Source organism: Oryctolagus cuniculus, chromosome 2, assembly GCF_051225735.1.
Source record: "Oryctolagus cuniculus isolate XC-2025 breed Fujian yellow rabbit chromosome 2, ASM5122573v1, whole genome shotgun sequence".
In the NCBI taxonomy this organism is placed as follows: domain Eukaryota; kingdom Metazoa; phylum Chordata; class Mammalia; order Lagomorpha; family Leporidae; genus Oryctolagus; species Oryctolagus cuniculus.
The window spans coordinates 169,465,101-169,519,702 of NC_142868.1; the positions used below are offsets into that span (position 1 = coordinate 169,465,101).

At 41.5% G+C, this 54,602-nt stretch overlaps 1 protein-coding gene across 2 annotated transcripts; it reads left to right on the forward strand.

The window, feature by feature from the left end:
• The first annotated feature begins 9,218 nt into the window (after positions 1–9,218).
• Positions 9,219–54,183, forward strand: HNRNPLL (heterogeneous nuclear ribonucleoprotein L like). 2 transcript variants are annotated; one of them, XR_016229467.1, is made up of 14 exons: positions 9,219–9,726; positions 19,196–19,314; positions 28,295–28,532; positions 29,846–29,931; positions 31,554–31,650; positions 31,737–31,809; positions 35,931–36,013; positions 36,398–36,469; positions 40,819–41,036; positions 45,013–45,134; positions 45,978–46,179; positions 46,778–46,835; positions 46,930–47,028; positions 52,533–54,183. XR_016229467.1 is itself a non-coding variant. In XM_008254516.5 (13 exons), exons 1-13 carry the CDS (start codon positions 9,529–9,531, stop codon positions 52,586–52,588), a joined length of 1,638 nt encoding a protein of 545 aa, XP_008252738.4. In that variant the 5' UTR covers positions 9,219–9,528; the 3' UTR covers positions 52,589–54,183. The 2 variants fall into 2 exon arrangements, 1 of the variants encoding a protein (XP_008252738.4); XM_008254516.5 differs by lacking the exon at positions 35,931–36,013.
• Positions 54,184–54,602: the final 419 nt, after the last annotated feature.

Sequence of the window (54,602 nt, forward strand, 5' to 3'; positions counted from 1 at the left end):
CAAACTTAGGTTTCAATCAGATGCTTTTGTGTAAGACCAGGAAAGCTGTTCCTGCGTTTGGCACGGCTAAGGAGGCACTTTTGTCTTCTGTAACAGGGGTGTCAGAGGCCCACTCCTGTAGGGTTCCAGTGTGCAGTTATGCACTTTGTGAGTATCAGGAAGCGTGGTGGTGCATCTTTCCGCAGATTAGAGTTGGTCTCGTGTGATCCTGCAGCCGGCCATGGAAGTGGCACCTTCCTGATCATGGTGGCTTCTAGACTACACAGCGGTGCAGAGCTGGATCTGTTAGCTTCTTAGGGAGGATGAGCACAGCTCTTGGCTTTCCAGTTCTGAGGCGTGGTTTGAGGGTCACTCCCTAAGCACTCTCAACTCTTATTTAAATGCTTTGATACTTCTATCTTACACCAATTTGAGTGCATCCTGTTCTCTGCAGTTAGACTGATGCAGTCCACTCTGTTTTCAGCACCACTCACATATTCATGGATATTTCAGCAAATATTTACTCCTTGAAGGCCTCCTGTGAACAGATATTGAGATATAATTTTTCCGGAGATATAAAATACTAGTTTCTGTTCACACAAATAACAAGTTGCTTTAAAAAATTGAATTACCAGGGCTGGCACTGTGGTGTAGCAGGTTAAGCCACCACCTATGACACTGGCATCCCATATGGGTGTCAGTTTGACTTCCAGCTGTTCCACTTCCGATCCAGCTCCCTGCTAATGCGTCCAGGGAAAGCAGCAGCAGATGGCCCAAGTCCTTGGGCACCTGCACCCACATGGGAGAACCATAGGAAGCTCCTGGCTCCTGGCTTTGGTCTTTCCCAGCTCTAGCTATTGTGGCCATTTGAGGGGTGAACCAGCAATGGAAGCGCTCTCCCTCTGCCTGTCAAATAAAATAAATAAATCTTTTAAAAATTGAATTACCTGGAAAGTGTTTCCATCTAAATGGGGCAGAATAATTAAAAGTTCTCTTTTCAACATAATCACCATAGACTGTGCATGTGTCCTGTTGGTATAGTGAAAAGAAGATGGGAATTTAAAGAAAAAAAAGAGCAGTCTTTCTGAACTTCATCTGCGAAATACAGACAGTTGAGCACCTGCCCTATCTTGCAACATTGCTGTGAGCAGAAAATGAGGCATGTATGTCACACACAGTGACATATGACACGGTACTGTGTATTTGTGTATAATAATAGTAACAATCCTACAAAATGTCCAGCATCAGATGGTTATAATAGCACATTTAAAGAAAACTATTTTTGTTTGATAATCACTCAATTCACTGCAAATTCTGATGTTCATATTATGATGTGCTTTGTAAAGGACTTTACACTTTTGAAAATATTCACAATAGGCAATCTTTTGTTGAAATGCCTCTCGCATTTATTTATAATTGGTTGACTTACTAAATTAAATCATACACATATTGGTACATCCAGTGCACAAAATGAAGTGTACCTGTTTAGTTCATTGGAAAATGAAATTATACTTTTCAAATGACCTCATTTCAAATATAGATGAGGAGAAAATTAAATTATAGGTCAGGTTTTGAGACACCTGAGTAGAAGTAATTTGCAGAGTTTACATGCTTTGTTTCACATGCTGCTACTTCTTGAGCCACAGAAAGAGAAGTATAAATTAATCAACAAATGTCTAGCAGTGCCTGTTACGTACCAGGCAATGTTCAAAGGGTTGAGGGCTCAAAGAATAATGAGGGACGGTGTTGTGGCACAAGTGGGTTAAGCCTCTGATTGTAATGCCAGCATCCCATATGAGTGTGGGTTCGAGTCTGGCTGCTACACTTCCAACCCAGCTCCCTGCTAATGGATCTGTGAAGGCAGCAGAAGATGGCCCAAGTATTTGGACCCCTGGCATAAATGTGGGAGACCTGGATGGAATTCCTGGATCCTGGCTTTGGTCTGACACAGACCTGGCTGTTGCAGCCATTTGAGGAGTGAGCCAGTGGATGGAAGATCTCTCTCTTTCTCTCTCTGCTTTTCAAATAAAAAATAAAACTTCAGGGGCCAGAGCTGTGACATAGTAGACTAAGCCTCTAGGTAACAGCATCCCATATGGGGGCCGGTTCATGCCCCAGCTGTTCCACTTCCAATCCAGCCCTTTGCTAATGTGCCTGGGAAAGCAGTGGAATATGGTCCAACTCCTTGAGCCCCTGTACCCACGTGAGAGACCCGGAAGAAGCTCCCGGCTCCTGGCTTTGGATCAGCCCAGCTCCGGCCATTGCAGCCATTTGGGAGTAAACCAGCAGAAGTAAGACCTTTCTCTCTGTCTCTCCTTCTGTCTGTAACTCTACCTCTCCAATAAATAAAATCTTAAAAAAAAAAATAACTTAATAAGATGAATGAGATAGAGCTAGAAGTTCTGTTCAATGCAGCAGCCACTCTTATATGTGGTTAGCATGACTCAAATTCTGACTTTCAAATTTTATTCTATTTTAGTTCATTTAAATTTAAGTACTTGCATGTGGCCAGTGACCACTATATTGGACAGCTCAGGTCTAAGCCAGACCCCACATTTGACTTGTGGTTACCAGAGAAAAGATGTAGAGGTAAAACACTTTTTTTCTGTTTAAAAGTAAAGGTGACCCATTATTTTCCTGGCTTTCTTTAGGGGAAAGGAAAGTACTGTAATGTTTTGGGACAGTGAGCAGCAACAAGGGAAACAATTATACAATTTTGTATATTCTACTTTGATTTGATATACCAATTGTCTCTTTGATAATCCTAATTGGTTCAAATGTCTCCTAACATTCAGAATGCAAAGATGGTGCTTGGCTCTGACAGCTGAAGACTGCAAGGGTGAAAACACCGAGGTCTATTTATGTGTTATTTTTGTCATTTGTTGTCCTTTTTTATAGCGGTCTCAGCCTCAAAGACCAAGAAGGAAGACTGAGTGAACTAGTAACTTGCCTACCAAGGAAACTTCTTTGATGGGATGAGCTGGGCTATTCCCAAGATATTTTCACTTTGCTCAAACTAAAGAAGACAGAAAAGAACTGAGAGTTCAAAACTTTGAATTATTTTTCTTCTTCTCTCCCCACCACCCTCCCTCCTTTCCTTCCTTTTTCTTTCTTCTCTCTCTCACTCTCTCTCTTCTAGACCTACTTGAAAGGCAGAGTGATAGAAAGAGAGAGAGATAGGGATGGATCTTCACTCCCCAAGTGGCTGCAACAGCCAGGGGTTGGGCCACACCAGGCCAGGCCAGGCCAGAGCCAGGAGCTCAGAATTCCATTCAGGTCTCCCACATGGGTGGCAGGGGTACAAGCATTTGGGCCATCATTTGCTGCCTTCTCAGGTGCATTAGCAACATGCTGGAAGTGAAGCAGCTGGGATTTGAACCCGCACTCTGATATGGGATGCCAGCATTGCCAAGAACAACCTGCTGTGCCACAATACTAACCCCTGAGCTATTTTTTAGGAGAAACAATAAATTATTTCTGTTAAATAAGTGGGAGTGATCAGTAGCACTGATTGCATTTTTGTTAAGTATGAGCACACTGGCTTGTTAATTTCATCTATATTTTCATATGCAAGGTGAATTAAGTGACATATTCCATTTACTTCCATCTATAGACAGAGTATTATCATTTTAGTCCGTATTTATCATAATTATTTTTAATGCCCAAGGAAATATCAATTCACATAAAAGCAAAAATAATTTAAATATTAATTCTAAGACTAAGGGTAAGTGGCTATAACTGTTGGCAAGAATATGAGTTTTGGGGTGTTTGGCATAGAGGCTAAGACACAGCTTGGGGCCCTCGCATCCCACATCAGAGCTCCTGAGTTCGAGTCCTGGCTCCACTCCCATTTCCAGCTTCCTGTTAAGGCACACCCTGGGAGGCAGCAGGTAATGGCTCAGGTACTTGGATCCCTGCCACTTAGATGGGAGTCCTAGATTAAATTCTGGATCCTGGCTTTAGTCCGGTCTAGGTACAGATGTTGCAGGCATTTGGAGAGTGAACCCGCGAATTGGAGATTTCCATCTGTATTTCAAATAAACACATTTTTAAAAAAAGATTTTATTGATTTACTTGAGAGGTTGAGTTACAGATAGAGAGAGGGACAGACAGAGGGAAAGGTCTCCCACTTGGGTGCAGGGGCCCAAGCACTTGGACCATTGTCCATTGCTTTCCCAGGCCATTAGCAGGGAGCTGGATCAGAAGTAGAGCAGCCAGGACTTAAACTAGTACCCATGTGGGATGCCAGCACAGCAGGCAGAGGCTTAGCCCACTATGCCACAGTGCCAGCCCCCATGGGCCATCTTCTACTGCTTTCCCAGGCCATAGCAGAGAGCTGTATTGGAAAAGCAGCAGCCAGTTCAGGAACTGGTGCTCATATGAGATGCCAGCACCACAGGTGGAGGCTCAGCCCACTATGCCACAGTGCTGGCCCTTGTATTGCCAATAAATTTTTAAAAGTTAAAAAATTAAAACCTTACAAACAAACCCCAAGGACTTGAACTTTACCTGATGTTACTTGGTGTGCGACTGAGCAGTTCTAAGGTTAACCTATCTTGTTTTTGTAGATTTTAGTTTTTTTTTTTTTTTTTTTTTTTTTTTTAATACAGGCCAAACACTGGCAGCTGGAACCCCAAAGCAGATGTGCATGACAGCTCCTGAAAGAGGAACCACTGTGGTTACACTTGACTACATTCTGAACTAATAGAGCTCGAGGCATTTCCTGCAGGCGCATCCTCCTGGAACTGTGGCTGCCTTTCACCATAGCTAACCAAAGTGGGTTGAATTAAAGGGCCTGCCATCCGAAACCCAGCCATATGCTCTTTCTTGGTGACCTCTGTCAAACAAGGAAAGTGGTATGATCAGGAACAAGGAACCCTGGATTTAACAAAATTTCAAAAGAACATGTTGATTTGTTTTTTGAACAGCTGAATTTCACGTTGAATACATCGTCTCAATTTTCATGCTACGCCTTTATAGCTCCGATCCTTTGGAAATGTGGCTCACGGTAAGGAGTGCATGAAGGTTTTGTTTGACTTTTACAGGAGCTGAGGCAGCAAATGAAAGTTCTACGTATCCGATGAAATAGTAACAACACTGGACTTCGAGTTTGGGTATGAAAAAGTCATTATTTACATTGTTAGTTGCTCAAATTTATCTATCCACTAGAAAATGGTGACACTTTTCACATAATTTCTGGGCTTTTTCTACAGAAACTAAATATAAAAACCCAACACAGTATTATAATTTCCTGTAGAAGTGAATTAAATTTCTTTATACAAATGAAAATGGTGAAAATGATAACCTACTCACCTCTTCCCCCAGAATTACAGTTAGTGGATAAATTAGCATCATGATAAGTAACTATAAATTATATCTCTATGTCCATGGTAGTAAACCATACAATAATTTATCCATCATTCTTCTAATGAATAATTATGGCTTGGTTGCCCACCCTGGCTCTCCAGTTTACGCCATGGGGCTCTAGAGCAGAAACCAAGATTACTTCCTGAAGTGTACAATGCACAGGGTAATAATAATTATAATGCCTCTGGCAGAGGGCTTCTGTCCGAATCTACTGACACGACCCTTTCAGTGGTTGGCAGAGTGACTGGCACATTCTAAGTGCTTGCACTTACTCTTGCACATGTGTTATTACACATATGCTTCTTGTACTCTATTTCTTGGTTATGTGTCTTGTTTCCTCAACTTGATTGCAAGCTCTGAGAAGGCAGGTATCAACTCATATTATTTTTAGATCCCTAATCACCCAGCACACTAATAGTTTACAGAGGTAATGGGATTTAAACTAAAGGGAAATTTGGGGGTAAATTATGAAAGACTGTCAATTTCCCTAGGTCTGTCTCCTATGCTGAGTTAATTTCTGAATCCCCTTTGAGGGTGGCAATGGGAGTTCTTGGCTGCTGCCTGCCCTAAACAGCAGGCAACCCAATCAAGCCCTCAGAAAATGGGCCACAGGTCTGAGGCCACAATATCCAAGAGACTCCAAATGGTCATGGGACTCAGGAGCTGTTTCTGATTTTCTAAGGTATTTCTGGCTCCTGGGTGGGGTGTAATTTCTTTATCTCACCTAAGTTAAATCATAATATAATTTATGTTTTCCTTCTTTGGCTGTTGTCATGGTGCGGTGATGAGCTAGCTAGCATTTTCCTTAACAAAGAACCTACAGTCACTATCTGAGCAATTCCTCTACAATGAGCCAGGATGTTATCCACGGTCAATGAACTGACAGACATTCTTTCAAAACGCTAAGTTTTACTTCTTCAGTTTTTTCTTTTAACTCAGCAGTTTTATTTGAGCTATTAAAAAAAGGATAAAGTTCAATAATAGCATCTATTGACTTCTGCCTACTGTTGCGGTGAACACTAGCTAGGCTCAGCAAGTCTGGGGTTCCTTATCCAATGGGTATTAAGAGCTGCATGTTCTCTTGGTGTGATCCATAGGCTGAATGCAGACTTTGAGAACGTAAGAGATTTCCAGCATCACAAGAAATATTTGGAATGTTTGTAAAAGGCCTACTAAACTCACGGTTGGGAGTGCATAGAATTATTCAATCAAATTTACCTTACATATGAAAACAGAGAAAACAAAAGTAACAAGTAGTTTGTCAGACTTAACAAATAACCAGTGCTACTGATCATGCCCAGTCATTTCACAGAACATTCTAGTGTTTCTCCTAAAGCAAAAATAATTCAAAGTCTTAAGCTCATGGTTCTTTTTTTTTTTTTTTTTTTTTAATTGGAGCAAAATGAAAATATTTCAGGATTGGCCACCTCACCTTTCAAGGCAGATTCCTCAATAAGCAAGTTACTAATTCATTCACCTTTCTTTCTTATCTTTGATCCTGAACCTACTAAAAAAGGGTCAGAGAATGCTAAAGGTAACATACAACCTAGGTTTTTAAGACCTTAGTGGCTTTTTTTTTTTTTTTATCGTTATCGTCCAGCTTTCTGAAGGTCAGGCACTGTCTTTACATTCTGAATCTTGGAGAAAATTTCAATCAAACAGATTTTACACAGAATTATATAATTGTTTCGCTTGCTATTTACTTTCACAATCCATTGCAGCAGTTTTTAAGGTTATTTTTCTCATCTGTAGCAAGTGTTGCAGCTCCTTCTTGGAGATTTCTTTTGTCTACTTCCATTTTATCCTAATTTAGACGAAAAATTCTTTAATGTACTGTTTTGTCAATGTATCCTGTAGCTGTGCTCAAATTGGATGTTATACAGTGCTGAGGAAAAGCTTGCAGTTGGATTCCAAAATGACAATGTATGTTAAAGTTCCATCAGCAGTAAGTTTTTTTTTTTTTTTCTTTCTTCTTCTTTTTGTCAGGGGGTGGGGAGAAATAACTTTGGAGAGAACGAGGCTTCAGGAGCAAAAAATCCACAGTTAGGAAAGGAAGAGGCAGCCCTGGCAAAGCGCGTGAGGTCAAGGGCAACAGGAATGCAGGGCTTCTCCATCTCAGGCAGTCCTCCAAGCTTAAGAAACAGGGCAGTTGGGCTGCCTTAGATTTGCCAGTTTCTCTCCTGAAAGCTACACTGGGCCCTTATTTCCCAAGGACCACCCATTCAGCAATCTCAAAAACCTTAAATGTGCAGGGGGACTGGACAGGAACTGGGTTTAGGATGCACAGCTTCTGTCCTTGCATGCTCCTGGTTTTTAAAACAGGGTATCTTGGGGCCAGCACTGTGGCCCAGAGGGTCTGCAGCACCAGTATCCAATATGGGTGCTAGTTTGAGTCCCAGCTGCTCCGCTTCTGGTCCTGCTTCTTGCTAATGCACCTGGGAAAGCAGCACCCAAGTGCTGCACCCAAGTGGGAGACCTGGACAAAGCTCCTGGCTCCTGCTCAGCTCAGCTCTGTCCATTGTGGCCATTTGGAGAATGAACTAGCAGATGGAAGACCTCTCTCTGTGTCTTTCAGATAATAAATTAAAAAAAAAAAAAAAAAAAACCAATAGGCTATCTTAAGAGTTAGGTATACAAGACCCTGTTGCAACGTAAAAAAGCAACAGCTAAAGGTCTGGGAAAATCCTCAGGGCTCCACATAAGTGAACTGTGATCTGAAGGACAGATACAATTTTGATGGGCTTTGTAAGTCTTGAAAATAAATGAGGGGCCAGCGATGTGGTACAGCAGGTAAAGCGGCCGCCTGCAGCTCTGGTTTGAGTCCCGGCTGCAGCTTCGGATCCAGCTCTCTGCTGTGGCTGGGAAAGCAGTAGAAGATGGCCCAAGTCCTTAGGCCCCTGCACCTGCCTCAGAGACCTGGAAGTAGCTCCTGGCTTCTCATCAGCGCAGCTCTGGCCATTGCTGCCATTTGGAGAGTGAACCAGTGGATGTAGGATCTCTCGCTTGCTCTCTCTGCCTCTGCCACTCTGTAATTCCACCTTTCAAATAAATATATAAATCTAAAAAAAAAAAAAAAAAACAAAAAAAACTGAAATAGAGTGTCCAGAAAGGAAAGAATCGGGCTGAGGTTTTAATTGGCAGGGTGAAAACACACATGTATCTGGGACCTTACACAGGTTCCCCCTACGAGTTGTAAGAGGAGTACAGATCCCCCCTGAGAGATGACCGACCCAGCTGACATGCGCTGGCAGGACCTCCAGCCTGCATCTCGCCGGCAGTCAGTAAAGGCTGGAAAGCAGCTTAGCGGCGGAGTCCACCCATTTGTACCAGAGTTTGCGCTCCGCCGAGGGGAAGGGCAAATTTCATGGCCCCAAACCCTTGTCTCCCTCATCTCGGGCTGCGGGGTGTGTGTGTGTGTCTGCAGGGACTTTAGAGGGTTTTCCCGTTCTCGTTTGAAGAAGAGAAGTCATAAAAGCATTTAAATTAGCGGGAGGGCGGTTAACACCCGCAGCCCCGGCCCCACTGCACGCCTCCTCACCCGCCCAAGTTCGTTCACTCCGAGCCGCGCCTCGGCAGGAGCCTAACTGCGCCAACGGCCACGGAGACCAAACGGCTCCCCGACCGCGCGCCGCAAGCGTTGCGCCGCCGGGACTCGCAGGCCGGCGGCCAGTTCAGAAGGCGCAGGGAGTGATTTTGACGAACAGCCCTTTCAGCCAATTGGAAGCCTGGTCGACTTCCCCTCCTGCCAATAGGGAACGGGCACCCAGGTTTGGGGGGCGCTTCCCGGGGGCTTGCGGCTGGATTCGATCCTCCACGGCGGCCGCGGAGGCGGGGGCGGAGGCTCGGCCTGGGCGGCGGAGAGCGCATTAAGGGGAGGAGGGAAGACCGGAAGCCACGGTTGCGTTCCCATCCTTAGATTCGCTCCCCGGGGCTGGGAGCGGAGACTGAGGAGGAGGGAAAGGCTGAATGTTGGCTCGGTGATAAAGGGGAGCGGCCGCTCGGGAGCCTCCTCCTGGGGCGCCCCCCTCAGTCCGCCGGCTCTCCTCAGCCACCCGGCTCCTGGGCGCGCGGCGCCGCGGACGCTCGGGCCGCCGAGAGCTCAGTCCGCCGCGGCAGGGACTGGCCGGCGGCATCTGAGGCCCGCGCCCCACCGCCTGCCCGCCAGTCCCTCCGGCCGCCGCCATGTCCTCCTCCTCCTCCTCCTCCCCCAGGGAGACGTACGAGGAGGATCGGGAGTACGAGAGCCAGGCCAAGCGCCTCAAGACCGAGGAGGGCGAGATCGACTACTCGGCCGAGGAAAGCGAGAACCGCCGGGAAGCGACGCCCCGGGGCGGGGGCGATGGCGGCGGCGGCGGCGGCGGCCGGAGCTTCTCGCAGCCGGTAACAAAGCGGGCGCCCAGTCCGCTGTGCTTGGCGGTTCCCCAGAAAGCAGGGCCCGGCGGCGGCGCCTCGGCCCGGGACCTCCCGCCTGTGCTCGTTCCCCTTTTCAGCGGTGCAGACCCCGGCCGGGAAGCGCTGGCCCTTCCCTTTGGGGTTTCTGCTCTTGGCTTTACCTGTTTCCCGCATCCCGACCGCAAATCCGGCTCCGGCCCGGGCGGGCCTCGGCCTGGCTGCAGGCCCCGCCGCGACTCCGCCTGCCGGGCCCTGAACTTGGGGAGGGTCGCGGGGCGGGCGCGGCGGGGAGGCGTCCCTTCCGCTCCGGGGGGCTTCGGGCGCGACTCGCTCTTTGTTAAGTGGAACTCCTCGGGCTTGGGGCCGGCGTCGAGGCCACCGGCCGCCCGCAGCATCCCCGCGCTGGTCACCGTCGCGGGATGGTTCGTTGCGTCGCTAATATCGGGGGCTCTTCTGCCTGGTCCTGGGGCGATCCCTAACTAAGGGCGAATTACGGCTCGGCGCTCACCCCCCTTGGCTCCCCTGAAGGTTTGCCTTAAGCAGTTGTACTCTTTTCAGGCATGGCGTGCGTGCTGTGCCCCTAGTTTTGTGACGATGCTCGGGACGAGGTTCTACTTCGTCGATTACAGAATCGTGTTGGCAGGTGGTAATACAGCCCCGCTTGCCCGGACGCCTTAAAATCGCTTCAGTTCTTCACGGGCGACATGTTTCAGATTGGCCCCCAGTGAAAGGAGGAACTGCCCTCGGGGCTGTGTTAGACAACCGTTCCCTGGGTCTCTGTCCTCTCATCAGAGATGTTGACTGGAGACAGAAGGGATGTGAGCAGGCGCTCAGCCTCACTTGAATGGAGACTTTGAGGAGGAAACAGCAAAGGTTTTTGCCCCCCCCCCCCTTTTTTTGCAGCTTAACGGTCCTAATGGCTTAGATGTTAACATATTCGAACTGCGATTCATTCTGCAAACTTTATGAAGTTTGTACACAGATCTTCAACCCTTTGGTTAAAATGTTTTTTTTTAATCTTTTAGACAAATTAGAAGCCATTTTGGTAGCTACTATTTGAATTTCTATGAAAGAAATTCTGATCAGTAGTCTCCATTGTTAAGAATTTTCAAGTACTGTAGGAGAATGTGAGGGATAAGCTTGCAGCAAAAATCTTTTTTTAAAAAAGATTTATTTATTTGGAAGGCGGGGTTACAGAGTGAGAGAGCGAGCGAGCGAGCTGGTTCACTCCCCAAATGGTTGCAGTAGCCAGAGCTACGCTCATCCAGAGCCCGGAGCCAGGACCCTCCTCCGGTCTCCCACGCAGGTGCAGAGGCCCAAACACTTGGCCCCTCCTCCACTGCTCTCCCAGGCCACAGCAGAGAGCTGGATCGAAGTGGAGCAGCTAGGTCTCAAACTGGTGCCCATATGGGATGCTGGCACTATAGGCAGCGGCTTTACCCACTACACCACAGCGCCGGCCCCATCCAACAAAATTTTGAAAGGAACTTTTTCTAAATAAAAACGTTCCCTACTATAAGCTATAGTTTTGATTTTTGCGCCTAGCTGCTTGAAATTTTCAAAAGGTAAACTTGGAAGTAGGAATAAAGGAAATTTATTTTTAGGAAGTTAAGGTTCAAAGTCAGTTCTGTGGATGGTGGAAATTATCATGCAACTGATATTTAGATGTATTTGATCAGTAAACCTGTTTCCTTAAACATCTTGCTTGGGTTTTCATGTAACAGCATGAAGTGTCTGCAAGTGTCTTGGAAGATACTTAAAAGTTTTTTTTTGGAAAACCAATAAAACATTGAATCAATTTTGGATGTAGGGAAGAAAATGCTTTCAACGTGAATTGTGTGGAGCAGTGGAAATGGCAGTGAGCTGGGCTTGAGGAGGGTCAGGAGTTGAAGCTAGCACGCAGGTTAAGTGACCTTGAGAAAGTCAGTGTGCTATTCTCTTAGTCTGTGAAATGTGGAAGTTGAACTGTTAGCCTTCCTCACCTGAAGCTGTACTTCAGTGATTAACATGCAGCTTTTAAGTTACCCAGGTAGGAACTGGTTTATGTAGATTGAGTTATAAATTCTAATTTTTAAAATCTTTCTGCTGATATGTGTCATTGCTTTTATTTAACAGTAGAACTAATGTACTATAAAATCTAAAGAAGCTCTATTTTTCTTATTTTAAAACACTTTTCCTAGTGTAATTTTAGTTACTATTTTGAAATTATAGCAACTATGGAAACATGTGTATAATACAATTCTATTAGGATAGGCATTTCCTAGATACATGTTTATGGTCTAGTGCTTCCTCATGCAGAAATACGGTAATTCATCTCAATTAAAAGGGTTTGGTTCAACCTCAGTAGTCATTTAGGTCAGAGGAGAAATACTTTGTGCTCAAACTATTAAAATAAGTACAGATTAGATTTAGTGATGGCAGTCTTTTCTATTCTGGTCAGAAGTTTGTAAAGTGCAAAGTAAGACATAAGAGATTTTACATGTTTGAATTTTCATGACTAAACTTTTTAAAAAATATTTATTTGAAGGGCAGAGTGATGGGGTGACGGACGGAGAGGCAGAGAGAGTGAAAGAGCAATCAATCTCATCCCCTGGTTTACTCTCCAAGTGCTGTAGCCGCCAGGGATGGGCTAGGCCAAACTTAGGAGCCCGGAACTCCATCGACTCTCACGTGAAGAATGGCAGGGGCTCAAGCACTTGGGCCGTCTTCCACTGCTTTCCTAGGCAGGTTAGCAGAGAGCTGGACATTTAGGCACTCAGAAATGGGGTACCTGGCCGGCGCCGCGGCTCACTAGGCTAATCCTCTGCCTAGCGGCGCCGGCACCCCGGGTTCTAGTCCCGGTTGGGGCGCCGGATTCTGTCCCGGTTGCCCCTCTTCCAGGCCAGCTCTCTGCTGTGGCCAGGGAGTGCAGTGGAGGATGGCCCAGGTGCTTGGGCCCTGCACCCCATGGGAGACCAGGAAAAGCACCTGGCTCCTGGCTCCTGCCATCGGATCACCGTGGTGCGCCGACCACAGCGCGCCGGCCACGGCGGCCATTGGAGGGTGAACCAACGGCAAAGGAAGACCTTTTTCTCTGTCTCTCTCTCTCACTGTCCACTCTGCCTGTCAAAAAATTTAAAAAAAAAAAAAAAAAAAAAAAAAGAAATGGGGTACCTGTGTTGCAAGCAGTGGTTTAGCCCACTGCATCACAAAGCTGGCCCCTTGTGATAAATTTCTGTGAGTTCTTTAATAACTAAATTTAAAGAAGAAAGTGAGTAGGAAAAACATACTGGTTCTACAAATTTTTTTAAAAGATTTATTTATTTATTTTAAAGGCAGAGTTATAGAGAGGCAGAGGCAGAGAGAGAGAAGTCTTCCATTTGCTGGTTCACTTTCCAGATGGCCACAACAACCGGAGCTGTGCTGATCTGAAGCCAGGAGCCAGGAGCTCCTTCCGAATCTCCCACTCGAGTGCAGGGGCCCAAGGACCTGAGCCATCTTCCACTGCTTTCCCAGGCCAATGGGAGAGAGCTGGATCGGAAGTGGAGCAGCTGGGACTCAAACTGGTGCCCATATGGGATGCAGGCACCGCAGGCAGTGGCTTAACTCACTATGCCACAGCGCTGGCCCCTACAAATGTTCTTAATTTAAATATGAATGAATAAATTTGCATGTGCATGATAATAGTATTTTGGATATGGGAAATTAGTCTTCAAATTTGTATTTTCTGGTATTTATTTTTAATAAGAGACTTCCCCCAGCCCCCCCCGATTTTAGATTCCCTGAGCTATACTGTTGAATAGAGCTTGATAATGGAGGGTCGTGCTATGTATTTTACAGTGACTTCATTCATGTGGAGTAAATAATGTTCTTAGATTTAGCAGGCATGGGTGCCAGTGCTGTGATGTAGTGGCTACCTGCAGAGCCGGCATCCCTTGTGGATGCAAGTTTGAGTCCCAGCTGCTCCACTTCCGATCCAGCTCTTTCCTATGGCCTGGGAAAGCAGTGGAGATTGGCCCAGCTCTGGCCGTTGCAGCCATCTGGGGAGTGAACCGGGGAATGGAAGACCACTCTCTCTTTCTCTCTGCGCCTCTCCCTCTCTGTGACTCTGCCTTTCAAACAAATGAATCTTTAAAAAAAAAATTCATTGGGGCCGGCGCCGTGGCTCACTTGGCTAATCCTCCACCTGGTGGCACCGGCATTCCATATGGGTGCTGAGTTCTAGTCCCAGTTGCTCTTCTTCCAGTCCAGCTCTCTGCTGTGGCCCAGGAGAGCAGTGGAGGATGGCCCAAGTGCTTGGGTCCCTGCACCTGCAAGGGAGACTAGAAAGAAGAACCTGGCTCTTGGCTTTGGATCGGCGCAGCGCCGGCCGTAGCGGCCATTTGGGGAATGAACCAATGGAAGAAGACCTTTCTCTCTGTCTCTCTCTCACTGTCTATAACTCTACCTGTCAAAATTTTATCAGGCATGACCTTGGAGAACATATTAATACTAAGTTTCTGTATCTTCCTACTTTGAAGAAGCAGCTTAATTTATAAATATTAGCCTTCACCTGGCGAAACCAGTTGGATTGAATTGGGATGGAGTGCTAATATATTGTGGAAATTTTAGTTTTTGTTTTGCTCTATTCTGGTAGTAAGTAAATGGGCAGATTGGGCCAGTGCTGTGGCGCAGCGTGTTAACGCCCTGGCCTGAAGTGCCGGCATCCCATGTGGGCGCCAGTTCCAGTCCTGGTTGCTCCTCTTCCAATCCAGCTCTCTGCTATGGCCTGGGAAAGCAGTAGACGATGGCCCAAGTGCTTGGGCCCCTGCATCCATGTGGGAGACCCGGAAGGAGCTCCTGGCTCCTGGCTTCGGATTGGCACAGCTCTGGCCGTGGCGGCCATTTGGGGAGTGAACCATGGGATGGAAGACCTCTCTCTCTCTCTGTCTCTCTCTGCCTCTCCTCTCCCTGTGTAACCCTGATTTTCAAGTAAAATAAATAAATCTTTAAAAATAATGGGCAGATCAAATATTGTTTTTATTGTTTGCTGCTTAGGTGAAAATTTAAGTATCTCAACATTTAATGAATTGTATACTTGCAAAATGGCAAGATAAAATTATAGCTCCTAGAATTTCCAGTTGAAGGATTATATACTGTGTAGACAGTACAGTTTGAAGTTAAGATACATTATCGTATTTGATGTAGCAGAAATGTCAGGACTGTTATGATGGTCATTTGATGAATATGAAACAGGAGATATGATAAGGTTACTTTGTTAGCTTATCTCACAGGAGAAGTTGAGAAGACTGCATAGTAACTCTGCTCCTAGAAATAAAAGGTCAGGGATGTGTGACTGGAAGTAAGTGCCAGAGTCTTAAGGCATGTGTAGCCATAGTGTCCTGTGTCTGCTACTGTAGAGAGAGAATTTGGGGACCTAGTTCTGGGAAAGAAATGAAAAGTAGTAGGTTTTGCTTTTGCTTTTAGCAAGTGACTGTACTCAGGTTTCTTCATGTTACTGCATTTGATGACTGTAGTGAAAAAAGCTGGTATTAGAGCCAGTGGCACAACCACGGCAGAATTCCTGGTTGTGCTTTCAGTAAGCTTTTTGACTTAACTTCTCTGGGTGTTAGTGATTTCTGTGATGGTTTAACTCGTTAAATAATTGAGCTCCTTTCATGTGCCAGGTATAATTCTCAGCTATGGGCATGTAGTAGTGAAAAAATAATCCATGCATAAAAATCCATGATTCTATATCTTATGTTGTTTTTTCTCCTCCATGAAGTTGAATAATTCAGGACTTTGGTTTTGACATTAGTTAACAGGAAAGTGAGTGCCCTTTAAAGACTGTTTTGATTAGGAAACAGAAAAGTCTGAGGGAGCCAAATGCATAGTGAAACTTTTGCAAAATTGTTTTGTTTTTTAATTTAAGAGGCAGAGAAAGAGCTCCCATCTGCCTGTAACAGGGCACCCTTTGGGGGCCAAAGCTGGGAGCCAGGAACTCAATCCAAGTCATCTCCAACATGGGTAGCAGGAACCCAATTACTTGAGTCATCACCACTGTTTCGTAGGGTCTCCAATAGCAGAAATTTTGAGTTAGGAGTGGAGCTGGGTATTGAACCCAGGTATTCCAATATGGTACATGGGTGCTGTATCCAGTGTATCAACCACTAGGCCAAATGTTCATCCCTAAATTGCCCTTGTTTGATTAGATGAATGAACATTGTTCTGGAGAAGGACCCTGGGGAGACTTTCCTGGGCATTTTTCTGCCAGTTTGGATAAGTTTCTCAAAACATTCTTCTAATAAGCAGAATATTTTTAAAAATATTTATATATTTACTTGGAAGTCAGAGTTAAACTGAGAGAGAAGGAGAGGAAGAGAGAGAGAGAGAGAGAGAGGTCTTCCATCTGCTGGTTCACTCCCTAACTGGCCACAACAGCTGGAGCTGTGCAAATCTGAAGCCAAGAGCTTCTTCCAGGTCTCCCACATGGGTGCAGGGGCCCAAGGACTTGATCATTTCCTGACTGCTTTCCCAGACCTTGGCAGAGAGCCGGATTGGAAGTGGAGCAGTGGGGACTTTACCTGCTATGCCCCTGCTGGCACCATAAGCAGAATATAATTTGTTGTTCTTTGGCCCTCCAGAAAGTGAACAAGCCTCGAGCATCTCACAAAACTCCTGCTATGACTTTTGCTGTTGATGAGTTTGATTTTACTTTGGATTGGGCCACTTTTTTTTTTTTTTTTTAATTTATTTGACAGGTAGAGTTAGAGACAGAGAGAGAGACAGAGAGAAAGGTCTGCCTTCCGCTGGTTCACTCCCCGAATGGCCGCTACAGCCGGCACTGCGCCGATCCGAAGCCAGGAGCCAGGTGCTTCTCCTGGTCTCCCATGTGGGTGCAGGGACCCAAGCACTTGGGCCATCCTCCACTGCACTCCCGGGCCACAGCAGAGAGCTGGACTGGAAGAGGAGCAACCGGGACTGAATCCGGCGCCCGAACTGGGACTAGAACCCAGCGCCGATATGGGATGCCGGCGCTGCAGGCGGAGGATTAGCCAAGTGAGCCATGGTGCCAGGGATCGGGCCACTTCTGTCTCTCGGTTGTTGTTGCTTTGATTGCCCTTTGTCTTCAAGATCACACCAGTTGAGATGTCTGGGATTGGAAGTTGCTTGTACTGTTTGTCAGTCTTCTTCAAGTAGGGCACAGATAAAATTTTTTGCTCAAAAATTGATGTGAGAGGGCCGGCGCCGTGGCTTACTTGGTTAATCCTCTGCCTGTGGTGCCTGGCATCCCATATGGGTACTGGGTTCTAGTCCCGGCTGCTCCTCTTCCAATCCAGTTCTCTGCTGTGGCCTGGGAAAGCAGTGGAAGATGGCCCGGGTGCTTGGGCCCTGCACCCGCATGGGAGACCAGGAAGAAGCATGTGGCTCCTGATTTTGGATTGGCCCAGCTGCGGCCGTTGTGGCCATTTGGGGAGTGAACTGACAGAGGGAAGACCTTTCTGTCTGTCTCTCTCTCTCTCACTGTCTGCAGCTCTACCTCTCAAATAAAATCTTTAAAAAAATTGATGTGAATGGTCTTCCACTGTAGACTTAAGAATCTTCAAAATTGTTTCATCCTTTCTAAAAGTGAGTTATCCATTTGTAAACTGCTGATTTATTTGGGGGAATTATCCCCATAAACTTTTTTTTATTTTTAAGATTTATTTATTTGAAAGGCAGAGTTACAAATAGGCAGAGGCAGAGAGATCGAGCGAGCGAGAGTGAGAGAGATCTTCCGTCCACTGGTTTACTCCCCAGATAGATTCAACTGCCAGAGCTGGGCCAATCCAAAGCCAGGAGCCAGGAGCTTCTTCCTGGTCTCATGTGGGTCCAGAGACCCAAGGACTCAGGCCATCCTCCACTGCTTTCCCGGGCCACAGCAGAGAGCTGTACTGGAAGTCGAGCATCCGGGTCATCCCACCTGGGATGCTGTTACTGCAGGCGGCAGCTTTACTCGCTATGCCACAGCGTCGACCCTTTTGTAACGTTATTTCACCATTCTTCAACCTAAGTTTCATTATTAATTTGATGTTTTTTTTCTTCAATTTTAGCAGAATTCATGTTACTCTGACAGGGACTCTTTTTAAACTGATGTCTTAGCCTGCTTAGTGCCAGAAACTAGGTCCTATTCAGATGTGTTATAACATACTACCATGTGTCTGTTCTGGTACTGAAAATTTTTAAAATCCATGTGTAATTTTTTCACACTATGTATTTCCAGGAACTCTTTGAATACCTCTTTATATAAAAAGATCTTTTGAGAGATTTTTTTAATTGGCCCTTTAATCTATTTCTTTGTGAGAAAAACTAACTTGAAAATAGTCATAATTTTTAGCACTATATTCATGATAGTGATTACCCATGATGACAAAGGAGGAGCAGTAGTAGGAGGGGAATTGATTGATAATGTTTTGTTTATTAAATGGGGGTATTTTGGGGGTTGTTTTGATATTCTTCAGAACTTTTGGTAGGTCTTAAATATAAAATAATTTTGTAGCTTTTTATTATATAAAATATATATAAAATCTATAAATAAAATATAAATAATATATAAAATGTTCAATTATGCATGTCCATTGAGTGCTCCTTGTTCATCAGCAAAGATGAAGGTACCTGGCATAAATTTAAGTTGTTCTGTACTGCTAAGAGACTAACTTCAGGTTACTTACAGTGAGACTAGAGTTTCAATTGAACAAGGACAAAATAAAAATCTACAGTATAGGAAAAATACATAATATATATTTTTAAAAGATTTATTTATTTATTTGAAAGAGTTACACAGAGAGAGGGAGGGAGAGGGGGTCTTCCATCCGATGGTTCACTCCCCAATTGGCCACAACAGCTGGAGCTGCACTGATCTGAAGCCAGGAGCCAGAATCTTCCTCTGGGTCTCCCACACCGGTGCAGGGGCCCAAGGACTTGGGCCATCCTCCACTGCTTTCCCAGGTCATAGCAGAGAACTGGATTGAAAGTGGAGCAGCTGGGTCTCGAACTGGCGCCCATATGGGATGCCGGTGCTTCAGGCCAGGGTGTTAACTTGCTGCATCACAGTGCTGGCCCCCATCATATATATTAAGGGAGAAAATTTTAATTCAGACTTTTTGTTCATTTGATCTGCCTGAGATTTAGGTTTTATGGAGGTAAAACTATGAATTATGAATATTAAGTACATTTTCAGTTGTAGCATGGCTTTTATAACTGCCTAATTTTTTTTCTGATTTCTTTGAATAACATTTCAAAATGTTATTATTAAGTGATTTTGTAGCTCATTTTGATATAGAATGTCCCCTTTTTAGAAATTTAAATTTTCAAGCAAAATGTTTAATTAATTTTATTCTCAGGTCCTTTTGTCAATCAATGAATTGCAGTTTGGTTTGGGATTTTTTTTGTTTCCTTTTTTATTGCACTGTTGACTTTAGTTTATACTTTTTAATTAGAAATTATTTTCTCTTGCTAGGAGGCAGGTGGAAGTCATCATAAAGTTTCTGTTTCTCCTGTTGTCCATGTTCGAGGACTCTGTGAATCTGTGGTGGAAGCAGACCTTGTGGAGGCTCTGGAAAAATTTGGGACGATATGGTAAGGCCAGTAGTGACTTTGTACAGATTGAAAACATTATGAACAAACCTTGATTTTTAGTGTAGTAAATATACATATTACATTTGCCTTTGATTTTTTTTTTTTTTTAAGATTTAGAGAGCACTTCCATCTACTGGTTTACTTCCCAAATAGCTGCAATGGCCAGGAGCCAGGAGTTTCTTCCTGGTCTCTCATGTCGGGGTCAAGGGCCCAAGCACTTGGGCCATCTTCAGCTGCTTTCCCAGATGCATTAGCAGGGATCTGGATCAGAAGTGGAGCAGCCAGGACATGAACCAGTGCCCATATGGGATGCTGACACAGCAGGCAGCAGCTTAATTTGCTAAGCCTCACCACTGGCCCTGTGACTGTATTTCTTTACAAACTTTTAATTCTCTTATTAACCTTTCTGGAGTGATGCATAGATAATGTTTTTGTGGTTCTCTGATCACCTCTCACTGCCCAACAAGGTAGAATGTAAAATTATGTGCATTTTTCATCTGATTTTCAAATGCATTATGTCATTCTTCTTAATACTACTTTAAACCAGTGAGTTGATTATGCCTTTCATTTTTGGAGTTTCAAGTCATGGTACTTGAATACTGACTCTTTGTTTTTGTTTTTTGTTTATTTTGGAATATTTAGGAGTTGACAGCTAAACATGGTATTAGTATTTGCTTAGTTGTATGTTGCTGTGAGTTCTTAATACAGAACATAGGCAGTCACTATTATATCCTAACTTGCCTGCCTTTTGTGTTTTGTATTCTTTCAGGCTCCTCCTTTCTCTTATAGTTGACATATGCTCGAGAATATTAAGTGAAGACATAATTAGAAAAGAGATTCTGCAGTCAAAAATACACTCAAAAATCTTACACTATTTTTGGAGTTTACCCAGTTTTTATTTACTTCTTAGTATGGAGTATCTAGACTTGATGTTATTACTTTTTTCTTAAAAAGTATGTTTGGGATATTTGTTTAAAACATCCAAAACTCAGACTAAGTTGAAAAATATAAATATAGAAAATTCAGTGTATTTGCTGAAATCGTCTGATTGCTTCAATTTTATAACAATTTTGAATAAATATTTTTACAGTTAAGTTTATGAATATTGAAAGGATAATACATAAGCAGATCATGGAGTGACCAGATATACCCAGCAGAAATAGAGCATTCCTTCAAAGGAGTAGAATAGTGTTAGTTGACACCTTCCACCATGACATCATTTTATTGCTTCCTTTGGTGACCTTTTGGAGAGGTAGATGACTTGCCAAACCTATTATGCTCAACTTTGTTCTTTAGAAACCACTGTTTCAGATTATTTATCCTTAGAGGTACAAATTAAAAATCTACATGGGCATAGTAAAGCCCATATGTTGACATATCACTACAGTGATTATATGAGTTCTTAGTGATTTGGAATGGATATTGGAACTCAAGTTTTTCAATGAATTATTTATTGAAACAGGTCCCTTAGACCTTGTGGATGGAAAGTCTCTCTGCCTATCAAAACTAGCATGACTAATCACTACCTAATATCTCCTTTAATGGGGGGAGAAAGGAGAGGAAAAAACACTGTATTGAGTGTGTGTGTGTGTGTGTGTGTGTTCAGTATTTTTTGATTATAGTGCATAATTTGCAGAATAAAAAGAAAAAGTAAAAATATAGCACCTTAATTATCCTGACACAATCTTTTTTTTATAGATTTATTTACTTGAAAGGCAGAGCAACAGGGAGAGAAAGAAAGAGATCTTTCATCTGCTGGTTCACTCCCTAAATGACTTAAGCAGCCAGGTCTGGGACAGACCAAATCCAGGGGCCAGGATCTCCATTCTGGTCTCATGTGTGGGAAGTATAGGGACTCAAGTACTTAGACCATCTTCTGCTGCCTTCCTAGGCACATTAGCAGGAATCTGGATGGGAATCAGAAGGGCCCGGACTCTCCAGCATGGGATGTGTGTATCATAAACTGGGGCTTAATCTGCCTTACCACAATGCTGGACGCTCGCTCCAACACAATTGTTCTTAACACTTGTTATATTTCCTTTTAAATTTCTTTCTTATGAATCTTGGTGATTTATCTTTCTAATATGAGAAATTCTATCATTGTTATACTCTATATGTGCCATTAAATAAGTAAACATATAAGTAAATAGGGAAAAACTCCATAAATGACATTATGGAGTAAAAATTCCAAACTGGAGGCTGTTAAGGTTTATTTCAGCATTGTAGCAGCTGCATCTTATTCAGGATCATTTCATAGAACTTTGTTTTTTTTTTTTTAATTTTTTATTTAGTAAATATAAATTTTCAAAGTACAGTTAATGGATTACAATGGCTCCCCCCCCATAATTTCCCTCCCACTCACACCCCTCCCATCTCCCGCTCCCTCTCCCATTCCATTCACATCAAGATTCATTTTCAATTATCTTTATATACAGAAGACCAATTCAGTATATATTAAGTAAAGATTTCATCAGTTTGCACCCACACAGAAACACAAAGTGTAAAATACTGTTTCAGTACTAGTTATAGCATTACTTCACATTGGACAACACACTAAGGACAGATCCCACATGAGAAGTAGGTACACAGTGACTCCTGTTGTTGACTTAACAATTTGACACTCTTGTTTATGGCGTCAGTAATCTCCCCAGGCTCTAGTCATGAGTTGCCAAGGCTATGGAAGCCTTTTGAGTTCGCCGACTTCAATCTTATTCTGACAGGGTCATAGTCAAAGTGGAAGTTCTCTCCTCCCTTCAGAGAAAGGTACCTCCTTCTTTGATGGCCCCATTCTTTCCACTGGGATCTCACTCACAGAGATCTTCCATTTAGGTCTTCCTTTTTTTTTTTTTTTTTTTTTTTAACGTGCTCAATCGGACTTGCCCCAAATGGTGGAGTTAGAATCATGCCAGGGGATCCCAATACAATCCCATCAAGGTGGCATGTACCAATGCCATCTCACTAGTCCAAGTGATCAATTTCAGTTCACAATTGATCACACTGACAGGTCTAAGAGTCAAAGGGATCACACAAACAAGTCTAGTGTCTGCTAATACTAGCTGATAGAATCAAAAAGGGAGAGAACGATCCACCATGGGAAGCAGGATACACAGTAGACTCATAGAATGGCAGATGTCCTAAATAGCACTCTGGCCTTAGAATCAGCCCTTAAGGCTTTTGGATATGGCTGAAGAGACCATGAGAGTATTTTAGGCATGGAAAGCCAAGACACCCTGGGGAAAAAAAAAAAGGAATTTTGTTTGTTTTTAAAGATTTATTTTATTTTACTTGAAATTCAGAGTTACACAGAGAGAGAAGGAGAGGCAGAGAGAGAGGTCTTCCATCCACTGGTTCACTCCCCAGTTGGCCGCAATGGCTGGAGCTGTGCCAGTCTGAAGCCAGGAGCCAGGAGTGCAGGGGCCCAATTACTTGGGCCATCTTCTACTGCTTTCCCAGGCCATAGCAGAGAGATGGATCGGAAGTGGAGAAGCGGGGACTCGAACCCGCTAAGCCACAGTGCTGGCCCCCACAACTCCTATTATACTTATTTATGTTAAGTAAGCTCTTAATTATATACTAATTTGTTCCAGTCATTCCATGATTTTTTTATTCACGTAACTATCAGAAGGCAGAATGATACACTATACAAATTACTAAATGACATTCACATATGGAAAGCTTTACCATGAACTAAGTATCAAACAGTCTAGAGTGTAAAAGTAGACAGGCCATCAGGAGTAATTCAAATTAGTCACTAAGTTAAATAGTCTGTTTCTTTTTTTAAGATTTTATTTATTTTATTTTAGAGGTAGAGTTACAGACAGTGAGAGGGAGAGAGAGAAAGGTCTTTCACCTGCTGGTTTACTCCCCAGATGGCTGCAACTGCCGGAGCTTCGCCGATTCGAAGCCAGGAGCCAGGAGCTTCTTCCTGGTCTCCCACATGGGTGCAGGGGCCCAAGGACTTGGGCCATCTTCTACTGCTTTCCTAGACCATAGCAGAGAGCTGGATTGGAAGAGGAGCAGCCGGGACTAGAACTGGCGCCCATATGGGATGGCGGCGCTGCAGGTGGAGGATTAATCTGCTGTGCCACGGCGCCGGCCCCAGTCTTGTCTTGTCTTGTCTTTTTTTTACTTGACAGAGTTAGACAGTGAGAGAGACAGAGAGAAAGGTCTTCCATCCACTGGTTTACTCCCCAGATGGCTGCAACGGCCGTAGCTACGTAGATCCAAAGCCAGGAGCCAGGTGTTTCCTCCTGGTCTCCCATGTGGGTACAGGGGCCTAAGCACTTGGGCCATCCTCCACTGCCTTCCTGGGCCACAGCAGAGAGCTGGAGTGGAAGAGGAGCAACCGGGACTAGAATCCGGTGCCCATATGGGATGCCAGCGCCGCAGGCCGAGGATTAACCAAGTGAGCTACGGCACTGGCCCCTATTTCTTTTTCTTTCTTTCTTTTTTTTTTTTTTTTAATTTTTATTTATTTGAAAGGCTGAGTTACAGAGAGGCAGAGATAGAGCAGAGGCAGAGAGAGAGAGTGAGAAAGCAGAGGCAGAGAGAGAGAGAGAGTGAACCTCTGGTTCACTCCCCAAATGGCTGCTACGGCCTGAGCTGGTCCGATCCAAAGCCAGGCTTCCTCTGGGTCTCCCAACTGGGTACAGGGGCCCAAGCACTTGAGCCATCTTATGCTTTCCTAGGCCATAGCAGAGAGCTGGATCAGAAGTGGAGCAGCTGGGACTTGATCTGGTGCCCATGTGGGATGCCGGCACTGCAAGCAGTGGCTTTAACCCTCTTAGTACCGGCCCATTCTATTTTTTCATATGTTAAAAGTTAGAGTTTCAGTGAGGAACTCTGTTTCTAAAGAAATGTTTTTTCTCTCCTGGGATTTGTATATTGAATTTAATAGTTGGTAAATCTTGAAACCTAAGGCTTTATTTTTTTCTATATTTTCTTTAATTTTGAATGATGTGGGTGGGGAAGCAAGTCGAGACCAGCAAATACTGATTGAGTAGTTGATATATGCCAGGCTTTGTTTTCAGCTTCTGAGAATACAAAGATGAATGAGGCATGGGAGTAAGAGAGGGAAGAGGTGTACATGCTCTCTCGGACTTACCTCTAAGGGTAAAGCTAAAAACTTGCCGTGGGAATCCAGATCCCATTAAGTTGGCAGGTACCAATGCCACCTTACTAGTTAAAATGATCAGTTTAGGCCTGTGCTGCGGCTCACTAGGCTAATTCTCCGCCTGTGGCGCCGGCACTCCGAGTTTTTGTCCCCGTTGGGGTTCCGTCCCGGTTGCTCCTCTTCCAGTCCAGCTCTCTGCTGTGGCCCAGGAGGGCAGTGGAGGATGGCCCTAGTGCTTGGGCCTCTGCACCCGCATAGGAGGCCAGGAAGAAGCACCTGGCTCCTGGACTTGGATCAGCGCAGCGCCAGCCGTAGCGGCCATTTGGGGAGTGAACCAACAGAAGGAAGACCTTTCTCTCTGTCTCTCTCTCTCACTGTCTGTAACTCTACCTGTCAAATAAAAAAATTCACAAAAAACGGTAAAAATAAAAAAATTCACAAACTTAAAAAAAATCAACAGCAGGAGTCAGTGTGCACTTGCTCCCCATGTAGGACCTCTGTCCTTAATGCACTGTACTATGAGAATTAAAGGTAAAACTAATCTTCAAGCAGTACTTTATACTTTGTGTGTCTATGTGGGTGCAAACTGTTGAGATCTTTATTCAGTATAGAGTTGATCTTCTGTATATAAAGATAATTAAAAATGAATCTTAATGAAGAATGCGTTGGAAGAGGGAGTAGGAGATGGGATGGTTTGTGGGTGGGAGGGTGGTTATGGGGGGAAGAACTGCTTTAATCCAAAAGTTGTACTTACGAAATTTACATTTATTAAATACAAGTTTTCTATTAAAAAAATGAATGAGGCAAGGTCTGTAGAAAATAGAGTAACAGTTGAATTTTTTTGAGGACCTACAAGGTGCCAGGGATTCTGCTAAGCAGGTTGTGTGCTGTATCTCTAATCTTTTTTTTTTTTATTTTTATTTTTTTATTTTTTATTTTTTGACAGGCAGAGTGGACAGTGAGAGAGACAGAGAGAAAGGTCTTCCTTTGCCGTTGGTTCACCCTCCAATGGCCGCCGCGGCCGGCGCGCTGCGGCCGGCGCACCGCGCTGATCCGATGGCAGGAGCCAGGAGCCAGGTGCTTTTCCTGGTCTCCCATGGGGTGCAGGGCCCAAGCACCTGGGCCATCCTCCACTGCACTCCCTGGCCACAGCAGAGGGCTGGCCTGGAAGAGGGGCAACCGGGACAGAATCCGGCGCCCCGACCGGGACTAGAACCCGGTGTGCCGGCGCCGCTAGGCGGAGGATTAGCCTAGTGAGCCGCGGCGCCGGCCTGTATCTCTAATCTTGATAGTTCTCCAAGTTTTATAAATGTAGGGGCTGGAATTAATAATAGTAACTTGCCAGGCTATAGTAGTCAGTTTCTTACTACTAGTGTACCATTTTTGTAGTTTCTAAAGGGTGGCAATAGGTCCTAGATGCCTGATTGAGAAGGAGTGATGTCACTGACTGCCTGACCTGATGTAATTTCTGTGGCTTTCTGCATTATAAAAACATGTTTGGACCAGGTATTTGGCCTGTTAAGATACTGCTTGGGACGCCTGTATACTATATCTGAGTGCATGGGTTTGAGTCCTGGATCCACTCCTGATATAGCTTTCTGCTAATGGAGATCCAGGAGGCAGTGCTGATGATGTGGTGGTTGAGTCCTTGCCACTTACATGGGAGACCTGGATTGAGGTCTGGGCTCCCAGGTCTGGTCTGACCCGGCCCCAGCTATTGTGGGCTTTTGGGGAGTGAACAGCAGATTGAATCTCTCTCATTCTGACCCTCAAATAAAATTTAAAAAAATCAAAAAATTACTTTATTAAAATGTTAATTGTATTTTAAAACATTTTTTAAGATTCTTATGAAGAGAACATGTTTTTGCTGTTGTGATCCTTGTGTTGTGATTTCTCTTTTCCAATCTTTCATTTCTTTATACTTTGTATTAAAATACATTCTCCTCTAAGTAAATTATAAAAAATAAATACCTTACCCATCTGCCCATAGGCAGTCAGATTATTGCTATATTCTAGTGACTATCTTTTTATGGATTCTTTTTTTTTTTTACAGGCAGAGTTAGACAGAAAGGTCTTCCTTTCCATTGGTTCACCCCCCAAATGACCGCTGTGGCCGGCAGGCTGCGCAGATCCGAAGCCAGGAGCCAGGTGCTTCCTCCTAGTCTCCTATGCGGGTGCAGGGCCCAAGCACTTTGGCCATCCTCCACTGCCTTCCCCGGGCCACAGCACAGAGTTGGGCTGGAAGAGGAGCAACCGGGACAGAATCTGGCGCCCCAACCGGGATAGAACCCGGTGTGTCGGCGCCGAAGGCGGAGGATTAGCCAAGTGAGCCGTGGCGCCGGCCAGATTCTTTAACATTTAAAAACATTTTGGAGGATATTATGTATATAAACTTAGTCTGTGCATGCTTCTGTTTATCTTTTGATAGTCCTTTCATAAGTAAAAATAGTTATTAAAGTGGATACTTGCAAAATTCCAGAGAAGTAATAGTTTCTGCTATTTAAGTAGGGATTCTGACAACCTGTTAAAGTTTTTTTGTTAATTAGAAAAAAGTTATTTGAGAGGCAGAGAAACAAGGGACACAGAGATAGTCTATCTACTGGTTTACTTCTCCAGTGCTTGCAACAGCTGGAGCTTGGCAAAGTCAGAGCTAGGAGCTGGGAATCCCAAACAGGTTTTCCACATGGGTGGCAGTGACTCAAGTACTTGAGCCATCACCTGCTGTCTTTTATGGGTGCACATTAGAAGGAAACTAATATAAAGTGGAGTTGGAACTCCAGTCCAGGCACTCTGATAATGCGGGTATGGATGTCCTAAGTGGTCTTTTAATTGCTATACCAAATGCCTGCCCCTTCTATTGTGTGGTTTAGCTTTTCAAGATTTGTTTTATTTATTTGAAAGGCAGAGTTAGAGGGAGATAGAAATCTTCCATCTTCTGCTTTAGTCTCCAAATTGCTGCAACAGCTGGGGCTGGGCCTGGCTGAAGCCAGGAGCTTCATCTGGGTCTCTTATGTGGGTGTAGGGTCCAGGGACTTGAGCCATCTTCACTGCTTTCCCAGGCACATTAGCAAGGAGCTGGATTGGAAGTGGAGAAGCCAGCACTTGAACTGGAGCCCATAAGGGATGCTGGCATTGCAGGCTGTGGCTTAACCTGTTACCCACAAAGCTGGCCCCTCTATTGTGTCTTATCTCTGTTGGTTTCTATAGCTTTTTAAGTTTTATGTATTATTTGAAAGAATGTGAGTGAGAGTGATTGATTGATCAATTGATGTTTGATTCAGTGGTTCACTCCCCTGGCTACAACAGCCAGGGCTGGAATGGGCCAAAGCCAGGAGCCAGGAACTCCATCCTGGTCTTTCATTTGGGTGGCAGAAACCTAAGTACTGAGCCATCTTCTGCTTTCCTGGTCAGATTAACAGGAGGAAGCAGAGCAGCTGGCACTTGAACAGCACTCAGGTATGGGATGCTGGTGTCACAAATGGTGACTTACCCCTTGTGCCATAACACCAGCCCTTGTTTCTATATCTTCATATTTTCCAGTACTGCCTGGAAGTAGCAGCCTGAAGAAGTGTTGTCATTAGTAACTAATAGCAGAGTTGTGCTTGGGGGGAGGGCATGTCTTACATAAGCTTTACATCATTGGGAGATAAACTTTCAGCTATATACCTCTACCTGCTACACCATAATTTATTTGAATGATTTAGGAGTTGACTTACATTAGATATGAATTACATTAGATATTAGTAGTCAAGAATACCAATATAATATATGACTTGACACATTTAAGTGTGCTTTTACTTGATTGAGACAAATGTTAATTAAACTTGGTATACTTGGGTGTTCCTTCTCCATCTCCCTTTTTTTCAGCTATGTGATGATGATGCCATTTAAACGGCAGGCTCTAGTGGAATTTGAAAACATAGATAGTGCCAAAGAATGTGTGACATTTGCTGCAGATGAACCTGTGTACATTGCTGGGCAACAGGCCTTTTTCAACTATTCTACAAGCAAAAGGATCACTCGACCAGGAAATACCGATGATCCATCGGGAGGCAACAAAGTCCTTCTGCTGTCAATTCAGAATCCTCTTTATCCAATTACAGTGGTATGTATTTTTGCATGACAGACTGCCTCTAGAGGAACTTACTTACAGTTTTCTTTACTGCCATCTACATATTTGAAGATAGCTTTTATTTTATTTATTTTTAAAAAGATTTTAGTTACTTAAAAGGCAAAGTTACAGAGAGAGAGAGAGAGAGATCTTCCCTCTGCTGGTTCTTTCCCCAAATGGCCACAACAGCCAGGGCTGGCCTGGCCAAAGCTGGGAAACTGAACTCCATCTGGACTTTGGCCATATGCTGCTGCTTTCCCCCATGCATATTAGCAGGGAGCTGGATCAGAGTGGAGGAGCCAGGACTTGAGCCAGTGCCCACATGAGGTACTGACTTTGCAGGTGGCAGCTTAACTTAACCACTGTGCCACATCTGCTGGTTCATTCCCCAAATGCCCTCAATGGGTCAGGTTGAAGCCAGGAGCCCAAAACTCCATCAGTCTCCCATGTGGGTGGTGGGTACTCAAGTGCTTGGGCTATATCACCTGCTTACCACAATGCACATTACTAGGAAGCTGGTACTTGTTGAGCCAGGACTTGAACCAAGACACTCCCAATGCCCACTCTTGCAAGCTAACTTTTTAGATTTAATTAGATATTATGTATTTACTTTTGTAATATTAACGGACAGCATTAATATATTTATAAATGTGTATGTTCTGGGAAGAAGAATAGTGCAGATAGTCTGATTTGTTATTTTAGCCTATCCCTAGTACCTGACAGTACAGCTTTGTATTTATAGGTGTTGAAGAGATTTCTTGAAAGTTGAATAATTACTCCTCAGGGGATAGTTAGATGCATTCAGCCATCTAGTTTGGTGATGTCTAACAGGATGAATTCTCTTCCTTGGGTGTTTTCTCTGTTGCTACTGTCTCTTAAAAAATGAATACCAGAGTTGTTCTAATACTCCACTTTAATACTTACTGCTGTAATTCAGATGATTATAATGTTAAATATTTTAGAGTCTCATCTGGAAAAAGACATAAGTTAATGGATTACTATTTTGGTTTATTATATATTGCCAGAGATATTAGTCACCTGTTAAGAAGACAAAAAATTGAGGAGTCATTTAGGAGATAAAATAGGTAACAGTGCTTTAGAAATGTTTCACTGGAACTTCTGTAATGTGGATATATTGTATAGGTGAGGAAATAGATTTATTAAATTTTAGTGTAACAATTAGAAAAATGTGTAATAGAAACGACACTTTGACAGTTGCTGGTTTTTAGATGAAACAAAACACGGTATAGCTTCAATGTTTTTCTAAATGTAAAATATGAAGAAGTCTTGCTTTTTTTCCTTCATAGGATGTTTTGTATACTGTATGCAACCCTGTTGGAAAAGTACAACGCATTGTTATATTCAAGAGAAATGGGATACAAGCAATGGTTGAATATCCTTCATTTTAAAATCTTTAATTGACGTGTATGAATTCTGGGTAATTCATATAAGTCTTATTTTTTTCCCTGCTTAAGCATTTCTAGACGAATGGTGTTTCCATTTCTCTCCCACAAAAAAATCTCCTTGGTTGATTTTAAAAATGAAACAACAGTACCCATAGAGAATTTTACTGTTTGACTAAGATTAACTTGCTGCTGTGAAACAGTCTAGTGCTGCTGCTGCTGCATTTTTTAAAATATTTATTTATTTGAAAAAGTTAGAGAGGCACTGGCAGAGTGAGGGAGAGAAAGCGAGGTCTTTATCCTCTGGTTCACTCCCCAGATGGCCGCAATGGCCAGAGCTGCACCGATCCGAAGCCAGGAGCTTCTTCCAAGTCTCCCACACAAGTGCAGGGGTCCAAGGACTTGGGCCGTCTTGTACTGCTTTCCCAGGCCATAGCAGAGAGCTGCATTGGAATGGAGCAGCCAGGACTTGAACCAGTGCCCATATGGGATGCCGGCACTGCAGGTGGAGACTTTACCCACTATGCCACAGCACTGGCCCTGTCCTTTTTTTTTTTTTTTTTTAATTATTTATTTGAAAGGCAGAGTTTACAGAGATAGGGTGAGAGACAGAGAGATCTTCCAACCACTGGTTCACTCCTCAAATGGCCGAAATGGCTGGGGCTAGGCCAAAGCCAGGAGCTTCTTCCTTGTCTTCCACATGGGTGCAGGAGCCTGAACACTTGGATTATCTTCCACTGCTCTCTCAGGTGCGTTAGCAGGGAGCTAGATTGGAAGTGGAACAGCCAGGTCTCAAAATGGTGCCCATATGGAGTGCTGATGTTATAGGCAGCAGCTTCACCTGCTACGCCACAGTGCTTTTTACAGTATAAAACACTTTTATAATATTGAAACTTACATCTTTTTGACGTTTATCCCAAATGAACTTTTCTGATTTTTCTTTTTAAATAGTTGGAAATACCAAAACTTTGAAGTTTGTAATTCAGTAAAAAGAAGTTGCAAAATGGATATATAGTATGTATAGTCTAGACCCATATAAAAAATAATAAAGAGCAAACTCTAACTTAATATGTGCATTTGCATGCCTAGAAAAAGGTAAAGATATATAGCACATTCTTATAATTTCTGGCAATGTGGTTTTGTTTTGTTTTAATTTGTATATTCTTGTGATTTGATGTTTAAACAATTATGGACTTACATAATCTTTAAAGAAGTAATAAAATAGTTGAATCATTATAAAATTCTGCCTTTTTAGAAGACATAAAACTCACATATCCAGTATTACTTTAGTTCTTATATGTTTTTCCTAATTTAAGATAAAATATTTCCTGTTTTGAGTTTGGAGATTGTCTTTGTTTTAGGGAGTGGGACCTTGATTCCTTCTCCCTCTACCTTTGATAAAGTACTTCTTATGATTTAAAAAGATTGATGTAGATATTATTTCTCTTCAGTATTCTTGTTTGTAAAAATAAATTCTACTAAAAATCATCTAGAAATTTTATCTGGTAAAACAGAAAAGTTATTTTTGATTGTTTGCAGTGCTATTCTTCAATGTAGTGATTAAATGTCAGATGTCAGATATCTTAAACCAAATTTCCTTAATAGAGCTTATGTTTGAATCAGTCCTTTGTGCCCAGAAAGCTAAAGCAGCACTCAATGGAGCAGATATATATGCTGGATGTTGCACATTAAAAATCGAATATGCAAGGGTAAATATTTTTTTCAACATTTTACCATTGAAAAATTTATGCTTTGGTTATACAATTTGAACTTACTTTATTTTTAATCTTAACAGCCAACTCGTCTAAATGTTATTAGAAATGACAATGACAGTTGGGACTACACTAAACCATATTTGGGAAGACGAGGTAGGTATTTTATGCATTTTAGAATATATTTATGTCTGCTGACAAATTTTTACATGTGGTTAGATTCCTTTTTTCCTGAGATGAGCTAGTTAATTCAAATGAAAACTTTGTTGATGAATGCTTTTGTTGCAAAAGATTGATAATGCTGGAAAATAACCTTGATTTAGTGCCCCCTACTGGTATGTACTGAGCTATTTATATGTAGTTCAAGAAGGAGCCCACACATACAGGCACGCCCGCAGTTCAAGGACTTGCATTTCTCCAAGCAGCTCTCTCTCTTTGGAGGAGAGGAAACTGATTCAGAATATTCCTTACAAACTGCAAACTTGCACACTGCTTCTCTATGGAAAGGACTTTTCCCCCAAGCTGGACAAGGCATTAAGAAGGATAGAGGACTCCGGCAGGCTGACTCTACACTTCATCATGCACAACATCGGCATCAGCAAAAAGCCCTCTGAAAAACTCAGACTTGCAATTCACCTTGACTGCATACTGCATGCACCATCACCCCAAGTTTTTAAAGAAGGACACTTAACAGTACTTCAGACTTCCATGGGATGAAAACCATGATAGACTGTGCCCACTTATTGAAGTTGTATGTGTATATTGATCTAATTTCCCTTAAGGTTTCAGTTGTAGAGTTTAAGTCTTAACTAAGGGAAACTAGATTACAATGTTGTAAATTTTCATGCCCATCACTGTAACTGTTTACAGCCTAGATTCAAATTGTTAATTGGCAAATAACCAGAACCAGTTTATCTATAGTTCTTGGGAATTGATCATGCTCAACCAATCCACACAGATAAAGATAAAAGGATTAGAAAGGTGCATTCTTGCTGGCACTTAAGTATGCCTTTTTGTTTTTTCTCAATTGTGGATATTGAACAGAAATTCCATCTTAATGAAAAGGTGAATTACATGTAAAAGATGTTTTTTCTGTGTGGTTTGATTTTTGTAAAGTGGCTGTTTATAAGTTGTCACTTTTTGTAACAATTTAAAATTATCATTTATGTTAATTTGTGTAAATAGAAATTTTGACATTTCAAATGTAGGTGAAAATAACATGTCTGTTCAAGGTAAAATATATTTAAACTTCATAAATCTGAAAATAAGAGCATTTCATTTGAGATGCATTTTGACTTATAGTCTATAAATGCTAAATTTCATCAGCATAGATTTGACTGATGAATTTGTTCAAGTACCTGTGGCAGTTCTGGAATATACAAATTAAAATGTGGATCTTGTAAAAACAAGGGGGCTGCAGTATTGGCTACATCTCAACTACAATATTAGTGTTTGAACTAAGTGTTGGTAAAACTCAAGATGAGTATGTGTAAAAATCAATTAGAAGAAATTTTTATGGCATCCAGAGTATCTTGGGCAATGTATACCCTATAGTGCATGTATTCTAGCAAAAGAAAATATAAAAGGCCATTTGATGCTCCTTTGCATGTTCAGATATTTAGGACTTTTGAATGATTGACTCCTTTAGCCCTTAATTCCCAGGCAAATATCTTGCCTTATGCATGAGGTTGCAGGTAGTTTTGTTTTGTAATGTAGCTTTGGCTAGACCCCTTCATTTTTCACTACTTAACAGAAATATGCTTGGCCTAGGCTTGGTGCAGTTGAAAACAAAGCCTTAGCACTCAAACAACAGGGCAAGTGGTTGATGAGAAATCTCTTACTTTTGTCAATTTATAGTCAATTATTGAACATTGAATTGTTTTGTGGTTTTGTTGTGGTGGTGGTTTTTACTCATTTGAAATAGTGAGTTTGGGTTGTGTTTTTCTTAATGTGTCTTTTTTTTTTTTTTTTTTTTTTTTTTTTTAAATTCATTTATTTTATTTTGAAGGAGTTGCAGAGAAAGAATCTTCCATCTGCTGGTTCATTCTCTAGATGGCTGCAACAGTCAGCTCTGGGCCAGGATGAAGCCAGCAGCTTCATCTTAGTCTCCCACATAGGTGGCAAGGGCCCAAACACTTGGCCATATTCTTCTGCATTCCCCAGGCTGTTAGCAGGGAGCTGAATTAGAAGTGGAGCAGCTGGGAAAGGAACTGGTGCCCATATGGAATGCTAACATTACAGGAGGCGGCTTTACCTGCTATGCCCTAACACCAGTCCCTTGATGTCACTTAAAACAGTTGCAGATTTGCTTCTTATTTTATGGTGTGTATATTTATTCCCTTAACAGGCTGATGTTAATACAGTTAGCATAGATTTTTCATATAATTCTAGTCAGATAAATTTAGAAATGTGGAAGAAAGATATTTACATAGTGAAATGTAATTAAAGGAAGTCAAAATTTTAGTTCAGGCTATCAAGGGAAAAAATTCTTATTTTCGAATTCCTTGCAGATAGATATTTGGTTAGACTACAGAAGTTTAGATTTTTGGTGAGGCTGTAGCAGTTTACATTTTTGTTTTCTGTAGTGTTTTTCACTTGCACTCAAGTTGATAGGTTATTGAAACTGTTAAGCTGCTATCCCTAAAAGGAGGCTTTTATACCAACTTTTTCTACCTTCCCCCCAAAGAAGCCATTTTAAAAATGTAACCTAATTTTTAATTTTTTTTTTTCATTTTTTTTTTTTTCATTCCTACTTGCATTTTAGTGCAAAGAATCCTTAGGCAGGAATCCAGGGAACCCTCTCTACCAGTATTAAGCAAGACTTGTATATATGTGCATCTTTTAGGGGAGAAAGTGACAGCTTCCATTAGACTTCAGTTGAATCCATGAAAGCTTGCCAGTCAGTATTTAGAGGCCTACATATTCAGTGTTTGACTTTTTTTGCTCATTTCTGTTTTATGTGACTTTACACTAGGTAGTGAGTATTTCAAATAAAGGGAATTAATAACAAGATGTTTCACTGAAAGATACCTTGGGAATCACCTACTCTAACTCCTTCATTTTTTTGAGTGAAAATTATGAGTTTCTATGACAATATAGCAAATCAGTTAAGTTGGAATCTTCTGATTCCCAATACAGTTCTGTTTCCTTATAGCACACTGTAATTGTATCAGTAAAACAGCCATGAAGGCATTATTATGGTGGTTTTGGTTAAGACTTTTCCATCACATAAGGAATATATAGTGTGTGATGGCATATGCTTAAGTAGAAGAAGAGTAATAGAATGGATTAGCAGACTAGAATGGTTGAAGAGGAATGAGATTTAGATGATAAAAAATACAGGAAGGCATGTAATTAAAAGAAGGAATTGTGATTTGTGACTGAAGAAGTGACTTTGGTGAAATGGGGGAGGGCCATAATAACTTTTTAAGTGTTGGGAAGAGTTTTCAGACAAAAAACTTGTCTGTGAGGCCCCAAGTGAGGTAGAATATGAGTATAGGATCAGTTTTTATACAGTATGAAAATTAAGAAGGTAATAAGTATCTTGTTACTGATACTGGGTAAGCAGAAGCTAGATAGTCTTAATTAGGGATGATATAAAGAGATTTTTTTACATTAAATGAAAGTTCAGCTAGATGACCTCCTCAGTCCCTTTCATTGCTATGGTAACTTGGAATAGGTATTTAATATTACTTCTTTAGACTGAAGTGAAATTAAAGTGTTTCTCATCTCCCATAAACCTCATTTGTTTAGGTGACTAAGGATAATATAAAAAGCCTACCTCTGAATTGTCAAGGATTAGAATGACCAGAGTCTCAAGATGTATATATTTAAAAAAATCTTACTTGGCACTATAATTTGATGCGCAAACTTTCTAAAAGTATTGTTCAATGATTTTTAAAAGTTATTAACCAACATAGGAAGCACTATTTTACAAACCTACAAGTAATTTTTGTGTTGAGACTTCAAATTAGATTTGGGAAAATTGGCATGCCTTCCCTGAAAATGTAGCTAGAATAAAAATTATCCTTTAGAGTATTGTAGTATTCTCATCCAATAATGTAGCCCCCTTGGTTAGTTTTATTTTGGCATATTTAAACTTTGGGGTTGCTCATAGTTCTGCCTGCTGTTAAGGTCTATAGACAATGACCTTCCATGATACAATATGAGCCAGTGATGTGCATAATTTCAGCTTTCAAGTCAGTAGGTGTTTGTAAATATGTGTATATACATATAAAATACTCTGTGTTTACTGATTGTGAAACCATGTAATACAGGTTGTTGTTGGCTTATGCTGAAACTTCTTGAAAGAAGCCCACTTTGAAAATGTGTTGCTGTTGAAGCTAATAGTATGATTCAGGTACTGTCTTTCAAAAGTACTGCACTTAAAGCTTGTTTTAAAGACATGTATTGGTAAAAACTTCTGTACAGTGTCAAACTCTAGCATTGTGTACATTCCTTTGCTGAAAAGTATCCATTCTTCCCTTAAGTTTGAAAGTGTGATTGTATTTGGCATTTGCCAAAAAGTTATTTTCAAGTTAAGTGGAATTTGTTAGGTAGAATTTTTTCTTAAACTTTTGGTGTTTGTATTTAAATTGGATATGAATGGATGTTTAAAGTTAACCAGGAATCATACTTCTTTTATGAATTGTAATAGATGTTTTGAATGGGTGTTTCCCATGTGAGAACTCTGTTAAGTAATTGAGTCAAAATTGTTAAAACCATGTTTCTACTTTTGTGTCAGATAGAGGAAAGGGTCGCCAGAGACAAGCCATTTTGGGAGAACACCCTTCTTCGTTTAGACATGATGGCTATGGTAAGTTTGTCAAGGCAGAAGGAAGGTAGTATAGATGAATTACTTGAATTTTTGCAATTCTGATGAAAAATGGCACATTTCTTATCTCTGTATTTTTCCTGCTTACCTGGTTTGGTTTCCATGGGATCAGTTCCTTATAATATGCCTCTTAGGAGTTGTCCAAAATCCTTATTTTCTTAGGATATTGATATATCTAGTAATGTTTGAGATAAATTGAGAGTTTTGGTTGGGGATTGACAACTTCTTTGCCATTATATTTTGGTTTGGTTTGGTTTTGATTTGTAATAGGCTCTGGCTTGAAAGAGAACCAAAAAAGTGTTTTTGTTCAGTAAGTGTATTTTCTTTCCATCAACTAGGAGCAAAGAGGAATTTTGAGTCATAAAGGCAGAAAGATTGAGTTATTTGTCAAAAAGGAAACATGCTTCTTGTTAGGTCTGGTTTTAGTTCTGGACTTGGTATTTTGGTTTTGGTTGATTTTGTTTATAAAGTTCAAATCATGAAATCTAGAATAAATCTTCTGGATAAATTTAGGTATCAGACTGTTCTTGTAGGTAGATGGTTGAGAATTTCAATTGATAAGATTTTAACTGGCTGTAAATTGTTTTTAAGTATTTTTTTAGTTTTTCATGGTTTTGATCCCCACCTATTTTGTGGTATATAGTTGATGTATAGTACTATCAGAAGTGGTAGAAAATAGAAATTGCTATATTGTACTCTCAGAATTTATCTGTAGAAAGTTCCTGGTGTTGCCTATTGTCCTAAATATTTTCAAATTACCTAGTTTAGTTTAATGACCATTCTTAGATGTTTTAGCTTATTCCCTAATGTCTTCTTTTTTTTAACTCTAGGAATTTATTGTGTGTGTGTGTGTGTGTGTGTGTGTGCGCGCGCGCAAGCGTACTCAAGAGAGACTATGGCCGGCGCCTCGGCTCACTAGGCTAATCCTCCGCCTTGCGGCGCCAGCACACCGGGTTCTAGTCACGGTTGGGGCGCCGGATTCTGTCCTGGTTGCCCCTCTTCCAGGCAAGCTCTCTGCTGTGGCCAGGGAGTGCAGTAGAGGATGGTCCATGTGCTTGGGCCCTGCACCCCATGGGAGACCAGGAGAAGCACCTGGCTCCTGCCTTCGGATCAGCGCGGTGCTCTGGCTGCAGCGCGGCGGCCATTGGAGGGTGAACCAACGGCAAAGGAAGACCTTTCTCTCTCTCTCTCTCTCTCTCTCACTGTCCACTCTGCCTGTCAAAGAAAAAAAAAAAAAAGAGAGAGAGACTATGACTAGATATTATTTGAGGTACCATAATGGTCTATATGGCAGAGGAGAGGGAGAGACTCTTTATGTTATGTCAAAACAAAAACATTTTACTACAGTTATTTTATTGAGTGTGATCCTTGGTCATTTCTCCTGTAATAGAATAAATATTAAATATAGTTGTCTGGATAATTCTGATCCTGCAGTAAAGAAAGACTTACTTGGAGCCTGTTGTGCTTTGCATAATGGAGGGTGACAAAAAGTTTACAAAGTTGATAATGTAGTTAAGGAGTTAAATATATTATGACAATCAGCTGAAGGCTGAAAACTGGTTAAATGTTTTGCCAAATGTACTGGAAAAATCTGAAACAATCATTGAAGGACAGGAAACTACTATAGTAGTGTCAAATGATTTTTTAGTATAGGTTTTCAAGTTTGCTTTCCTTTTTTTTTTTTTTTTTTTTTTTTTTTTTTGACAGAGTTAGAGAGAGAGACAGAGAGAAAGGTCTTCCTTCCGTTGGTTCACCCCCCAAATGGCTGCTACAGCCGGTCCGCTGCGCTGATCCGAAGCCAGGAGCCAGGTGCTTCCTCCTGGTCTCCCATGCAGGTGCAGGGCCCAAGCACTTGGGCCATCCTCCACTACCTTCCCATGCCACAGCAGAGAGCTAGACTGGAAGAGGAGCAACCGGGACAGAACCCAGTGTGCCGGCGCCGCAGGTGGAGGATTAGCCTAGTGAGCCACGGCGCCGGCCTCAAGTTTGCTTTCCTTTATAAAATATATTTTACTGAGAAATTATGCAAACAAAAATACATTATATGCCTTTTTGAGCTTTTTATTTTATAAAAACCTATTGTGAAATTGACAGTTTTCTGCCCCGTTGTGCTCATGTGTGAATTTTATGTATAAGCTTACATAAAGAGAAGTGTAAAATTCTTTGAAGTGACAGATGTTAACTAGGGATCATTGAGATTCTGGAGAGTTCTGTTGAGGGGGAATAGTTGTGATGGGGTTGTTTAGGGGCATCTGTTCTGAGGTATGTCCATTAAGACATTTAACTCAGGTTATTTTATATGGCTTTCCTGGGAAAGTAAGCAGAGTGGGGCATAGGAGAAGAGGGAGAATGAATGAATAAAAAGGGATGGATATGTACTGCATGTCTGTCTGCTTCCCATGAAAATAAAATTTAGTGATAATAACGAAGTATCATTACAAGCATATAGTACTGGGGGAAGGCAGTGTAATACGTATGATGGGGCTTCAGAAAGTTAAGGAAAATGTATATTATGTTTTTCCATAACTTTCCCAAACTCCCTCATATATGTATACTGTTGCAGTAGGATAAAAATGATTGATAATTGAATCTTGATGTATGTGTAACTAAGGGGCCAGAATATATATAATTAATAACAACTCATTAACCATAAACTACATTGATTGTTTTGATAAACTGGGAGTTAGAACAGTTGAAAGCCATGACCAACTTAAGACACATTTGAATATGATGTATTGATAAGTATATGCTCAGTGTTAAAGTTGCTGTATTTTTATGTATTGCAGCTATATTTTTAATACTGAAAATTGGAGTCTACAATAAGCTTTACCTGCATGAATACCAAAATTTACTAGTTGTTAGTAACTCAGTAGATGACAGGTGTCCCTTAGTCCTACATAAAAATGAAATTAGTGGCCTTACATACACTTTACTTCTTGAGAAATGAGGAAAGAACTTAAGTTTCTCGACTGGTGTTTTGCACATCTGTAGGACATTTACATGTACCTCAGACTTTGCTTCTGTACTGAGTAATGCTGGGGCACCTAAGATGTGTAGGGTTTATGTTTTCTAAGCGAGGTGTCCCAGTCTTAGTTGCTTTTGCTGAATTCTGCCTCTCTTTTTGCCGTAAATGTGCTCTATGCCTACCAGTAGTATCACAGTTTATACACACACTTCGATTCTTTTCCATTCCATACTCTGGCTCTATTTTTCTTGTTACTTACTAATAATCTGTTGTGGCTGGGAAAACTAGATAAAGTTGTTTGGAAAGACTCGAAAGTTAGCAAGTTGATTCTTAGGATTCTCAGTTTAAGAGATGTACAGGGGTGTGTGTGTGTGTGAGAGAGAGAGAGAGAGAGAGAGAGAGAGAGAGAGAGACAACAGTTTTAGATCGTCAGGCATTGTTTCCTTCTGGATTCTTTATATTGTTTAAAAAAGTAGAAGTTGCAGAATAGTAAGATATCTGTGTGTAGATAAAGTAATTAGAATTAGAGGAATAAAATATTAGTCTGAAAGTATGTTATAGTACAGTGTATCCAAGGAGACAATTTTGTAGTGGAACTACAGGTGTTTTTTTTTTTGTTATAACTGTATAGAAATGGCTTCCTACATTTCACTTTATATTACTCTCCCAAAAGATATTCACAGGAAGTTTTTTTATTTTTTGAAAAAAATTTTTTTGACAGGCAGAGTGGACAGTGAGAGAGAGACAGATAGAAAGGTCTTCCTTTTTCCGTTCGTTCACCCCACAATGGCTGCTGTGGCCGGCGCACCACGCTGATCCGAAGCCAGGAGCCAGGTGCTTCTCCTGGTCTCCCATGCGGGTGTAGGGCTCAAGGACCTGGGCCGTCCTCCACTGCACTTCTGGGCCACAGCAGAGAGCTGGACTGGAAGAAGAGTAACCGGGACAGAATCCGGCACCCTGACCAGGACTAGAACCTGGGATGCCGGCGCCATAGGCAGAGGATTAGCCTACTGAGCCGCGGCACCGGCCTATTTTTTTAAAATTTAAGGTCTAAGTACAGTGACCTAACATTTTACTTTGCTTCCTTGCATAACCTAATCTTACATACTTTTTTCATTAAAATAGTCTTTAAAAGTGTAAATTTACAACCTGGTTCATCCAGGTACCGTTGGCCTGTACAAATGCATATATGGTGCAAATAAATATAATTTTATTTTTCCACAATTTGTTTGTTTATACACTTGAGATCTTTTAAAATGTGTCAAACTTGCTAATATTGAGTTAATTTTCTATGTGATGAAGTGCATCTACTAAAATTTTTATAAATGGTACTATATTTATTTATTTATTTTGTTCATTTTTCTAGGCTCCCATGGTCCATTGTTGCCTTTACCAAGTCGTTACAGAATGGGTTCTCGAGATACACCTGAGCTTGTTGCCTATCCATTACCACAGGCTTCGTCCTCCTACATGCATGGAGGAAATCCCTCTGGTTCAGTTGTAATGGTCAGTGGATTACATCAACTGAAGATGAATTGTTCAAGAGTCTTCAACCTGTTTTGCTTATATGGAAATATTGAAAAAGTAAGTTTCAGTTTATATTAATTCTTTTGTTGGGGTTTGTAGTAGTAATTCTAAACAGGCTGCAAATGTGTGTCTTCTTATATCAGGAACATCCAAATTCTTTCAGTAATGACCACATAAGCTTAAAAGCTATTATATATATGAATTTCAGAAGGTTTTTTTTTTATTAGTGATTGATACTAAAAGTATTTTTACATAAATGTAAAAAGTTCAAAGCAGTAATTTAATGTGTAGAGTATTATGGGCATAAAGTCTTATATCAGATTTTTTTTCTTTTTTTAAAATTTGAACTCTTAATTTATATACAATGACTCAAAATTTTACCAGATGGTCTGATGTGTATGGTGGTTTAATTTATGATTTTTTTCTTTATTTCTTTTAACTTATTTTTAAATGTCTCTAGCAGTGTTTTTTTTGTTTGTTTTTTGTTTTTTTTTCAAAAGATGTATTTGTTGAAAGGTAGAGTTACAGAGAGAGGGAGAGAGATCTTCCATTTACTGGATCACTTCCCAAATCACCACAATAGCCAGGGCTGGGACAGGCCAAAGCCTGAGCTTAGAACTCCATCTCGGTCTCCCATGTGACGGCAGGGGCCGAAGCACTCAGACCATCTTTCTCTGCTTTCCCAGACACATTAGCAGGGAGCTGGATCCGAAGTGAGGCAGCAGGGACTTGAACCTGCACTCATGTGGGATGCTGGTGATGCAGATGGCAATTTAACCTACCACCATGCCAACCACCATTTTTTTTTTTTTCGTTTTTTAAATAGCTATTTGAGACGCAGAGAATCAAAGCTCCCACTCACAAGTTTTCTTCGAAAAAGTGCTGACAGTGGCAGGGACTAGGCCAAGCAAAAGCCAGGGATTCAGTTGAGGTCTTCCTGAGTGGCAGGAACCCATTTACTTGAGCCTCTCAGGTTCTGCATGGGCAGGAAGCTGGAATCAGTAGCTGATCAAGGAACTGAACCAAGGCACTCTGATGTGGGACATGCGACTGTTAATTGGTGTCTTAACCACTAGGCTGAATACCCACTTCTCTTAAAATTTTTGACTCAGAAGGTAGTAAAACATTTCAAATCTACCTATTTTGAAGGCCTTTAAAAATTGTAACTTTATTTTCACCAGCTAACTCTGGCTTCCCCAAATTGTGTGACAGTTTTGTTCATTGGTGTTTCATAGAAACTTAGAATATAGTGCCAGACAGCAAGCAGATGCTAAACTGTTTTTGAAGAATAATGAACTAGGCAAATGAGTGGTAATCTGGAATTACCAATTGTTTGATATACTTGCTAATTTGAATCTCAGTACTGTAGTAATGTTATTTTCTCTTGTTTTAAGAGATTTTAGTGTTCTTTTACAAGGATAAGAAAGTACAGACATGTGAATTGTGGGAGGCTAGTGTGGCTTGGAGAGTTGATAATCTTAGTTATATATGAATTCTAAAATCTTGATCTGAGGGAGTAGTTCTTCCAAATTTTGAAACGAGAATTTCCTCAATTATTTGATCATACTAAAAAAAATTCCACATTTGGGCCGGCACTGCAGCTCACTAGGCTAATCCTCCACCTTGCGACGCTGGCACACTGGGTTCTAGTCCCGGTCAGGGCCCAGATTCTGTCCCGGTTGCCCCTCTTCCAGGCCAGCTCTCTGCTATGGCCCGGGAGTGCAATGGAGGATGGCCCAAGTCCTTGGGCCCTGCACCCGCATGGAAGACCAGGAGGAAGCTCCTGGCTTCAGATCGGCACAGTGCTTGCTGCGGCGGCTATTTGGGGAGTGAACCAATGGCAAAGGAAGACCTCTCTCACTGTCCACTCTGCCTGTCAAAAAAAAAAAAAAAAAAAAAAAAAAATCTACATTTGGTCTAGGGGATAACATATAAGTTATTTCTGCTTAGGAAAAGAAGTTTTTCACACAGACATTTTTCTTAGGCACTGGTGTTTAAAGTCGAGGAACTGCATTTTTGGTGATTAAATGGGCTTTAGTGAATATTGTGACTTTCATGACACAGTGCTACCTTTGTTATTTGTGCTTTTTCACATATGTAGACAGTCAAGCAGTGTAATCAATGTGCTTAGTGGATCTTTCTTTTCTGTTATTGGTTGTTTCAAATGATAAGAAAACCAAATCACTGTTTTCCATGAAACTGTTTTCTATGTGCTCTTTGATTCTGGTCTCTCGTGCTATATCTCCTCAAAAATTTTTAAACATTTTTATTTATTTTTAAAGGTGTATTTATTCATTTGAAAGACAGAGCTACAGAGAGAGAGAGATGGGGAGGGCGAGGAAGAGGGAAAAGGAGAGGGAGACAGTATTCCTTTGAGATTGACCAGTCAGAAGGAAGTACGTTCATGATGTCATGTACATTAGTGGTGTTTAATAATTATGTAGGGACTTGTCAAGGGCTGGGCACTGTGCTGAATGATTTATGTACATTATCCCATCTAATCCTTACAAGTTGGAATAGTGTGAGAAGTAAGTGTGGCCTTTGCTCAAGAGCTGGTGAAAACTCATGAAGTATTGCTTAGTTTTTAAACTGTTCCTGTGTTGCACAAATCTCCCTACTGGCCATGCCATTTTTTTTTTTTTTTTTTTTTTTGACAGGCAGAGTAGACAGAGAGAGAGAGACAGAGAGAAAGGTCTTCCTTTGCCATTGGTTCACCCTCCAATGGCCGCCACGGCTGGCGCGCTGTGGCCGGCGCACTGCGCTGATCCGATGGCAGGAGCCAGGTACTTCTCCTGGTCTCCCATGGGGTGCAGGGCCCAAGGACTTGGGCCATCCTCCACTGCACTCCCTGGCCACAGCAGAGAGCTGGCCTGGAAGAGGGGCAACCGGGACAGAATCCGGCGCCCCGACCGGGACTAGAACGCAGTGTGCCGGCGCTGCAAGGTGGGGAGGATTAGCCTAGTGAGCCGTGGCGTCGGCTGGCCATGCCATCTTAAGACAATTTTGTACTTTTTAAAAATTAAAAAAGTGTTTGATTTGAGAGGTAAAAGACAGAGTTCCCCTAGGCTGGTCCACTCTTTAGATATCCACAGCTGTGACTGGGCAGGGCATGAGCCAGGTCTCCCACATGGTAGCTTGAATCCAATCACTTGAGCCATCACTGCTGCCTCTCAGGATCTGCATTAACAGGAAGCTGGAATCAGTAACTTGAGCTGGGAGTCCAGCCCAGGCATTCCAGTTTGGAACACAGATGTCTTAAGAACAAGGCTAAATTCCTACTTTTATTTTTTAAAATTTTTAGTTGAAAGAGAAAAATGCCATCTGCTGTTTCACTCCCCAAATACCAGGACACTGAATTCAATCCAAGTTTCTTCTGATTGGCTAGATCCCAACTATTTAAGTCATCGCCTATTGCCTCCATGAGTGTGCATCAGCAGTGGCTGGAATAGAGTATGGAGCTGAGGCTGGAACCCAGACAGTATGACATGGGGACATCTTAACATCTATACCAAGTGCCTACCCCTATTATTTTTTGTATAACATATTATATATTGCCTTAACAGAACCCTATGTAGTTTGTAACTATTATTTGTTTACTTTTGGATTTCTTACCTTTCTACTAGAATATAAGATTCGGAAAGATAATGTCAATTAGGTTTACCATTAAATCCCCACGTTTACCATTAAATTTGTGCTTATCAAAACAAATTAGAAAGTTAACATTTGTTGAGTGAGTAAGCACTGATGACTTCTGCCAGATATTATCATTATCTCCATTTTACAGGAACAGTCTGTGGCTCAGAGAAGTTAACTAAATGTTCAAAATCATACAGTTATTAAAAGAGCCAGAATAAGCCTGTGTTCCTCTTGAGTATAGTATACAATAGAATGATATGCTTCTTTTTTACATTTCTTGAGTTCTGGTAAGAATTAAGGGTGTCTTGTGCTGCTGAATAAATTATACTATCTTTTTAAAATTCTGTTATTTTAAAAGTAATTAAATGGTAACCTTTTTGGGATTTTGTATTTACAGGTAAAATTTATGAAGACCATTCCTGGTACAGCACTGGTAGAAATGGGTGATGAGTATGCTGTGGAAAGAGCTGTCACTCATCTTAATAATGTCAAATTATTTGGAAAGAGGCTTAATGTTTGGTAATTATTTGAGTGATAATATTTGAAAATATTATAAAATCTTTGTCCTTTTTATTAGGCATTTCAACTTTAGAGTATTTTATTTTTTATTTTAAATGTTTTATTTATTTGAAAGGCAGAGTTACAGGGAGAGAGAGAGAGATTGAGATTTTCCATCTGCAGATTCATTCCCTAAATGGCCACAATGGCTAGGGCTGGGCCAGATCGAAGCCAAGAGTCAGGTGCTACTTGCAGATCTCCCATGTGGGTGCAAAGGCCCTAATACTTGGGCCATCTTCTGCTGCTTTCCCAGGCGCATTAGCAGGGAGCTAGATTGGAAGTGGAGTAACTGGGATGCTGGTGCTGCAGGCGGTGGCTTTACCTACTATGCCACAACACCAGCCCCTCTACTTTAGAATGTTTTAATGTAACTAAGGACCCATCTAAAACTATCAGCTGTAGTACTGTGATTTTTAGGGGTATGTAATTCAAATTTTGATTATCCAGATCTAGTTTTTAGTTTTGTGATCATAAAACATCATTTTAAGATGGGCAAGTTTTTATGTTCAGGTTTTCTATTATGAGAATATATTAAAAGGATCAGTAATCTAGAGATGATTTAGTATATGGGAGGATGTATGTTGTTTATATGCAGATACAATGACACTTCACGTAAGTGACTTGAACATCCTCAGTTTGGTAACTGTGGTCCTGCCAACTATACTACCTCTGCTTAAATAATTATTCTTGCCTTCTTTTGTTAAGATTCATGCAAGCAAAATATGTTAGCATTTGAGATTAACTACCTCTGCTGCTTTTTATTTAATGTATGTTCTGTTTTTTTTTTTTCCCCCAAATCTTCAGTGTATCTAAACAACATTCAGTTGTTCCAAGTCAAATATTTGAGCTGGAGGATGGTACAAGTAGCTACAAAGATTTTGCAATGAGCAAAAATAATCGCTTTACAAGTGCTGGCCAAGCATCTAAGAATATAATCCAGCCACCCTCATGTGTGCTGCACTATTATAATGTTCCATTGTGTGTCACAGAAGAGACCTTCACAAAGGTAAGACACTAAAATACAATGAGTATTTTAGCCCCATTTAAAGTCTTTGTGATCTAACATCTGCTTTTGATACTATTAGTATTCCGTTCTTTGGTTATTTATTGTTTATTTATTCTGACCATTATACTTTCTGACCATTATGCTCTTCAATGGTTTGTGCTTAATCCTTTTAAAAGTTGAAATTAGAATGAGATACCCTTACTTCTACATTGAGAAAGTTATTTTACCTAGGGGCAGGCATTTAGCCTGGTGGTTAAGATAGTTATTTTACCAGGACTTTCAGTATTACTCATAACAATGTTAAGTGCCCTTGCCTTTTTCCTCCCCTAACTGTACAAATGCTTCAGAAAAGAATTAATTCTCTGGAACTCTGTTCCCTACCTTTGGTAGTAGATCGATCCTAGTAAACTCTGCGCAGTGCAGTTACTTACATAGTTTCAGATTTTTAGTTTTAAAAATTTTTTTCTCATATAGTTTGATAATAATATGAAAACTCACTTCATTCTTGCTGCTGCAAAAACTTAAATGTTGCTGTAAATAGGACAGTAGGAATATCATTTTGGCCATATTTTTAATGAAGTTTTACCTTTTTTGGCAGTTGTGTAATGACCATGAAGTTCTTACATTTATCAAATATAAAGTGTTTGATGCAAAACGTAAGTTAACCTTCCTTCTTTCCCTTTAAAGTTTTCTGGTTACATTGATGACAAGCAAGTAACAGCTGGGTTTGTATTTTTTTATTTGTTTTAGCTTCTGCCAAAACACTTTCTGGTCTGTTAGAATGGGAATGTAAAACTGATGCAGTAGAAGCTCTTACAGCACTTAATCACTACCAGATCAGAGTCCCAAGTAAGTAAAATGCTTTGTTTGTCTCATAATTATTCAATGGGAATTATCTTAAATACTGACAATAATTTTAAAATAATGGCTTATTAGTGTTTGTTTTTAATCCTGAGCAGGACAAAGGAGAAAAAAAGATGTGTAATTCTTTTTTTTTTTTTTTTTTTTTTTTTTTTTTGACAGGCAGAGTGGACAGTGAGAGAGAGAGACAGAGAGAAAGGTCTTCCTTTTTGCCGTTGGTTCACCCTCCAATGGCCACCACGGCTGGCAAGCTGCGGCCGGCGCATCGCGCTGATCTGAAGGCAGGAGCCAGGTGCTTCTCCTGGTCTCCCATGGGGTGCAGGGCCCAAGCACTTGGGCCATCCTCCACTGCACTCCCGGGCCACAGCAGAGAGCTGGCCTGGAAGAGGGGCAACCGGGACAGAATCCGGCACCCCGACCGGGACTAGAACCCAGTGTGCCGGCGCCGCAAGGCGGAGGATTAGCCTATTGAACCATGGCGCCGGCCCAGATGTGTAATTCTATAACCCACATAATTTCTGTTGGTTTATGAATTGCTGTGTAGGAAGTCACTATAAAATTAAGCAACTTAAGGGGCCGGTGCCGTGGCTCACTTGTTAATCCTCCGCCTGTTGCACTGGCATTTCATATGGGCGCTGGTTCTAGTCCTGGTTGCCCCTCTTCCAGTCCAGCTCCCACTGTGGCTTGGGAAGGCTGTGGAGGATGGCCCAAGTGCTTGGGCCCCTGCACCGGCATGGGAGACCAGGAAGAAACACCTGGCTCCTGGGTTTGGATCGGTGCAGCGCACCGGCTGTAGCGGCCATTTGGGGGGTGAACCAACAGAAGGAAGACCTTTCTCTCTGTCTCTCTCACTGTCTATAACTCTACCTGTCAAAATAAAGAAAGAAAGTAAAATATATCTTTAAAAAAATGCACATTGCCCAATACTTCAGTTTTTTTCCAGTTTGATGAAAAAATGGTATTCCATTGTTTTAATTGGTAACAAGTGAAATTCTCATCTTTGTTTATTGTCTCTATAATGGTAACTGGTCTTTTCTTTAAGATTTATTTGAAAGTCAGTTACACAAAGAGAGAAAGAGAGAGAGACAGAGAGAGAGGGAGGGAGAAGTCTTCCATCTGCTGGTTCATTCCTCAATTGGCTGCAATGGCTGGAGCTGCACCAATCTGAAGCCAGGAGCTGGGAGCTTCTTCTGGGTCTCCCACGTGGGTGCAGGGGCCCAAGGACTTGGGCCATCTTGTACTGCTTTTCCAGACCATAGCAGAGAACTGGATAGGAAGTGGAGCAGCCCGGACTCAAACTTGCACCCATATGGGATGCTGGCACTGCAGGTGACAGCTTTACCTGCTACAGTGTGGCCTTGATAAGTGGTCTCTTTTTATTGTGCAAAGAACACTCAAGTTCAGCTTTAGAAACTTTGTGCTGTTTAATTTACCTTAATCCTATATCTAAAGGAAAATAAACCTCATTTTTAAATTAACTTGTCAGTTGGTGCTGCTGCTCACTAGGCTAATCCTCTGCCTGTGGCGCCGGTACCCCAGATTCTAGTCCCGGTTGGGGTGCCAGATTCTGTCCTGGTTGCTCCTCTTCCAGTCCAGCTCCCTGCTGTGGCCCGGGAGTGCAGTGGAGGATGGCCCAAGTGCTTGGGTCCCTGCACCCACATGGGAAACCAGGAGAAGCACCTGGCTCCTGGCTTTGGATCGGTGCAGCACGCTGGCCGTGGCAGCCATTTGGGGGGTGAACCAACGGAAAGGAAGACCTTTCTGTCTCTTTCTCTCTCTCACTAACTCTGCCTGTCAAAAAAAAAATAATAAAAATGAAATAAATTAACTTGTCATTTAGGAGGGACAGAGAAAACAAACACTCAACAATCTACTGGTTCCTTCCTAAAATAGATGCATAGATAGGAGTCTGTGGCTTGCCTAGGGCCAACACTGGGAGCCAGGGACTCAGTCCAGTTCTCCTGAGTGGCAAGGACTCAGTTACTTCAGCCATCACCACTGCCTAGCAGAGTCCACATTAGCTGGAATCAAGAACTAGGGACTGGGGCCGGTGCTGTGATGTAGTGGGTAAAGTGCCTGCCTGCAGTGCCAGCATCCCATATGGGCGCCAGTTTGAGTCCACTTCTGATCCAGCTCTCAACCATGGCCTGGGAAAGCAGTAGAGGATGGCCCAAGTCCTTGGGCCCCTGCCCCTGCATGGGAGACCTGAAAGAAGCTCCTGGCTCCTAGCTTCAGATCAGTGCAGCTCTGGCTGTTGTGGCCAACTGGAGAGTGAACCAGTAGATGAAAGACCTCTCTCCCTCTCTCTCCCTCTCTCTCTCTGCCTCCCTCTCTCTGCCTGCCTTCCTCTCCCCCTCTCCCCCTCTCCTTCTTTCTCTGTTTAACTCTGACTTTCGAATAAATAAATAAATCTTAAAAAAAAAAAAAAAAACTAGAGACTGCTGGTGGGCATGGTGGTACCATGTGTTATAAGCTTCTGCTTAGGATACTTGTATCTAATACCAGAGGGTAGGTTCCTGGCTTTGACCTGGCCCAGACTTGGTTGATTTAGTCATTTGGGGAGTGAACCAGAGGATAGAAGATCTCCTCCTTCACCCCCACCCTCTTGTACCTCTCCCTCACCTCTCTCCCTTGTCACTTTGCCTTTCAAATAAATAAATCCTTTTTATTGCTTTTAATATTTATGTGTGTATTTGAAAGTCAGAGTTAGAGAGAGATCTTCCATCTTCTGGTATACTCCCCAAAAGGCTGCAAGGGTTGGAGCTGGGCCTGTCTGAAGCCAGGAGCCAGGAGCTTCTTCCAGGTCTCCCATGTGGGCGCAAGGGCCCAAGAACTTGGGCCATCCTCCACCACCTTGCCAGGTGATTAGCAGAGAGCTGGATCAGAAGCAGAGCAGCTGGGACTCGAACTGGTACCCATACAGGATGTCAGCACTGTAGATAGTGGCTTAACCTGCTGCACCACAGTGCTAGCCCCAAATAAATAAAGCCTTAAAAGAAAAAAGACTGTAGACAGGGGATCAAACCCAGGACTCAGATTTGGGATGTAGGCATGGTAATGCTTATCACCCACTGGGCCAAACAACTGCCCTCAAACCTCATTTATTTAAATAATAGAAGACAGTTACTAATTATTTTATTTTGTATGATGGTGAATGGTGGTTAAGAAAAAAAATACACTCTGAAGGATTTATGAGTGAAAAACTTATCTGGAATTTGTTTTAAAGAATTCTAGCCCCGAAAAATGTACTTGGAAGGTAGGCAGAGGAAATAGTGATACCAAATGTTGATAATACTGAAGCTGGGTGATAGGTATGTGGGAATGTATTAAACTAATATGTATTTTTTATGTAAAAATTTCCTTAAGAAGTTAAAAATAAGAGAAATACCACCTTATTTTTATTCATAAAAGTAAAATTTATTTATTTATGAAGATTTATTTAGTTAGCTGTAAATCACAGTTATAGAGAGAGAGTTAAAGGAAGAGAGAGATGCTTCCACCCACTGATTCACTCCCCAAATGGCTGCAGTGGCCATGGCTGGGCCAGACCCAAGCCAGGTGCCAGGAGCTTCATCTGGGTTTCCCACATGGGTGCAGGAGCCCAAGCACTTGGGCCATCTTCCACTGCTTTTCCCAGTGAGCAGAGTTGGATTGGAAGTGGAGCAGCCAAACTGGAACCTGTGTCCATACAGGACGTTGGCGCTGCAGGCAATGGCTTAACCGGCTGCGCCACAGTGCCAGCCCCCATGATTTATTTTTGATAGAAAGTTTTAAAAGGTTCAGAGTATATGAGATAATATCCAAGGTACTAAGTTGATTAAAAACTCCTTGGAGACAGGGACAAATATTTTTTTATCCTCTAAAGTGTCTTATGGCAGGCGCCGCGGCTCAATAGGCTAATCCTCCACCTGCGGCACCAGCACCCCGGGTTCTAGTCCCGGTTGGGGCACCGGATTTTGTCCCGGTTACTCCTCTTCCTGTCCAGCTCTGCTGTGGCTGGGGAAGGCAGTGGAGGATGGCCCAAGTGCTTGGGCCCTGCACCTGCATGGGAGACCAGGAGAAGCACCTGGCTCCTGGCTTCAGATCAGCGCAGTGCGCTGGCCGCAGAGGCCATTGTGGGGTGAATGAACGGAAAAAAGAAGACCTTTCCCTCTCTGTCTCTCTCTCACTGTCCACTCTGCCTGTCCAATCAATCAATCAATAAAGTGTCTTACAAATAGTTACTATAGTATATGCTTTTTCCACTACAGGATTTTTCTTATTATTTTGTTACCTTAAAGAGCTATAGCTTTTTTTTTCCTAATTAAAAAAATTAAATTTTATATTTTGAGAGCAAGAGAGAGATCTTCCATCTTCTGGTTCACTCCCCAAATGCCTGCAACACCTAAGGTTGTGTCATACTGAAGGCAGGAGCCCATAACTCAGCCCATGTCTCCCACATGGGTGGTAGGGACCAAGTACTGGACCTGTCACCTGCTGTGACCTAGAGTATATGTTATCGGTAAGCTAGAACCAAGAGTGCAGCTTGACCTAGGCACTTGACCTAGGCACTCTGATATGTGATGCGTATCAGATATGAAGCAGTTGATGAAGAGTTATTTCTGCTTGGTCTGAAAAATTAAAGGAAAGAAAAATTTATAAAATGGAAATATTTGGGAATTGTATCCCAAATTTTTAGTTGTTTCAGGACTTCATGCCCTGTTGATGATCAGAGGTTTAATACTGAATCTCCTGGACCCTACTGGGATCCTAGATATCTTCATGTGCATCCCAGTTTTGTCCCACTTCTTAGACTGTACTTGATTTTGCTTTTATACAGTTACCATTGACAGTTTTTTCCACAAAGTGAGCTTTGCTGCTGGACCAATGTTTAATCCTGGTACAGTTTATCTTTAATGATTAATTCACTAAAAAATAATGAAGGCCTTTTATTTGCCAGGTAATGCTTAGAACAATAGGAATGGAGGAGTGGACAAAGTACCTGCCTTATGACGCTTACCTTCTAGTAGATATGAACAAAAGTAGCGTTCTCTGCGGCTGGCATTTGGTGCAGCGATTAGGATGCCCCTTTGGACTCACATCTCTCTTGTTGGAGTGCCTGGTTCAAATCCTAGCTACTCTGCTTCCAGTCCAGCTTCCTGCTGATGTGCACCCTACAAGGCAGCAAATGATGGCTCAAGTTATTGAGCCCCTGACACCCACATGGAGATCCAGATTAAGTTCCAGACTCCCAGCTTCAACTTAACTGTTGTAGGCATTTGGGAAATAAACTAGCAGAAGACAAGTCTCTCTCCTTTCTCTGCCTTTCAAATAAAATGAAATGAAAATTTACATATAAATAATCGTTGCTTACCTTACATAGAAATTTTCCTCCTTTAAACTTTTATGCCTGCTTCTAATACTTGAAAAAGATAAAATAATTTATTCTGCTAATTCAAGGTGATTTTGAAAATTTGCCTAACTCTTCACTTTATTTTTAAATTTTTTTGCAGATGGTTCCAATCCATACACATTGAAGCTTTGCTTTTCTACATCATCCCATTTATAAAAAGAGAAGAGCATGTTAAAATTTATGTTCAACTTTATTACAGTTTTAAAACTACATTTCATTAAAAATGATCTAAAATGGTTGATCTAATGTTGCCTTGCTTAAAGATCCTGCTCTGTAATAAACATATTTTGCCTTGAGTAAGTTTGTTGTAAACTTAAATATTGAATTGTTTTAATTTTAAGATATAATATCATAATGTAGACCATCTACAGCCTCACTGTAGATTATGCAAACCTATGATTTCTAACCGTATTACTATAATTTTTTTCACAGTAAAAATATATTTGCATTCTTAATGCTAATTATCTGCAAGTATTTTTCCATTGTGTATGAGACTAATGCAGGTGAAAGTATTGCATTTTAATATTATAGAATACCTATTATATGTTTAGATGTTTAAGTATGTTGCAGTTACTCATATTAAACATAACTTGTATTTATTATTTTAATCAAGTTTGAGAATAACATTGCACATGTTAAGTACTACAGATTTAGCTGATTTTATATTTCTGAAAGGCTAACAGACATATGGATACACTTGTACAGTATGCACTCAAACTTATTTAAATTGGTGTATTTTTTTTAAGTCATTGTCCATTTGTATTGATATGCTTCTGTTCCTAGTTCCAGTTTGAAGATTTTATAAAGTTATGACAATGAGTTAATGTGTTCATCTTCATTTATTGCATGTGATTTAATCTTGAAAATACATCTAGTATTTGACATTGAGATTTTAATAGAAACTATGATTAACAATTCCTCTTCTGTATAACAATCAAGGGTCCATGGATGGGCTTTAGAAAGTCCATGAACCCCCCCCCAAAATTGTGTGTAGGATTTTGGGTATTTGCATTTTTATTTTTTACTCTTGGATCCATGAGTAATATATGTATTTTTCTATATGGTATAAGATTTAAGGATCTAATTTTGTTTTTAATCCAAACAGATAGCTATTTGTCTCAGTACCATTTATTAAACATTATTTCTCCCACTGAATTTTTTTAAAAATATATCCCATGAATAGGGAAATATGATTTAAGGATTAAATGCAGTAAAAGAAACTAGCACACTTGTTACCAAGGTTGCAGCTTTTGTTTTATAATACAAGTCTGACATAACTTTTATTTTCATCTTTAAGAAGGGAAAATACGTGTCATTTATCTAGAAAACTGGAAATTCTGCAATTGGTTATAGCAGTTTTGTGGTTTTGAGACTTTAAATAAAGGCGCAGAGGTTCTAAATAAATCCTTATGCTTTTAAAAATGAGGCAAGAGTTTAAAATAATTTAAGAGCTGTTGCATAGAAAGTTTAGAGGGAAACTAAATACACATTAACATTTATTTCCCTTTGAATTTTGCTGGCAGTGGATCAGTGTCCCTTTAGCCCTAAAAAGATCTAGAAAAATTTTAAATTCAATCTGGAAGTATTGTAGATCCTTATCATGGAACCCAGTAAGTTATGTCAAGGGTAATTTGTGTGTGAACTGTAAATGTATGATACTGGGCTATGTATATTCCTCATTCATTGCCAATTTAATACCTAAGTTTTCCTAACTTTACAATAAACAAAGCTGTTTTTCCTCTAGAAATAAATATTTCTCTATTTTTGTTGCAGAATTGAAATGTCTTAATTTTAAAAGGTAATTTGTGACTTACATAATAGTTGTGTTCTCTCCTTTCCCTACACTGAAAACAAATATGGGTTGTCAGTTTTATAGGTTTTTTGGGGAGTGGTTTTTAAAGTTCCATTCTCCTGTGGAGAGTGTTACCCCATCAAAGAAAAAATGTTTGCAACTAAGCTGACACGAGACTGCAGCACCTTCGTGATTTGGTTATTTATTCCTGAACAAAACCGAGAAGGAGTGAAAAAAATGACTAACTGCAGCCACTTCTGCTACATGTTTTCTTTCAGTGCTGTCCACAGGACAGAGAGGTTGCTAGGTAACTGCTCTTTAGTAGCTATCAGTGATGCTTCTCTTTCTGGATAAAGACATTTTGAGTGTAGAACATTC

Bases quoted from the DNA above. Each gene is read 5' to 3' on its own strand.
- HNRNPLL (XM_008254516.5), top strand. From the start codon at position 9,529: ATGTCCTCCTCCTCCTCCTCCTCCCCCAGGGAGACGTACGAGGAGGAT. The intron at 29,932-31,553 runs ATATCCTTCATT...AATAGAGCTTAT, and splicing joins GGGATACAAGCAATGGTTGA to GTTTGAATCAGTCCTTTGTG. The intron at 31,810-36,397 runs GTAGGTATTTTA...CTTTTGTGTCAG, and splicing joins ACCATATTTGGGAAGACGAG to ATAGAGGAAAGGGTCGCCAG.